We start from the raw sequence: 72,089 nt of genomic DNA, 5'->3' as shown, positions 1-72,089 counted from the left end.
AATCAACATGCAATTAAGTGTCAAAAAACATGACATTCAGTTCACACTAAAGTATATTCTTTTTAAGTTTATTATGTCCATAATAAGCACTATTTTTTAAAAGTATGCTAATGTGTACTTCGTATTGACAAGGGTATGAACTAAGTTTATTTTTGGTGTGTGTGTGTGTGTGTGTGTTTGTGTGTGTGTGTGTGTGTGTGTGTGTGTGTGTGTGAGTGTGCGTGTGCGTGTGCGTGTGTGTGTGTGTGTGTGTGTGTGTGTGTGTGTGTGTGTCATATCTCCTGGGGCCTCCTCATAAAGACCTGCTGACAGTCGACACGTGTGGCAACAGCTCCGACACGACATTTCCCAGCGCTCCTCCTGATCTATTCACTACAGCCCAGTATAGTCCAGTTAAACTGAAGTACCTGGCTCTTTCAAAGCTCACAGGTTGACTTATGAGCTGTAGGTAGCAATAATATTAAAGGTGAATGAAGTTGTGTTGAATTTGGACTCAGGCCTAGATGGACAGACTCAGACTCTGAGTGCATTTGTTGAGCTTGGCACTTCTGGCAGCAACAGTGAATGAGATCTCTGCATGTTATGTGTTTTGTACTCTGACAGGCAGATTCACTAAATGGTTGCGGCACTTTTGTGCGTTTTAGCGCGGTTCTTTAAATTTGTACCATTTCTTTCGTGTTTACATCCCACCAATGGTTAGGTTTAGAGGTGGACTTTTTACACACACACACACAAAAAGTGTATATTTCAGATCACATTGTATGAATGGCTGGGTTGAAAATATTGATTTCTTGGTTTTAATCTACACTCATTTTGATTCTCACTTTTCAACCGTGCTGTTTTCATTATATGCGTGAACAAAACTTGACTAAACATTATTTGTAGCATTATTTGTATCGTAATAAGTTCATATAGTGCAAATAAGTTCATTCTGTTAGTTTTATAATGAATTTCAAATAATAATTTTGTTCCTAAATATTGTTTAATGTGCCATGACACATGGACTGATCATCTTGTCCATACATAATCATGAAAATGAATGTTGGAAGATACAGTACAAAATCATGGTATCATGTCTCTTGTCATCATCCAATCAGTGTTTCAACTGTGGAAAGACGTCAATAAACCAGCTATGATAACATGACATCACATTTACCTCAGAAAAGCCATTCAGTGGCCATAAACTTTATTCAGTCAGCTAGAAAAAATGTACTTTGATAAACATATGCACTATATTACATTCTCATTATATTTTTGCTTAACCTGTTCTTCAATAATTATGCCATTATTAAGAGTTATTAGTATGTTTATTATTATAAAACTACCTTATGTGCAATTTAAATGCTTGTATACAAATACGTTGTTAATTTTAACCTGAATGATATTCAATCGAGATTGAATCGTGTCAAAATCGATTGTGTCAATACAAAATAGTTATGTTTTCTCATAAGATCAGATCTCAGTATTCATCTTTACACAACGACAGCTATCATCTATTTCTCTCTCAACTGAGGCTCAACTGTGCAATGCTGTTCTGTCCTTACGACTGTTTCTTGTCAGAATGTATGATACGACCCCTGGGAAACCCAGGGTAAAACCATCAGTTGTCATCTTCGGAGTTTGATCACGATTGACAGCTTTGACTGGCCATCAATCATATCACATTCTGACATCCTCATTGACACATAAAATTGAAATGCTGCTCAAACTCAAACAAGCCCTTGTGCAAATGTTTCGCCTTGAAAAGAAGAATCTGAAGTCTGACGTGTCTGGGTCACAGGGGGGATTTGCAAAGTTTTCAGAAAGAAATGTAATAGTATGATCATATCAGGAAAGATCGTATCACTAATTTATAATATTTAATACTGTAAATAAAATAGATTATCAATTGAACATCTCTCACTTTTACTCACATAAAGTGTAAAATTGCTAATAAACATGGAAATTTGTTTTAATAAAGTATTCTAATCGCACCACATAGCATCTGTTCTGTTCATTTAGAATGAGGCACACTAACACAAATCAATGTTTAATTGCATTTCAAGTCACATATGAAGTTTATTTCCTGTTCAGATTCAGAAAACGAATCTGAATAAAGCCTAAAAGTCGTCTATGTCATTCAGAGTCGTTTTTTCACCAGCAGAATCTATGCAATCTCTCTGAGCTGCAGATTTGTCGCCTGTGTTTTGATATCACACACTGAGCAAGGCAATGAGCTCTGCACCCAGGGAATAAAAAGAAAATACATATTAGAGGATATATTGAAACACAAACATGAGGTCACCTCCATCGGCAGAGCTGAGGTCTCCGAGCCGCTGCTGTTTGTTTTTACAGCGTGGGCTTGCAGACGTAGACGCAGGTGAACATACATTACTTGCTCATGTTAGTCTCGGGTGGCTCTTCAAGGTATGTAATATTTGCAGCCAATGTTGATATTAGCCGAAGACCTCGCCGTAGGAGAACTGCAGTTAAAACCAGAGAGAACAGTTGTCGTGTGTGTGCAGAACTGTGACTAAACGCTACGGCGGCAGGACTATTACACTTTCAAAAGCGCAGAAATGAACAGAGTTAAGTCTCGGGAGGAAAGTTCAAACACGGCATATTCAATTATATTTTACAACTGGAATAACACTTTTTTTTCTTCTTCTGTGTTTTCCCTTAAAACGAGAACTGAAATATACTCTGCATTTCACTTACCAACGCTCTTGTGTTCATATGATGATAATAAACCTCAGTTTGAGCTACTTCAAATCTTACTTTTTATTTTATTTTTTAACTGTACCTGCAGATTATATAATTTTAATGAAATAAAGGCCACTTGAAGAGAGACACTTTCATGACTACACTGTAAAAGAAAACATCTCACCCAATAATATATGACAACATGTGTTTTTGCATTGCTTTAACTCATAAAAATAAGTTAAGTTTTAAAAAAATGTATAAATTCAGATTCAACCCATTTTTAAGTCAGTTTAATGCGATTTAAGTTAAAATGACTTACAGTTTTTTTCAGTTGCTAACAAGCGTTTGTCCAGCCAGTGTTCACATTTTCAAAACTCTAAACACAATTAGCACAGCATCGGCCTTTTGTGGCCATACCATTCACACATTTCTTGTCGTTTTCACACAATATGCAGTCAGTGAACACATTTCCATAATGCTTAAATTTTCTTAACAGACAATCTATACCTCCCAACAAAATTATGGATTGTTTTTGTAGTATTTACAAATGTTAACACACAACATCCCACAATAGCAAAAACAATATTGCAAACCTTAGATACAGTATGGACTGCATATATTTACTGTATTTACCATTTACATGAAACTTTTACCATTTTTGTAAATTTCATGATTTTAGCAAAATGTGATTTTGATTGCTAGCAAAATGTGTTGCTTTTGAACAATGTCATGAAGAAACAAGCTTTTCTTCCTGGAGTAATGATGCTGAAAATTCAGCTTTTCATCACAGGAATAAATTACATTTTACACGATTTATTACATGACATACATATTTTTAAACAGAAATCAGTTATTTCAAATTGTACTAATATTTTACAATATGAAAGTTTATAAAAACCTCTGCTTCTGCAATGATATCAGTTCAAAAACAATATATCAGTGAGAAAGTCAAGGAGCTACAACGACAATATGTCCAGGTATAGTGTAGTATATTCAATTCAATGTCCAGTTCTATAAGCTTTGCACTTTGCAAGTAGGTAACCTACACAGTACAGTATAGTATACAGTAATGACATGATTTACATAATCTTTGTTTTGAAAGTTATGGAATTGGAGGCCAACCAGGCCCCTCATGAATTCATATACATAGATGAGGCAGGATTCAATCTGGCCAAAAGGCGTCGACCTGGACGAAATGTAATGTGGAGGTGGAAGGTTTACTGTATGACCATCAGCCACATGAGCAGATGTCCTTCCTTGAAGCCATGGATGCTGGCTCCAAGGGTGGATCTGACATACCAAGCAGTTTTATCCCAGGTGCATCGCCTTGGATGATATCAGATGAGATCTTGATGAAAACATGTGGCCTAACCCTGAAGATCGCAGAGATTAGATACAGTAATTTTATGTTTTTTTTGTCCCCTTTTTTTTTGCTGTTGTTTTTTTGTTCACAATGCTCTTGTGAGTTTAATGGATATTTTGTTCACTGTAAGCAATACTGTAAAACTTTTTCTGTTCTATCAAACCGTGTTTCTACTGTACCTCCTGTAGTAAACAGTAAAGGAATAAAAACTGATTTGCTTTTTACTGGAATGATTATGAATGTGACTGTACTGTACATGTGGACATACAGTTCCCAACCAAGAAATTTAGTGTAAAACGGTGAATTGCACGTTTTGCATGCAAATACCTGTAAAACTGAAACATAAAAGTCTATGCAGTTTTAGAAATGTCAACAATAGCCAGTATTTTGAAACCTGGTGTACTTTGATTGACTGCATGTACCTCGTGAAGTGAAAACAAGTGTTATTCTTTGACAGAATTATTTCATTTTGAGTCAGATTTCCAGTGTTTTGGTAAAGTTAGTGTGTGCGCAGAGAAACATGTGTTCTGTTTTGAAATGAAGAGTTAGTATATATTTAACAAAATGTGTTTTTGAGAAGACAATTAACCATTTGGCCAATTGTGTTTTGTAGGTGTGAGTCTGTGTTAAGAGTTTAGAAAAAGTATCTGAAGTATGGGTAAGCGCTTGTTAGCGATTGAAAAAAACTGTAATGTACTTAAATTAGGCGGCAACTTTTTTTACAACACACAATACGTTTTAATAATCTTTTGTCGTGTTACACTTATTTTGATGTGTTGACTCACACATAAGCACGTGTAAAATACTTGATTATAACATTTTTAGCGTACTACACTGCAGCTTCATCATTACATATGTGTAATTACAAATATATCTAAATACATGACATGCAAGATTCAATAGAAATGACATGGTTTGGTTTTCCATGATACTTTAAAAGTGTGCTAAAGTGTATGCTAAAGTAAAAAACGAGGGGAAGCTGACCATAGAAGAAGGCGTGCATTACTGTTAGCTTTACTTGTGGCAGGACTCAGGACGCAGCATGTTCTCTGCGCTGTGACTAGAGTCAGCATTCAAGTATTTAAACTAAGAACATATGTGCTAGTTTGTCTCCTTTCGATGCAGCGCTTTTGTTTTTCATAATTTTTTGTTGTTTAGTACAGACTTCTGCTAAACTAATGCAAATGCCGTAACGTGAGAGTATCAGTCTGAGATTCTCATGCAATACTGTAAGCGGTTGTGTTGTATTCCTTTGTTTTAAAGATGATGTTTGCTTGCTCGCATCTTGTAAGGGAATATGAACATGAGATGATAATGAGAGGTCTGTAAGAACAGGAGATGAATGGAAAGCCAGTGATTAGAGAACAATGGCAAGGAATGTATGCGGCCGGCTGGAAAGCTGCACTGATACACAATATCACAATACACAATACATTCAGCAGTTTTAACATGCTGGTGTTTATAACGGACGCCGTGCGCTGAGCGATTATCAGGGAGACCCGCTTGGTGTGGCTTATCAGCTCTCACAGGATTCAAACCGTGCCATTCAGAGCGTTTTGGAAGTCAAACTCTCTTTCACAACTCTTACTTGCTTGCTTCCACTTTTCTGTCATACATACAGTCCCATAGATCAACTTATCCTCCTTTCATTCGTCACAGTCACACAGGAACTGATTGAGCCTTATCTTTCTGAGATACACAGCTTTTGTGCTTCACATTCATTCTCTTTATCCGATCAGTCAACAAGCTGTCCTCAGTTCTTCAAGGTATAGGACGCAGAGGCTAAGGTGAGACTGTATGTACTCAGCTGACTGCATTTATCGTCAGTCATGTGCAGGACTTACTCATCTTTAGCAAAGATGTCAAAACATTACATTCCAACTCTGATATTCAACCATATAGTCTCAATTACAGTTTTTCTCGATTGTTTACACACATTTTCTGGTACTTGAGACACAATGACCACAACATGTAACTCATTCGCCAACCCCCTGAACCAATCCTGCTAAACTACAAGCACAATTCCTGCTTTACACTCAAATTGCAGATCTAAAACACACTTTTTTCAAAACACCACACACAATTCTCTGCTTTTGGCACAATTTTCATGCAGAAAATCTCTTGTTTTCTCAAGGAACACACTGCTATTTAAATATGCACACTGACTCTTCACATGGGCAAACACCCGTCACGCAGTTTTACAATAAGCAATCAGAGCTTTAGCATAAAAGGGCAACAGGAGATCTCTTCAATGGGGAAATGGATGACAACATTGATTTTTTTTTTTTTACTGTAACTGTATACAGTCAATTCTTCTTTTGTTTTGTATGTAGACCACTGTATGTCCAACTTTGTGTTGGTTGGGATGTACACTGTGTACATTGTTTTTGTGGGAAAAATAAAATATATATTTGTTACCGTGTATTTGTGTGTTCTGAGTATAAAAACAATATTCTCAGATATTTTACAACACACTTATGTATGTACTGTCTGTAGAAAGTGTTACAGTGAACCAAAAAAAGGCCTAAATCATTATGATGACTGGAGAAGAAGTGTTTTCCACTCATCATACTGTTTTACATTGAGCACATCAGTGTGCAACTGGTTCTTATAAATGTCTATTCATGTGATGGTTTGTTTGTGTCATTTGAAAACAAAATACCATTTTGAGAAGAAATAACATTGTTTTGAATGTAAAGTTTCATTTTGCAGGAGAATTGAGGGGTTTTGCCCATTGTGTGTGTGTTTTTGGATTTGTGTGTAGAGTTCTGGGAATATGAGGCATGCTTTCAGAAAATGTGTGTAAACAATCGAGAAAAACTGTAATAATCTCAATTAATCAGACACAAATATTATAGTAGCCACTTTATTGTATTTTTTTTTTTTACTTCATTATTAGAGAAAATTAGCAAGTTATTAAGTATAACTAAAAATAAATAAAACTATAAAAATGTTTTATTATACATATGAATGTACTAATTATCTTTGTGCCAGACATAATCTGACCTTCTGGACAATTAGTTTTTTTTTTAATTCCTGCTCCTAGAAACGGGATGTGACTGTTTGAAGTCCATTCAATCTTCCTGTTGTGTGTGAAGTGGAAAAGGAAGTACAGCTTGGCCAGTGTTGCCCAAGACACACACACACACACACACACACACACACACACACACACACACACACATGCCCATACACACACCGTCACACACCTCTCGATCCTTAAAATAACACTGTACCAGCTGTCAAGAGAGACTTTAACAGCACAACAAACACCTCCAACAGACTCTCTCTCTCTGTGTGTGTGTGTGTGTGTGTGACGGTGTGTGTATGGGCATGTGTGCGTGCGTGCGTGCGCGCGCGTGCGTGCGTGCGTGTGTGTGTGTGTGTGTGCGTGCGTGCGTGCGTGCGCGCGCGTGCGTGCGTGCGTGCGTGTGTGTGTGTGCGTGCGTGTGTGTGTGTGTGTGCGTGTGTGTTACTGACGACACCTTATTACACTGCTCCTCGAGTGCAACAGATGGCCAGAGACATAAAACAAGATCGGCTTCTGGGACTCCAGTTTTGGCATTGGGATCATTGTGTTTATCTCACCAAATGGCTAATTGCGTTTCTCTGTGTCTGTCAACATCTGAACAGGAGAGAGTAACTTCAACTAAATCTTTATGCTGGAAATCACACAGATCATTCTCATGTCATCATATCAGTCACAACCCTTCAATAAGAGCACAACTGCCTCAGTGTCCAAGAGTGAAGAGGGGCGGATCTGTTTGTGATAAACATGTTTTTGTAAGTTAACATTCACTTTACTTAAAGGGATAGTTCACACAAAAAGCTGTGAATGTGAATATATAGTAAACTATAATTTATTCCTGTGATCAAAGCTGAATTTTCAGCATCATTTCTCCAGTCTTCAGTGTCACATGATCCTTCAGAAATCACTCTAATATGATGCATTTTTATAATATATAAATATGATTTTTTTTTTATTAAAAGAAAGAAACATCTTGTAACATTATAAATGTATTTACTGTCACTTTTGATCAATTTAATGAATCCTTGCAGAATAAAAGTTTAATTTCGTTTATAAGAAATCATACTGACCCTAAACTTTTGAGCGGTAGTGTCTGTATGTACTTCTGTATTTATAGCACATAAGGGATGCATAATGTGAGTCATTAAACACTGATGCTTCCTAATATTTAATACACTATAAACATTTTTAAAATGCACTTTTGTGAAATATTTGCATTTGCACGGCGAGAAATGGCTGTATATCCAGAAGTTAACAAACTAATTCAGACGTAAAATCTCATGGGAATCTCCCACAGAGTTATTAAAACTTTTATGGATTTTAAATAAGAAACAGTTATTTGAGCTATATAATGTGACATTTCAAGTAATGTTTTATTAGATTATTTTTAGATTGCTGTTGATATTTTTGTCTTTTGTTGTTGTGACATTCCATTGCACTGTCAGTGAGTCAGTGAGGATTCACACTAACCCTGTAGGAAATCCCAAGAGAATCCTGGACACTTCCCAGCATCTCGCTCAACATCCATGCAGGGATTTCGGGCATCAGTGGGTTACAGCCAGCTGAAAACAAAGGAGAAGAAAGGATAATGCGCCGAGCGCAGGGGAAGGATAAAAGGGGGTTTGCTGGATCTTTTGTCTGGATTCTGTCCTGCGTACTAACTCCACCTTTCACTCCTCCACACGGACCATCCTGACCAGCTGCAACTTTCTCCCATAGCAACTCCTGCATCAGCGTCATGTGACCTTTCTTTAGTGTGTTCAAACTGCATTTCACTTTAAACTGATTACATACTGAAAAATAAAATATGTGTGGCTCCAACACAGTGCTTCTTCTAATAAAACCCTTATAAGACACCATTAATCATAATCCCCAACTCTTTCAGATTTGATTCCAACTTTGGGCCTCTCAGCAGAGCTACTGTTGGTTTCCTAGAGTAACATTAGTTCACATCCCTCGCCGATGCTGCTAAAAGTTACAGTTTAGAGGAGTTAGCAAAGACACGCTGGTTCTCCACTCAACAATGAGCCGCTCATCTGTAAACACTGAAGCGTTCCCGGTCGTTCAGTCACTTCACACATGGAAATGTGCTGTTGGAAATAAAGAGGGTGTGAATGGGCAGGTAAGAGGAAGCTCAGGAAATGTGTGTAAAGAAGAGCCATCAGTGCTTGTAGCTACACACACACACACACACACACACACACATTTGCATATGTGTGGAGCCAGTCAAACCCCAGATGGCTTGAGATGCCTTTTATTCGGCAGGATTACAGTCACTTTCTAATGGGACAACCAGGAAAGACTTTTTATTGTGTGAGTGATGAATACTGAGTGTGTAGAAGGACTTCTCAAATTGATTATGAAACACAATGAATATTCTGAAATATTTTACAAGAGTGTTTCCCCCCCAGAGTTATCGTTTTATATTTATCTATCGGCTTTTTAGCTTAGAGTCAATATCTGTTATTTGCTATTAAATATCAGTATAGGGATGCACAATGTATATGTACCATATTAGTTAACAGCCAATATATATATAATTATAATTATTACGTTGTTGTACAAAAAGATATCTAGAATTGTATTATTGTAACGTAATAAATACAAAATAAATAAATCAGATATATTATTTATGTATTACTGTATATTAATTAATGAATTATTGTTACAATATTAAAATGTAATACTATTTGCTATTTTAATTTTGTGGAATATATATATATATATATATATATATATATATATATATATATATATATATATATATATATATATATATAATTAGTTCATTAATATAAAATAATACATAAATAATATATCTATATTATTTATTTGTTATTTAATTATTATGTTATAATATAAAAATTCTACAACATTTTTACAAAAATAGTATAGAATGTTAATATTGTAACATAATAATTAAATAAATCATAATAAATGCATGTATATATATATTTTATGTTAAAATCTAAAAATTCTATGCTATTTTTTGTAAATGAAACTAAAAACAAATAAATCATTTTAAATTAATTTTCACAACATAATGTATTGTTTACATTCACTAAAAATTTCATTCAATAGTGTTATTAAATTATTGATGTTTTGAAGGTTAACTTTGTGATCGTTAGATGACGGCAAAGGTAATCTAAATGTATAATATGATCATATTACTTATTTTAATAACTACTATTGGCTTATCGATGTGGGTCTGAATTTTAGCATTGGTGTATATGGCAGAATATTAGGGTCTTCTCGTGGTCTCTGAGTGTGTGTGCAGCGAGACTCTCCGTCTCAGTGGTCAGAGTGAAAGTGTGTGTGTGGGAACTGTGTTCAGGACAGAGGACGTATACACTCACATAGGGCCGCTTCTATAGACCCTCGTATTGATTTAGCAACGATTGGACCTATAACTGACCCACACCCCATTCACACCAGCACAGAAAGAGCAACCTTCCCCCACTCCAGGCCAGACGTGTTTACGGCCAGAGCCGGGGAACCGGTCTTTGAGTCCCTTGTCTGGCATATGGAGGCCTGCAACAAAAGGGCCCTTGTGGAGAAAACACAAAGCAGGTCGGTCCGTTTCCAGAGGGGGTGAAGCCAGCGGCAGTAAAGCCCAGAGAGAGTCTGAGGGGGAAGGAACTCCTCTTCTGATGGGAACGCATGCTGACGAACAGGAAGACATGTTACAACAAGTTATCAGAAAATGAGCATTGGCTGCTTTTGACCTCCAACGTGCAATTCACGTATAATGTTCTTCGTTCAAATATGTATGAGAGAAACTATTGCTGAGATTTGTCAACAAGCTGTTTGGCATATTCAGTAACTGCTTATGAACTGATGCATGTGAACAACAACCTTCGGTTCGTTTTAAATAGCAGTTTGCTACTGTGGAGATCGGGGCAAGTTGTCACAAGATGTGTGTTTTTACTCAAACACCCCTTGTGAAAAAAAGCACACTTACTTAGGCTAATTATTATGGATATAATGGACTTTAAAAGAATGTACTTGAGTGTGAAATGAATGTAATGTTTTCGGACACTTCATTGCATGTTATTTACAATACAATTTAAATCTATTAGCTTAAATTTATATTAAATGCAATTAATTGCAATCATCTTTGTATGTAATTTCACAATCATTCACATCATTTGCAAAGTCTGCTCTCTTTAAGTGGCCTTATTTCATTACAGTTTTTTTCAGTTGCTTAAGCACAATTTTGAAAACAGGGCCCGTTTTGTCAAAACACTACACACAATTAACACAACCCTACACCAAAGTAGCACAACACTTTAGATCATTTGCAAAATGGAACATTTTTGTCAAAACTATACACAAATTTATAAAAACAATATTTTGTTACCAGACGAAACACACACATTTCATATGACTTCAATCTTTTTGAACCAGTTACACACTGCTGTTGCTAACCTAAAACACGTTTAGCAAGTCTAATTCTCAGTGATTAGAGTACTGTAAATGAAGTACACAGAAAGTGCAACTATACAATAGTTCACCAAACACTACACAAGACCAATGCTGCAGACTGAGGAAAATATCATTTATTTCTCTCCATATACCCAAATCAGTCAACATGTCAACATGGAGAATCACAACAAAACATGTCCCAGTTTTCATGTTACAACAGTAGTGTGCATAACACTGTTAGCTCAGCAAACAACAGACAAATGTAAAATACTGTATCCAGTACAGGTTAAAATTACAGTAAACAACAACAACCAAAAAATAATCTGGAAAAAAAGACAATATTGTACAGAAAATACTACAGTAAACATAATATACATGATCTCTTCGCCTAGCTGGATCTGGCCAGAGAATTTCATCAACATCACAAGCAATATCCTCATTAGCAAGACAACGCGGGAAGAACCGTCTTGAATGTCGATTCTATCCTTGCACAGCTGCGGAGTCGACTTTATGTATTTTATATACTTACAGTAAAGTGAAGAATAAGACGACACAGACACGAGAGACACGAAAGTGTCGAGAGACACGTGTCTGTGTCGTCTTATTCTTCACTTTAAGTATATAAAATACATAACAAAGTTATTGATAACAGTGTATTGCATCTGGTGCATTTCATTACGGAGGTGAACCCCATGCTGTGAAATGGCAGCGCAAAGGGTGATGTTACCCCCATGTTGCCCAGGGACATTGATTATATTTTATATATTTTATCACATTTTATAGTGCTTAAACCTGATTGGTGTGTCTACAATTTTGCAATCATGTGTTTGTGTACCTGATGGCTGTGTTTAACAGATTGGCTCAAAGGTGTGGTAATTTGACAGTCAGTGCTTTGGAATTGCAAGGAAGTGACATTATGATATACTTCTGTGTCTGATGTATACAAGTGTGTTTAGTGTTTTGCAAATCACTGTGTGTAATGTTTTGCAAATAGTGTGAAGCTGACAATGTGCTTCCAGTTGTGCAAATCTAGCCTTGTGTTTTGCTCCTTGAGTGTAAGGTTTTGCTAATTGTGGGAAAAGTTTAATTTTAGTGTGTAAGCAATTGAAAAAAACTGTAATATGATATTATCTGCAAGTACAGTAGGCCTATTTTAAAATATATAACTGCACTTCTATTCACAAATAATATTAGTTCAAAATATCTACTCTTTTTAACTTTTTAAAACATTTTGTGCTGTATTACTACTTACAGTTTTCATAAGCCATAAGCCTGATTCCGTTGTGACAACTTACCTCATATAGTGTTCACTGAACAATAACTTTTTTTGTAGACGTCAGGTACAGAACATGCCGAACTGACTTTCTGAAAAACCCCAACTTGATAAATATTCATAGTAATATTCAGAGTGAAGACTGTGACACGTCTCGTCTCTCTGCGCAGCGCAAAGTCACTGAACATCTGAATGATCATTTAATGGCGTCTGAGGAGCATAGTGGACATGTTTACAAGACGGGCCTCCTAAAACATGTTATTTCAGAAGCACATTTCTGTTCTCATCCACAGACAATTATCACGATGACTTGGTGCGTCTGTCTTCAGAATCATTTAGTGTTAATGGGGCTCAGAGAAGCAGTTGGTTAAAGCAGAGAGGGAGAGAGAGAGAGAGAGAGAGAGAGAGAGAGAGAGAGAGCTGGTCAAACCTCACGTCTACAGTTTAACCTCCTAAACGGCTGCTGATAACCCACTTGTTTTTCTGCGTTATGTAAGACGTCTACAAGTAGACCAGCGACTTTCACATTCCTTCCTGTCTAAGATCAAAAAACGAGCAGATTTTACCCTTCTGTCTGAGATCAGTTTCACAAACGCCTTTGTAAATTCACTCAGCCCACACTCACTGCCACAGTTTCATTCACAGGTTTGCCTATATGACAACAACTAATTAAAAGGAAATATATACACAACTGTTCAAAAGTTTGGGGTCGGTGAGTTTTTGAAAGGAGTCTCTTCTTCCCAACAAGGCTGCATTTATGGAATAAAATACAGTAAAATCAGTAATATTGCGAAATATTATTACAATTTAAATCAGCTGTTTTCTATGTGAATATATAGTAAAGTGTAATTTATTCCTGTGATCAAAGCTGAATTTTCAGCATCATTACTCCAGTCTTCAGTGTCACATGATCCTTCAGAAATCACTCTAATATGACTTGATGATCAAGAAACATTTATGATTATTATCAGTGTTGAAAACAGTTGTACTGCTTCAGATTTGTATATATATATATACATAGTCAACAGATGTGCATGATCTCTATAATGACCAGGCCAGCATTTCTCACCAAGGAGCACAACACCAGTCCCAGGTTTCCAGAAGGCCTTTATGTGGTATAATTGTCCTTTTCTAAGCTTCTTTTCTAGCGAAAAGGCCATCGTTGTGCAATCTCCTCCATCTTCCCTATTTTGCCTTTTGACACGAGTCTCAAAAGAAGTTATTCAGGCCTGCTGTGCACAATACCTGCAATTAAATCGGCACACACACTGAGAGTTTGAGTTCAGAATAAAAGACACAAGAGAATGTTGCATTAGTGTCTGATATCTAAAACAGTGCTTTCAAAGCCTAGTGTAGTATTTTGTACAAAGACAATAGGCTTTAATCTGGCTCACTCGCACTGTGTTGGAAACAAATAAAACCTTTGCTTTCAGTTGTGCATATCCATGCCCAAATAACTGTTGCTGTCTTTATCAGTCACAAAAGAACGAGTGCTCATAGCAGGATTGTATGAGGTGTTGACGCTCCACTCTGTGATAAGACTTCATTGTGTGTTAAAGGAACAGTGCTGTCTTTTGACCATACTAATATTTGAAGTGTCTTGTTTCACAAGAGTTGATGTGGTGAGAACTGCTCGTGGTTTCTTTTCATTGTCCAGTGAAACTGCAAGAATGATAAAGAAGGTAAAACTACCAGAAATGTCAAACTAGAAACACAAGATAACTCTTTTACATATTTAAATATTCATGCATAACAGATTTCAACCGTATGTTCATATCTGTCAAAAGAAGAGGTTATCAAAACCTTACAATGAAAGTTAATGGGGTCCAAAACAGCACTGGACCCCAATTGACTTTCATTGTACAGACAATCTTCAAAACAATCTTTCTTTTTTGCATGTTTAAGACACAACATTCACTTAGATTGCAATTCTGATCCTGCCATCAGAAAGTCAAACAACACAACAGTCCGGTTATCAACAAACCGCTGTATAATCTGCACACTAAATCTTGCAGCAGGAAATCATTGACGCAAAATTGGTGATAATGGACTATTATGTACAGATGACTAATCGGTTTAATGCAGCTGAACGGTCTTGGATCTCTGTAATGAATTATGACACTGCCTCGTTTTCGTTCCCCTCGAGGGTTTCCCAGAGACTCCCACCCCTGTGAGGGCGATTTGGGGCTACGATTGCCCACTCGATTTGCCCCATCAAGTATGATGAGGTGTCACGCAATGACATAATGACGGAAGTGAAAATGGCCTCAGGTTAGGAGTCAGCATCAGCTGAATACAACATATAGAGGAGAGATGCTAATATTCATTTCAATGTTAACTTGGGAAGCAAAGCCAATTCTGGGAGATTTTAGTTCAAATATTTACACAAACGTTCAAGGATTTTTCAGCGAATTGTAAGATAAAGGCTCAAATTAAAGGCCGGTGTGAGTTCATGAAAGACTGATAAAACTATTTTCTCAAAACAATAGCTCTGATACGAATGGTTACTTTGAAAAACAACTTTTAATATGCTCATAGAGCCAGTATTATTTTAATATCATTGATACAGTAGTTTTTTAATTCATAATTTGAATTAGTATAATTTTTATATTTCCACATTTTGTTTTTTATTTTGGTTTAAGTTTTTGTAATTTAGTTGTTTTTGACATTTATATTAGTTTTACTAATTTTTATTTCAGTTTTATTTTTGCTTAGTTATTTTAGTACATCAAGTTAAAGTGAAAATGAGAAATGTTGCCTCTAAATAAAAAAAAAAATGTTTAACCTGTTTAAAGGGTTTCCTAAAGGAATTTAGTTTCCTAATAACCCTGTTTAGTGCTATTTCAGAAGCAAACTAAACTTTTTTCATGTAGATGCAGCCATTTTTAAAATAATTTACACCTCATCTGAGATGCACTAAAGTTTGAGTTTGCTCTTTTGTGAAGCCCTGCACAGGACACAAGCAAACTTCCCTCACTCTTGAAGGGGTGTGACCCGAACTCTAAGACACGCCTCTTCAGAAGGTGGGCGGGGTTAGAAGTTTCTGCTTATAAAATGAGATTCCAACAGTGTGTTTGTAACAGAAGCAGAACTTGACATCCGTTGTTGAGCAGTTCAACAGATCCTTAACTGCACATAGAGAATAACAACCAGGCATCTCGAAAATGCCGTCAAATTTCCTCACACCCTTCCTTGAGTTGGATGATGAATTTTGCAAGGTAAGAATATGAACTTTGTTTCTTGAACTTAAAAGTTAAGCATTTAAACAGCACTTTTATAGAGACAATTACTCAATGCAATGTTGGGTTACACTTTATTTTAAGGTGTCATTGTTACAGTGTAATTATACATTTAAGTACTGAGTTATATTAAGCAACTACATGTACTTACTATAGGGTTAGGCTAGGATTAGGATGCAGTTGAGGGTTAGTTGCATGTATGTATGCATGATTTACTGTTATTACTATGGTAAGTACATGTAACATATGTAACAAGGACACTGTAAAATGAAATATTACCCAATGTTGTTTCAAAGCTGGATGACTTTCTGTCTTCTGTTGAAAATCATAAAAAAAACGTATATTTTTGTACATGCAATATATGTCAAAGGGATCTAATGTTTTTTTGGGTCCAACTGACAACCCAAATCATTCTTTTGTGTGAACATACCCTTCAATGGTTTGTGTTTCTTCATGCATTTAGTTCTGAAACTTGTGCACAACAAGTATACTCAAGTCTCTCTCTCTCTGTGTTCCCAGAGTTTCCGCGGTATTGACCTTACAGATGCCACACAGAAACAGCGTGTGGTGGGATTCCAGCGCAGACACTCCCTGTGCCCGGTGACTCTTCCCAACTCTAAATTCAACAGCAACGAGAGCAACCCGTGGCCTTTGCCAGCCATCACCCAGCCCTGGATCCGCGAGCAGAAGCATCAGCTGCCTCGCTCCTCTCTGAACCAGATCCCCTTCAGAGTGGATCGGTCCGTGAGCATGATCGAGGGTCACATGAACGCTTGCGAGAGCCCGACGGCTAGCTCTCTTCCTCCACCACCCGGCCTGAACATCAGCACCAGCTCCCTGTCCTCCCCGAAGTCTGCGCCCATGTCCACTCGCTACAAGACGGAGCTCTGCCGGACGTACGAGGAAAGCGGCACCTGCAAGTACGGGTCCAAATGCCAATTCGCACACGGCATGGACGAGCTACGAGGCCTCAACCGGCATCCCAAATACAAGACGGAACCGTGTCGCACCTTCCACACCATCGGCTTCTGCCCCTACGGCGCCCGCTGCCACTTCATACACAACGCGGACGAGCAGCAAGGCGTTTCAGAGAACACACACACACACGGAGAGAAGAGCATCCGAGAGCGACCGCAGTTGCTCCGCCAGAGCGTGAGCTTCAGCGGCTTCTCCTCGCAACGCCAAACTCTCGGTTCGCAACGTCAAACTCTCGGTGGTTTCCACGCCGTCCCGGACGCCTTGGCCTTCTCCCGATCCTCGTCTGTATCCCCGCCTCCATCTACAGGGAGCCCCGACCTGCTCTCTCCTCTGTTCCCCGAGCCCGGGACCCTGAAGCAAGGCCACCCGTTCACAGATCTGGGAGCAAACGGGAGCTTCTACGCCATCAGCGACTCGGAGAGCGTGCGAAACCTTGCGTACGCGCTCACGTCGGCTCTGCAGAGAAGCGCTTCTGCGGACTCGCTCTCGGACCAGGACGACTACACCAGCTCCAGCAGCCTGAGCGACTGCGACTCTCCCGGGATCGAGGGCAAGCGTCTGCCCATCTTCAGCCGTCTGTCTGTCTCAGACGACTAGAGCGCATTACCTGTGCATATTGTGCATGCTCACTCGTGCAGATGTTTCTCTGCACTTGACTCATAAGAGTGATAGTTCATGAACTTTGTTGGCAATGTATACTGTTGTATACCCAGTTCGAAAGTGCAGTGGGAACTTCACTTTAGGTTTATTTGTATCGGGAATTGTTCTGCAGTGTTTTGTCTGTAGGATGAACTTTCCCAAGACGCCTATTTGTAGTCTAACCAAAGCCGAGCAACTTAGAGTATATACATCTAGTGTAACGTCTAACCCGCTCCCTGAACATACATACTGTAGCCTTTAGTTAAGGCATTTTTAAACGGACAGTGTTACTGAGTAGTTTAACCTAGTTCTTAAAAAAAAAAAAAAAAAAAAAAAAAAAAACTATTTATTGCTTTTTTGTATTATGCATTGCTTGCAGTTGTGTTTTGTATGCATTTCGAAGAAGGAACAATATAGATAAGGCTTTTTTGTTTGTTTCTTTGAGCCCATTTGTCTGCTTTGCACGAGCTATCTCTTAGCTTTAATGAAGACCAGCTGCACAGAGTCTCACTGTTGGAATCTCAGGATCATTTTAAAGTGCTATTGAAACACTCCACTGTCCTGTACCAGTCCTTCTCCATAATAACAGTCAGAGATATCCACAAGGAAGAGTCAAAAATGTTCATATGCAAGCCAACATGAATGTGAAAATAGCAATGTACCGGAGAGAAGTCAAATTGTACCATGGCCTTCATCTTTTGCACTCTTATTTTTTATTTAAGAGGCGAAAATTGTCATTTGCAAATAACATGAACTGAGTTCTGATGTCCGTAGGTTGTGTTTTATTATTATTGTTGATGTTGCTTCTCATCCTTTTGCCTTGTGAAAAGACACGCTTTTGCCTTTTGTTAACTTAAAACTTATTTATTTCGTTTTTTCGAAGTGGGAAAACAGTATATTGTGTTGTGCTTTCGTTTCATGTTTGTTTATATATAATTTAAATGAACTGTTTACATTCCATGGGATGGTAATGCCCATTTTCATTATAATATATTGTTTTAAAATAAACTTTCAAGGGAACAAAAGATCATTTGCCTCCTTCCTTTGCGTTACTTGTCTTCTAATCAACCCCGGTGAAGCTTCTCAAGCTCTGCTTATAACAAATAGTTGCATGTGAATTCATTTTAAACACAACTCCACAATCCGGTTGAATGCTGCTCCTTCCATCTGCCTCCTCGAAAGAAAGAAAAATGCATACTTGACAGCTCTTTTAATTATTCAAGCTGAAAACACACACAAAGGACAAGTGAACAGATGAAGGCTTTTGTGTGTTGCTTTGCTCATTGTTCCTGCATTTGTGCATGGAAGACTAAGAAACATCCCACTGTCACACACGGTCATGGACAATAGCCAAAGGTCTCGCAGCCTTTCATTGAGACCAGGCCGGGCAGTAAATGAAATGCAGGGGCATTTCTCACATCAGGGCTCCTTTGTGAGGCGACTCTCCCTTTTCTTAACAACATCTGTATGCTAATGGCGTGGCAGAAGGGAGGAGTGATTTGCAAGTCTATTGCAGAGCGGTAGGTCTTCGGAGCAGCTTACCAGACACTGCTGGGTAAACACAAATGCAACCGAGAGAAGGGTGGGGGATCTATCTGGAGACCCTAATCACTTAAACTCCACAAACCATGATTTCACTCTTTACGCTCTTAGTTCGGATCACCACAGTCTGACAACCACTTCCACAATCCTTCCATTTCAACATCCCAATAGACTCTGGTGTGTTTTTAAGCGTTGATATCTACTTCCTCCAAATCTCTGTAATCCCTGTGTGATTTCAGCAATCCTACAAGATCATTTCAAATGAATGAATGAGGCATTTATATAGCGCTTTCATATGTATTACTGTACACCCAAAGCGCTTTACAATCATATCAGGGGATCTCGCCTTAACCACCACCAGTTCACACTGTACGACATGGATCTAATAAACTTAACACCAATAAACAACCACTTCCACAATCCTTCCATATTAACATAGACTCGGGTGTGTTTCTAAGCGTTGATATCTACTCTGAATCTTTCTTTCAAATGCCTGCGACAGACTGCGATTTCGGCAATCCTACAAGATCATTACAAATCCCACTGTACGACATGGATCTGATAAATTTGGGTACGACATGTGTAGATTGTACAATGGTGAAACCTTGAATCGTAGGTTATGACGCAAGTAAATATAGAAGAATCATCAACATGCGCTGAAACAGAGCAAGATGAATCGCACTTTGGCAATTGTGATTTTTATGTGGACGAGGAAGCGAAACAGGAGACCATGGCTAGGGAAAACAGGCCAACTTGGCATGCCAATGTTGTAAATGGAGCTTGAGGAAAGGAATTTTACGTTTTAGTGCAATGACAAGTTGAGAAATACGCCATGTCATGTTGCATTTTTACTGGCTAGTCGGCAGATGTAGGTAGTAGCAGCAAACACACTGTGAGATGATCATACTGAGGATCTCAGGCTATCTTTGGTCTCAAGACTGTGACGACGGCCGTCTTTGAAACACTCTCTCACTGTACAACGTTTAGGAGCCACGACCACAGAAATCTCCACGATTGCTCATCTTTCGTCAGGGACAGCCCAACATCTGACAGTGTGTACCGGGCATAAAAGGGCTTTCAAGGGCAACTCACACAACACACTAAGTTTGAAGCTACTGCCACCTTGTGGTTCACATGTGGAAAACACAGGCTTTGTCTGGGACATTCATAAGGTTGGGAAAGGCTGCAATAATCCTTTGGGCATCAATTACAGTTCTTTCAAATTGTTTAGACACTAAAAGTGGTACTTGAGGCTCACTCAGTGTAACTATTCACTCATGCACCGAATCTTCAGACCAAGTCTGCAAAACTACAAGCACATTATACGCTTTACACTCAGGTTTCTATTGTAAAACAAACTTTTTGTAAAACTTTAAACACAGTTCTCTACATTAGACATATCACTCAAAACTATAGCAGCTCTTTTGTTTCATTTGGGAAACACTGACGTTTAAATGCCACAATAATTTACTGATGACCTTCAGCCGATGATCACGTGTGAAAACACATATACATAAATAAATCACTTAGAAATCAAAACTCAGTGTTTAGAGAAAGAAATAAATTAGTGTTAACCCCTTGAATATCTGTTTATAGTGTAAATACTGTATATTTACATATACACATACACACACACACACACACACACACACACACACAAAGCGCTTTAGAAATACAGTAAAGTTGACTTTCTGACTGGGCTTGTATGCAAATTCAGTGTATGTATATATATATATATATATATATATATATACAAGCTACAATATAGATTGTTTCGCAGCAGATTCACAATAGTAATAAATTCAAATGCTCCTGAAAAGCAGCACCAACGAGACAAAAGTGTCATTATTCAGCTGAAGTCACTTCTGTGTTGAATCAGTTCAGTTTCATAATTGTGTAAAATCATCTGTTTTGTACAGTGTAGGCCTATTTGTATTTGTGTACATACATGTACATGTGACATACTGTCCGCTCCACTGCACACTGAACAAGCAAAAGACACAAGATTGTGGTGTTTTACATTTTTCACATCTGTGTGCAGTTTGGTGTGTGTGTGGCTAATCATTTGATGTGATTGTGTGTAGAGTTACTGCGCAAAAAACTATTGTTTCTCAGGCACTGCTCTGTTTTGAGATTTTGCCTCCATAACTTGTCTTCTTTCAGATTAGTGGAAAGAAAACATGCAAAATAGTGTTTATTATCTATTTTCATCTGTAGATTTCCATTTCAATACACATATTTAAAGGCGGTGAGTTTTTTCTGAGGGTAATATATCATTAACCTGATTTTATACATGGTGATTTATTTATTTATTTATTTCTGGCTGTTGACAGCATTTCTGAATTATAAAGTGATCAAAAGAGATCCAAAATCCACTCTGTAAAAACCTTCAACTCTAATATCAATTAGAGAATTTTCTTTTAAAAAAAAATTCAAAATCCTATTCTGGAAATTAGTGCATATTTAATTACATAATGCCTCGTTTGCATATTTAAACAACATTTCAGATTAATGGAAAGTAGAAAACTGCCTTATGTAAACTGTTATTAATCAAATGGGGAAATAAATGTTTTCTCAGTACTTTGGGCATCTTGCATTCATGCTGAAAACTGATGCAGTTCTCGCTTCGACCACACGAGGTCAGCAGCATTCAAACCAGAGTCAAATATCACACATCTCTCCCACTGGAGCAAGTACTAACACAAGCAGCTGGCTAGTGGCAGAGAATAGGGAGTGGGCAGGCTCTCCGTAGACGGGCTCTGCTAGTGGCTAGTCAGTGGCTAGTGGCTAATAAAATTTTCCTGCTAATAACATTTTCTTCCTCCTGATGACTCAATCGCACAGAGCCCCTAAAGGGACGTGGTGGTGGAAAAAATTGGGGATGGGAGAAAAAAATATTTTTCAAAGCTTTCTTCGCATTCCCTCGCAAAACTTGTTGTGAGCTCGGACACACACTTCCTGTCCCGCTGGCAGTGTTTCAGACAGCTCTGCACTTCAACAGCGGAGCGGTTCATAGTGTTTGAACTTGGACTCAAATATAAAGACATGCATTGTCAGTGCTTAGTTCAAGGAGTTCAGTAAAGTTGGCAATTCACAGTTTCAAAGTCGTGAGCTAAACGATGTTAAAACACAAATGACACCTATTTACAATCATAGTAACGCATGCGAGCTACAACCCAATTTTCCATAAAACAAGCTTTATAATATAAATTGGTCTCTAAGCAAGCGGCTGAGAGACAAATCTGAATAAGGGACCGTCTGCAAAGTGCAAAACCCAAAACACTTTTGCACATTTCATATTATGAAAAATATTAAATAACTTCACTGTGACACACCCCAGGTGAAAAAGACTTACTATTAAATGTATTAAAATGTACCTGAGTATGTTTTTAGTACACTACAATATACTATAGGCCTAATGCATGTTTAATACATTTAACAGTACGTTTTTTTCACCTGGGACATCACTTCAGTTCCCCTTCGAGGGAACTCGCACTGCGTTGTCGTCGTGACGACACTTTGGGGAACGCCCTTAGCCTAGCGCATCTGAAGAATGAATGAAATCCGTCCAATCCTGATTGGTGCTGCGTCATGACGTAGTCAATTACGGCATAACCGGAAGATCAGCTTCAGCTAAAGTGCCCTGTGTGAATTGTCCGTTCTATTTAGTGTTGTTTGTCCTTATCACAGTTACACAAGCAATATGTCGAGCAAGCAGTTCAGACAGTGTGTGCACCCGTGTCCGCGCTATATTTCGGGCACGGACACACACCAGCTGTGTGTGCATTGCCTGGGTGTGCAGCCACCTGTAGCGAATGTGATAAGCTGCCGCTCAGAGTGTTGCGCTCGTGGCTGGCCGTGTTTGATGAAAGCGGCCAAGCTCGCGAGCCCTGCGGTTCTGGGCCCGCCGTTGCCGAGGCAGCGCGGCGTCGCAGATCGTGGGGCTCACAGATGGATCTTTCAGCGGGACACGGGACTGCTTCGGCATCTTCCTGGTCCTTGTCTGAAGATTCGGATGCTCTCCCGCCCGATGCTTCAGCTATCTGGCTCTGAGGAGTCAGATGCTTTAAGCATCGAGGCGGGTGATGTGGAGCTTGATCAACCTCTTCACGCACCTGCTCAAGAGGAGCTGGTGGAGGTTTTGACACGTGCTGTGGCCAAATTAAGAATTGAATGGCCACAAGAAGAACCAGAAATCCAGCCGCCCAGTAAGCTGGATGGAAGGTTTTATAAGCGCCGGTCTCAACCTCCACGCCGGGGCCTTCCGTTTTTCCCTGCCTTGCACAATGAGTTGTGCAAGTCGTGGGAAAAACCATATTCAGCCAGGCTCTCCAACCCCCCAGTGCTTGATTTTTCTAATGTGCTGGGGGCGGCTGAGCGTGGATATGGGAAAATGCCTCGGGTGGAGGAAGCTCTCGCGAGCTATCTTTCTCCCGAGGCCGCATCGTCCCTTAAGGCCCCGGTACTGCCCACCAAGCCATGCCGCGATACATCTTCGCTGGTGGGCAGAGCCTATATGGCGACTGGGCGGGCTGGTAGCTGCCTGCACACTATGGCGGTGTTGCAGGCCTATCAGGCTGACCTCCTCAAGGAGCTTGATGAGGGCGAGGGTCCCTCTCCAAATTACATCATGGAGTTGAGGAAAGCCACCGACTTGTCTCTCCACATCACCAAGGAGACGGCCCGTGCCATCGGCCGCTCCATGGCTGGTATGGTGTGTGTGGAGAGACATATTTGGCTAAATTTGTCGGGGATGAAGGAGAAAGAAAAACATTTTCTTCTTGACTCCTTTAATTTGCCTTCTGGCCTCTTCGGCGGCGCGGTTAGTTCCGTAGTCGAGAGGTTTCAGGAGGTGAAAAAGCAGTCGGCGGCTTTCCATCAATACCTCCCTCGCCGCTCTGGCTCCTCGGGGAAGGCTACCTCAAAAGGGCAGCCTCGGCCGTCTGCCAGCTCCTCGTACCGACAGGTGCAAAAAGAGAGTGTCGCCGCCCACGCCCTTCCTGACGGGTGCTCTCGAGGCAAGCCTTCTGAGCCTAAGGTCGATCTGAGGACCGTCCTTCAGGCAAAGAAGGCTTCCTCCAAGCGGTCCTATAACCCACCCAAATAACCCACCTCTTCCATGCATTAACAATGCCAAGAGGAAGAAGCGGCGTCAAAACAGGAAATTATGTAGGCTCATGATGACATCACAGCAATTAAAGGGGAAAGATGCTCATTCAGGCAGGTACACCAGATATATGAAAAAACATTTTCTGAGAATTATAACAATCAATACACTTGTTTTAACAGAACACTTTCTGTACCTGTTACATTTATTATGAAACAAAATCAATAACTTCACCGTTATAAAAAAAAATCAATACCTTCACACAGTGTAATGCCATCAAATACAGTAAGCAATTATCATGCAAAAGCTATGGTTGTAACTATGTTAGCTGTGTACCAACATCATTTGTGTAAACTAGATGTACCGCAGGGCGGTACAAAATATGACCGCCGCTCAGGCCTGCACTGGCTTTCCACAAAAATAAATGACGTGGAGCAATTTGGCTGTATTGCGTGTTTATGTATATACCTAAAAAAAGTAGTAGTATGTGCATGTCTGTGTGTGTGTGTGTTTGTGTATGTGTGTGTCTGTGTGTGTGTCTGTGCGTGTATGTGTGCGTGCGTACATGTGTGTGCGCGTGTGTGTTTGTGTGTGTGTGTCTGTGTCTGTGCATGTGGATTTGTATGTGTGTGTATGGGTGTGTGTCTGTGCGTGTGGATGTCAGTGTGTGTGACAGTATCATCCTAAACCAGCAACCCTTCGCTCAACACCACCATCTACAGGCCGATGAGTGTACAGTCACTAAATGTGCACATAAATGAATTTATTTTATACCCCCCCATGGATGAAATGGGTTAGGATTTAGCATTTAGCATTTTTGGGGTTTGGGGGGGCCCAGCTCGGGGGGGGAGTGGCCCCCGGGGACCAAACGAAATTTTTCCGTAAAAGTCTAGTGGGGCTACATGCCCACCAAATTTCATGTTCCCCGGTGCTTCGGTGTCCCTGGTATCGTTGACGGAAAATTCAGTAGGTGACGAAAAAAAAACAAAAAAAAAAAAACTTTGACAATCCCTATATGACCGCTTTCATAATAATAGGTCATAATAATAGGCCTACTTATTTTTTATGTGCTATTACCTGCCAAACTATGTGTTGCAGTATGACCAGCAGGAGACCATTGATGAGTAAACCCAATTTAGTGTGTTACAGGGAAGTTATTGAATATTTATAAAATATAGTGCAAAAGCACATTTTATCAAACTAAGTGTTGTAGTATGACCAGAAGTAGCTTGTCTACGTTACTATGATTGTAAATATGTGTTATTTGTCTTTTAACAACATTTAGCTCACAAAAATATTGATCCGGGAAGTTCGAATCTGTGAATATATTGCCAACTCTACTGAACTCCTGGAGTAAAGCACTGACTGACCACATGTCTTTATATTTGAGTCCAAGTTTACACACTATGAACCGCACCATTGTTAACGTACGCAGCTCTGAGACACTGTTCAGTGCCAGGAAGCATCTGTCCGAGACATAGATCCGATCGAGCGCACAACAGGCTTCGCAAGGGAACGCAAAAGATTTGAAAAATATTTTTTTCTCCCATCCCAAATTTTTTCCACCACCATGTCCCTTTAAGGGCTCCGTACAATCGCCCATTAAAGTGCCTTAAAATCTCAGGGCTACACTAAACGATTAAAACAAATAGATCTGCTCATTCTGAGATGTTCCTGACGTACAAATATGCCACAGAGATCAAGGTAAATGTTTGATTTTATTATTTTTGCATTAAGACCTATCTTTCATGGGGGAATCCCGAAATCTCTAAATGCTTGCTGAGCTCACAATAAAAAAATAATAATTCAAATCAGCAACAAAATCTGACATGAATTTCCCCCATTCAAAAGTAATTTGAGTGCAAAATAAGTCTTTGGTAGTCTTTGTTTCTTACAGGCAACAGCAATTGAATTTAGACTTGTAATGTACTTCAAATCTGAATGATACCAAACATAAAAGGGAAACAACAATAGATTCAAAAGATACTAATATGTAGTATGTAGATTCTCTCAGTGAGCTTTTAGTGACTTGAATCAGGGGGAAAGGAGGGGAGAGGGGGGTGCACCGATAAGGAAGGAGAAAAGCTTGGACATGTCCTGTGCTCTTTCTCTAGGGTCTTCTCTCCAGGGTGCGTTTTACTGCTTTATTGCAGGGTGAGTTTGATCTCAGCTTTTGTCTTAGCAGGAAAATCAAGTCTTGCAAAACTATAAACTTTTATCCCAGTTCTTCTGTGATAATTGGAATTAGTGTAATATAGATATACAGACACTGTGTGTTTGAAAAGAATGTCTGTGAAGCTGTTTCATACAATTAGTTCACTTTTAAAGTATAATATCAATGTGAGTACTCTTTTTAAAAGTATGCGAGAGTGTTCTTCTTTTACACTAGGGACGGTTAATGTTGCATGTGTAATCTTTACAGATGTAGGCAAAATGGAGACAGCTCTATCTTCCTGTAGAATACTGTAACAAACATTAACCGGGACTGAAAGATCTTTGTAATTCTGTTTGCCATGTTTGCTGTGAAAAAAATGAGTCAAGCAGCAGAATCTCACCCAGAAGACTATAAATAAATACACACACATACACACACACCACCCATCATTTCCTGAGAACAGAACTTCCTGTGATAATGAACCGTGCACAGAGTTCATGGCAAACATTACTAATCATTATGTATTGCTGAGATGTGAATATTAACAAGTACACTCATATTATTTGAGGAACTGAAAGTTTTTATGTTGGGTGAACGAATACAGGCCATCACATACACTCTAAAGTTTTAACACTGTGATTGTAATGTCTTATTCAGTATATGGGGAAGACCAGCCCGGTCTCACCCCAAAACGTCACATACTGACGCGTCTTGACCAAACGGCAATATACGACGAAAAGGGTACCCCTAAAACGTCCATATGAGACGAAGACATAAGCGCACCAGCAGCGCCTCTTAGCGGTACCCTAACGCATACCTAAACCTACCCATAACCCGAATAGTCACATACGGACGTTTTAGGGGTACCCTTTTCGTCGTATATTGCCGTTTGGTCAAGACGCGTCAGTATGTGACGTTTGGGGGTGAGACTGTGTTAGGAAGACTGGGGCTAGTTGCCATAAGGGCTGTATCTCAGTAACTATAAGGTTTTCAGTCAATAAATGTTGTGTCTTTTTTATGTTGGTTTCAAACTAGTTTAAACCCATCTTAAATTATAATATTCTTTTTTAATTAAAATTACAATTACAATGACATCATATTCTTACCGTTGTGTTTTGCAAAAACTGAACAAAACCACACTTGTTCAGCACACTTGTTCCACACTTGCTCTTGCGCATGCGTCGCGTCTGAGCGCGTTGTTGTCTTTGGAGCTCCATCGATTGATTTATAATTCTTGATTTCTCTTTAAACTCACTTACAACGAACATTTTCTACTTTTCCTCACCTCATAGTTATAACGCGGATTGTTGAGCAGACGCGTCTCAAGCCTAGTGATCCAACGCTGGATACTCTTATAGGTTACGTCCGTGGATCACGGCTGAACGCGTCTTCTCCGCACTCATTTACAAACAAACATTTTTTCGCCTATCGTGCGTCTACTCTACACCCGTACCACTGAAAAGACGGATTATATCCAAGACTTAAGCCATAAATTAGTATTAATATTGATAGCACCACTGGTAGCGTCGTTGCTAACTTAACTTACTGTCCATCTGTTAAAATGGCGAATATATCAAATGTAAGTAGTCTACCTTTTGGTGCAGGTGAGGACACATTTGAGCTGCACGCGGTGCAGTCTGAGCTGGAAGCTGTTGTGAAACAGATCCACGACCTTTTAGTAAGAAAAGCCGAGCTGATAGACCGGCGGTTAGCTCTTGAAACATCACGTGCCGAGGCACACAAATGAGAGACTAACGTTACTAACCCGATGACTCCGACCTCGTCTACTCCGTGCGTTCCTCAACATCGGTCCCGAACGTCGAGGTCGCGATCAGCCATGGTCTCGTTCACTCCGGCTCCAACATGCCATCACGAAGCCTGGATTTTTCCGCAGCGGAAGACGCGAGCCAGGTCTAGACCAAGAAAACTCTCTCCGACCCTCCCGGTTTTCGAGATATCCACACAAAACCGCTTCTCCCCTCTTCGCGAAACAGAACGCGATGCTGTGATCATCGGCGATTCCATCGTTCGACACGTACACGTTACGTTAAATAAAAGTAAGGTGCATAGTCACTGCTTTCCTGGTGCTCGTGTTTCTGAAATCGCTGCTCACGTTCCCGAGATTTTGAACGAGCGCGTCGGAACTGTTGTCCTGCACGCGGGAGGGGCCGACATCAGGCTGTGCCAGACGGAAGTTCTGAAGAAAGACTTCAGGAATCTGATCGATACGGTACGCAGCACATCGCCTGATATAACGATTATTGTGTCAGGACCGCTTCCCACGTACCGACTAGGTCATGAAAAGTTTAGTAGATTATTTGCGCTTAATGAATGGTTAATGTCATGGTGCAATGAGCAGAAACTTCTCTTTGTAAATAATTGGAATCTGTTTTGGGAGCGTCCTAGGCTTTACCGTGCTGATGGCTTACACCCAAGCAGATTCGGATCGGATCTTCTGTCAGATAACATCTCCAAAATGTTAAATACCTTTTGACTAGTAACCAAAAGTCCAAATCATAGTCTCTGCTGCACCAATTTAACTGATATAAATAGTTTAGAACATTGCATAGAAACTGTGTCTATTCCTCGTTTAGTGAGATCAAATCATAAATCTACTGCAGGATCTAGAAAAAATCTAATTGTTATTAAACCAGAAAATGTTGCTATTGGTAATCAAAAACAATTTTTAAAGCTAGGTCTTCTAAACATTAGATCACTCACACCTAAGGCAGTTATTGTAAATGAAATAGTCACAGATAATAGCTTCGATGTACTTTGCCTTACTGAAACCTTGCTTAAACCAAATGATTATTTCGGTTTAAATGAGTCTACTCCATCAGGATACTCCTATAAGCACGAGCCCCGTCTGAATGGTCGTGGCGGCGGTGTTGCAACAATCTATAGAGATTTTCTCAATGTTACTCAGAAAACGGGTTATAAGTTTATTTCATTTGAAGTACTTGTACTAAATGTTACGCTCTTAGATGTTCGAAAAACATCCCTATTATCTCTAGCCTTGGCTACCGTATATAGACCGCCTGGGCCTTACGCTGATTTCCTAAAAGAGTTTGCAGATTTTCTCTCAGACCTATTAGTTAACTTCGATAAAGCATTAATTGTTGGAGACTTTAATATCCATGTAGATAATCAAAATGATGCGTTAGGGGCTGCGTTTACTGATTTATTAAACTCCTTTGGGGTCAAGCAAAACATTACCGGACCGACTCATCGATTTAATCATACACTCGATTTAATTATATCACATGGAACCGATCCAACCGATATAGATATCATTCCACAAAGTGACGATGTCACTGACCATTACATGGTAACTTGCATATTACGTACTCCTGTAATATATCATGCTGCGCCGCGTTATCGATTAGGCAGAACAATCCTTCCATCCACCATAGATAATTTTTCAAACAGCTTATCGGATCTGTCTCAGCTGCTCAGTGAACCCAAACAAACAGATGAACTTGAGGAATTAACTAGCACTATGAGCACCATTCTCTCTGGATCATTGGATATTGTTGCGCCCATTAGATTAAAAAAGGTCAGAGAGAAAAGTAAAGCACCATGGTACAACAATACTACGCGTGTTCTAAAGAGAGAAACCCGTAATTTAGAGCGTAAATGGAAACAAACCAACTTAGAGGTCTTTAGAATCGCATGGAAAGACAGTATGTCACGTTATAAAAAGGCCCTAAAAGCGGCCAGGGCTGAGCATCCACGCAAACTAATAGAAAACAACCATAACAATCCTAAGTTCTTATTTAACACAGTGGCGAGACTAACAAATAAACAGATGTCTCCTGAACAAAATATTCCATTACAGTTTAGTAGTAATGATTTCATGAAGTTCTTCACTGAGAAAATAGAAAACATCAGAACCACAATTGTAAACGTTCAATCCTCAATCGCGCCTTATAATTCAGCCTCAATTATCACGCCGCAAGAACAATTACAGTGCTTCACAACTATAGAACAAAAAGAGTTAAATAAACTTTTTACTTCATCTAAAACAACAACATGTTTACTAGATCCTATACCAACTAAACTATTGAAAGAAGTGTTACCTGTAGTGGAAGAGCCTCTCCTCAATATTATTAACTCGTCTTTATCTTTAGGTTATGTTCCAAAAACATTTAAACTGGCAGTTATAAAACCTCTCATTAAGAAACCACAATTAGATCCGAATAATCTAGTAAATTATAGACCCATTTCAAATCTACCTTTTATGTCTAAAATACTAGAAAAAGTTGTGTCCGCTCAACTGGGCTCTTTCTTACAAGAAAATGACACCTATGAAAAGTTTCAGTCTGGGTTCAGGCCGCATCATAGCACTGAAACTGCGCTCGTTAAAATCACAAATGATTTACTTTTAGCTTCTGACCAAGGCTGTATCTCAATATTAGTTTTACTTGATCTTAGTGCTGCGTTCGATACTATAGATCATACAATACTCTTAGATCGACTACAAAATTATACTGGTGTTCAAGGACAAGCATTAAGCTGGTTTAGATCGTATTTATCTGACCGCTACCATTTTGTTTATTTAAATGGAGAAAAATCTATCATAACTCCAGTAAACTATGGAGTGCCGCAGGGATCTGTGTTAGGCCCTCTATTATTCTCAATATATATGCTGCCACTTGGAAATATTATAAGGAAACATGGAATTAGTTTCCATTGTTATGCTGATGACACTCAAATCTATATTTCATCACGGCCAGATGAAAACGCTAAATTATCCAAATTGACAGAGTGTGTTAAAGATATAAAAGATTGGATGACGCATAATTTTCTTTTATTAAATCCAGACAAGACAGAGGTACTACTTATCGGTTCAAAAAACCACCCACAAAACCTCTCACAATACAACTTTAACATAGTAGGATGTCCTGTTACTTCATCCTCTACAGTAAAAGACCTGGGTGTTATATTAGACTGCAACCTGTCTTTTGAAAATCATATTTCATATGTTACAAGAACAGCCTTTTTCCACCTTAGAAACATTGCTAAGCTACGTAATATGCTATCTGTTTCTGATGCAGAAAAGTTAGTTCATGCATTCATGACCTCGAGACTAGATTACTGTAATGCGTTATTAGCCGGTTGTCCTGCATCCTCAATAAACAAGCTACAGTTAGTCCAAAATGCCGCCGCTAGAGTTCTAACTAGATCAAGAAAATATGATCATATAACACCGATTTTATCATCTCTACATTGGTTACCTATAAAGTCCCGTATTAATTACAAGGTATTGCTACTGACTTATAAAGCCCTAAACGGCTTAGCTCCAGTCTATTTAACGGATCTTCTATCGCCCTATAATCCATCGCGCTCTTTAAGGTCACTAAATTCGAGGCTTTTGGTCATACCTAGGATATCTAGGTCCACCAAAGGAGGGAGAGCATTTTCACATTTAGCACCAAAACTCTGGAATAGTCTTCCGGATACTGTTCGTTGCTCAGACTCGCTCTCCCAGTTTAAAACTAGATTAAAGACGCATCTCTTCAGCCAGGCATTCATATAATACTTTTAATCCTACAGTTAAATCCGACCTCTAGTTCATAAACGCCAGAGGAGAACTGGCCCCCGACTGAGCCCGGGTTCTCCCAAGGTTTTTTTTTCTCCATTAGGTCACCTGATGGAGTTTTTCGGTTCCTTGCCACTGTTGCCTTTGGCTTGCTCAGTTGGGGATATTTGGGGATATTTAATTGAATTAATCAATCAACGATACTATTGATCAGCATTACCAAACGTAGACGTTCCACTAGAAACAAACATTGATGTATTGTTCTAATTTATTACTGTGAAGCTGCTTTGATACAACCTGTGTTGTGAAAAGCGCTATATAAATAAACTTGACTTGACTTGACTTGACACTGACATGCATTCAGACCAGAATCAACTAATGAAGAGTGATTTTATCTGAAAGGTTGCACTGTGTTTTCAGGACAAGTGAACCCTTGTGGAAAAGAAGTGTATTGAATTGTATTGAATGCAAAAGAGATTTTTGCTGCTTTTCATTAAAATTAGTTAAAGCAACACAATTGTTGTACATTTTGTTTCTACTTAATTTAATCGTGTTCAATCTATCTGTAGCTCACTAGTTTAGTTGAAACTACCTAAATCGTTTTTTTGTAGCATTAACAGAAACTAGGCTATAGGGCTGGATCAGGAGAGAAACTATTAAAATGACGCGTTATTTAGGTGTTTTTGAGTCGTACAGCCACAGGACAGCTGTACTAATGTCAGTGAAGTGAGAAACGTCTCACTTGTTCATTGCAAACATGTGCTATGCATTTGCTCTGCTATTTAAACGTACAAGAACAGTCAAGAATTCATAATCTGTATAATCTTTAAGTAATTAGATGTGTAATGTATTGACCAATGTTAGGTGATTTCTTTAGTGTGTCATAGATCTTAAATTTTGTGTTTATTTAACACTGTTGTTTTTCCTTTTATTCATTATTTATTTTTTTGTAAATGGCGTTTGACTTAGTCTTTGCACGTTCGCTTTGTAAACACTATTGGTACTTCCGCCTAACTCGATCTAAGTGTTCCTTACAACTTACCAAAAGATCCAGTGATCCATGGATATTGACATACAGCCAGGATCGTGTTACCTGACATTTATATGTGCCTGATTTTGACGCTGGGGAAATATAAATTCATATAAATACAATATAGGTAAGGTCTAAATCTGGGGGATCACTTGTAGGCTATATGGTGAACGTGATTTCACCAAGTACCACATGTTCCCTGGAACAACTTTCCAATCAACCAATCAGATTTGAGGGACAAGTTTACAGTTTATGTCAAGTTTAGGCTTAGAACCAGGGTGAGATGGTTCAACATCAGTGTTATTCACCTCTCATTTCCCTCTGATTTTAGGGTTAGGTTTAGGGTTAGGGATAGGGTAAGGCCTTAGATAAAGGTTTGAGTGACTTATCAAAGTTTAACCTGATAAAAAAATATATATTTATTTAATGTTATCCATGTTATATTTCATTTGCAATAACAATGTGGACTTTTGTAAAGATCTGTTTAGCCATTAACTTTTAAATGCAGTATAAGTAGGCAATTTGAGTGGCAGCACTTGTTAGTCAATGAAGAGGCCTTCTCTAAACGTTTCCACCTGCATGTGCTCTCAGAGGTGCACCACTATACTGTTCCCCCTGGAAACACAACCTATCAGGCTCCAGCTCAGCCACCACACTGCACTGCCCTCTTCAGGAATTTCTTAACATAGAGGAACTTGAAGTGAATACTCATTATTTCTCGACAAAACAATAACATAGCCATTTCTTTGTTTGTTTGTTGTGTCAGAAATGAGCTATTTACATATAGGCCTGCAAATACATTATACGCTGTATCAGATCATGTTATCTTATCACCAACCCCCGGCCCCTGATGTTTCGGGCTCATTTTTTCATGAAACGCCCCTGATTGATAAAGTAAATTTTCGCACAATGTTGGAAATATTTACATTTTAAACCATGAAGGTGAGCCGGTGGACATCACACAAGCAATATGCAAACTTTGCTCTAGAGTTATGCCGGTGTAGAAGTCAATATCCTTAGTCCATTATTCACTTCAGAAAGTGAAAGTAAAAACATCTGACGCTGAACTAACGGTGCATGTTCTCTCAGAGACGATGAGAGCTGAATCGTGCTGATAACGGTAGGCTATAACTGTCTTCATTTATTTTCTTAATATTTCTCTTGTGGCCCATAAGTAGTGAAAAATGAGAAGAGAAGTATTTTGTGTTAAACAAGTTGTTTTTGGAAAGAGGAAGCAAATCTAACTAATCTGTGAATTTCGTCGAAGCTCGTCTGTTATGTGCTGCGCTATAAAATGATTATTCCAACAAGTATCGTGAACAAGTCACGGCTGACCTTAAAATAATAATAATGAGTAAATGCTCAAAGTTTCAATGACTTTCTCTGACTGTTGTACACAGTATAGCAGTGAAACACTGCCTCTTTTTTTTCTTTTCAGTTTGACCCCAAATATGAAAATACACTGGATAATGATCACAGGCCTATAGGCTAGTCAGGCTAATATTTATTTTACAATAAGTGATAGATCAAATAAGTAAATGAATAGCCTGTGTAGGTGAGTTGAAGTAAATGAATAGCCTGTGTAGGTTTGATGAGGACAGGGAGGAACCTTTTTTTTTTTTTTTTGCTTGTTTCGACAAGTACTTTTGCAAGTCGTTTTGCACATGTTGCAGAACAGATCAGAGCAAAGACACTTATCGTGGCACATGAACCCGTTCGTTGAAAACTCGTGCCAGGTGTTTGTGGTGAAATTAACTGGTTTCAGGAAGTCAAATCTGAAGAGCTTAAAGGATTATGAACTGTGCTTTTTGATGAATGCTTATCAGTTCTGTCACAATGTTTTCATGAGGTAGGCTAAACTTATTTTATATTGTCTGGCATTTCCCCTTTTTCATTGACTTTTTTTTGTAGTGCAGTGGTATTAAATTGAAATATCTGATGGTAAAAGTAGTAGGCTAAACAAAATGTTTAGTACATAATTTGACATTTTAAAAGTTAAATAATTATATCTACACTGTAAGAATCATCTGCTGTATCTGTGCCCTGTATTTTTTAAAACGTGTATATTTCATGCAGGAATTTGAACTTGCTACACTGAAATGTCTTGAAGGTTTTACAAGCAGCTTTCAGTTGTTAACATTATAGTTACAGTTTTTTCAAATTGCTTACATAGTTTCTGAAACTATGGCTCCATTTTTTTAAACTCTACACACAAAACCAGGAAACACACACAACATCCAAAACATCAGACATCTCCTGCAAAAGTAAACACTTCATTCAAAACTATTTTAACGTAATTGTGTTTTTGTCTAGTAACTCTACCCACAATTACATCAAACGATTAGCCACACACACACCAAACTGCACATGTGAAAATGTAAAACGCCACAATCTTGTGTCTTTTGCTTGTTCAGTGTGCAGTGGAGCGAACAGGAGTTTGTCACACGTATGTGCACAAAAAATACACCGTATATAGAGTATGTATGCACAATTGATATGCTTTACAGTTATTGGACTAAATTGAATCAAGTGACGAGCTGAATAATGACACTATTGACTTGTTAAAGCTGCTTTATAGCAGAATTAGAAATTTTTACTACTGTGAATATGCTGTGAAACAATCTATTGTAGTTTGTATGCATATCTATCTATCTATCTATCTATCTATCTATCTATCTATCTATCTATCTATCTATCTATCTATCTATCTATCTATCTATCTATCTATCTATCTATCTATCTATCTATCTATCCTGTATATGCATACAAGCCAAATCAGAAAGTCAACTTTATTTATAGTGTGTGTGTGTGTGTGTGTGTGTTTGTGTGTGTGTGTGTGTGTGTGTGTGTGTGTGTGTGTGTGTGTGTGTGTGTGTGTGTGTGTGTGTGTGTTTGAGTTTATACATATTATGGCATGCCGTTCAGGAAATGATTGTATTTATAATATGAAGTTTGAGCAGAGGTGGACCGTACCAGTACATTTACTAGAATATATTTTTTTCTGGAAACTTTTTACTTTAAAGGGGTGGTTGATTATGATTTCACTTTTCGATCTTTAGTTAGTGTGTAATGTTGCTGTTTGAGCAAAGTTACGACACTCAAAGTTCAAAGCAAAGGGAGATATTTGCTTTTAAAGAAATCGTTTTTTAAGGACTACAATAAACAGCTGGTAGAGACTACACCACATTCCTCCCGGGTTAGTGACATCACGAATCCTAACATTTACATAAACCCCGCCCCCTGGGAACACACAGTCTATGATGAGAAGAGGAAGAGTTGTAGTCGAGCACATTTGTGAGTCTGCTCAAGCTGTCGCATACGTCTTTTCACATGCAATACAGTACGCAACACAAATGCAATGGCATGTCGCTCTCTAAGCATCTTACAACAGTTCCCACACTAGCAATTTTATAGATTATCATGACAGAATATACTAATCAAAGACTTGAAGATAGTTAACCACATCAGCAACATAAATTATTCAACTAACCATTCAGAAATGTCCTGTTGCTTCTAGATGTTGTCACTTCTTCTTGAGTCACTCCATCATTGTCTGACTCCGGTTTGAACATAAAAGGCAGAACAGTTTCTGACATTTTAGTGCTTGTCTGCATGAGGTAATCGGAGCTGCTAACACACACATACACACACACACATACATACACACACACACACACACACACAGAGAGGAGGGAGCCAAGATGGCAGCGGTGTAAATTGTCACATTTTTTAAGCGTCCAAGCAGTTTGAGGAGTTTAAAGCTAACAAGATGAGATTTGAGTGTGTAAAGTTCAGATTGTGATCATTTGTTTCTTTTCTCTCGATAATTTTTGGCAATACTTAACTTTTGACTTGATATAATGGGCAAAAAAAGGAAGAATCAGTCCCTTCAAGAAAGCGCTATATTAGCTGGACACCTCGAGGGAGAGAGCTGCATGGAGTCAGCCGATCTGGAGAATATTAATATTGAGGCAGAAATCGCTGCCAATGAAGAGGTTTTTGCAAGGCCTGTTTGCTCTACTCCATCCAAGAATCTAGTGAGTTCAAAAGGCATGAACAAAGTTTCTTTATCTACACTCCTTGACGCAATCCAGAAGCAAACTGCTAAAGGGGATGAAACGCACGGTAAGGTTGCTGTTTCTTGCGAAAAACTCAGCAAACTGTCTGAGAAGGTCTCCCATATAAGTGAAGAGGTCAAGAGGCACGATGTCAAGATAGTTCAACTTGAAAAGGAGAATAAGGATCTGCAAGCTGAAAACATATGTCTGAAAGAAAACTTACAGATGTGGCCTTTAAAAATGCGCGTCTCAGAGAGAAGAATGCCGCGAGCACTTCCGAAATTCTGCGGGATTCTGCAGAAGGGGGATTAGGTGTTGGACGCAGGAAATACTAAAACCTGTAGATGGCAGTCGTGTTTCATGTGGCCATACTGACGACAATACTGCATGTGTGCTCGACTTCATGCTGAGCATAGGCTACTGTATGATATTGAAGTAACATGACAGGAATTCTCGGTGCTTTGGCAGTACTTTGATGTCATACACATGCACGCTTTTTGTCAAACGTTTGGTTGGCGAAGTTTTCTTTTGCCAGTTACATAAAGTCACATATTCTTCATAAAAATCTGACTCAAACGCGCATCATTTGTCTTATTTTTTTTTCTGTGTACTTACAGTAGAAGAGACGTGATGTATGATAACTGAGTCTTATAACACAATAATTCGCGAAGACCTTTAAAGAGACCGAGAGCATTTGCGCTATTTTATTTAATTTTACATTTAGTTCCTTTTTGCATCTGAACGTTTTAAATAGCTTTAACATGGTTGTAATGCACTTTTCTGCATTACTGTACAGTGCTTTTTATATTATCATGTTTCCCTTTACATGGTATGAAACACATAGGCGTCGATTTCGGTGGGGACAGTGCTTACCCATCAGATTTCGTCATGAGTCATTTTGTACCCACCACTTTTAACTTCCGTCCATATTAATTTGACTTTTGGTTCGATTTTTTTTTTTTTATCGTTTTCAGTGGTTATGAGGAGCAATATGAGAGAGAAATTTGGTAATCATTGTCTGACCCAACAAAAAAACATTATAATATTAATTGTATTTTATTTTTCGTGTTGGCATTTATGAGGGAAAAAAAACAACGTGTCAGTTCTTGGTTACGGACGTGAGCGCTCTGAAAGGGGCACTAAAAGACTGCTTTAAAACTTTCACAGAGACCTCAAACAGAACAGCTGCCTTTCTTTAAATTGAATTTTGTTTTGTATTTATTATATCTTAATTTTAATCAATGTTTCATGAACTAATTGCCTGTATTTAATAAATAAGAAGTAAATATAGCAGACAATCACGACATTGGAGGCGTCGGCGAGTGAACTGGAGTTCGTGAACCGAATCTCAGCGTATAATGCACATTCACATTCACAACGTATTTAGACACATTTAGACGCATTCATAATCATTACTTTTACCGGTTCTTTGTGGCAAGCTTTATGTGTGCGGCCATGTGCTTGAGTGAGGCTATATTACGCTAATTATCCTGTAGGCTATACAAGTAATTCAATTAATATAAAGGGGCGATTTGTCCACGAATGAATGACTTAAATGAACAACTAGCCTCCTAGTCGACTAGAAAAAAACCTTTTAGTCGGAAGCAGCCCTTATTTTCGAACCAGGCAACAGGACATCTGGGTTGAGCGAGCGAAGCGGAATATCCAGAAATGCGCTCTCCACTCACAAGCTCTGATCGGAACAAACCCGAACCTCACTGTCTGTTGAACTTGCACAGAAACATCAAAATATCATATTTTATTTTTATTGGTGGTAGTTGAGAAGAATTCCTCTTTCCATATCTAAATCATTTTGAGCGTAATATAAATGTATCATATTGTTATTTTTTATTATATAAGAATACGTTTTTTTTACAACATTTTTTACATATAGAGAATTTAAGTTTAGCGTGTTGTGTGTACTCCTAATTATAAGCTTTTGGTGAAATTGCAACAAAACTAAAAGTGCATAAAAACATAAAAAACTCATTTTCTCCCTCTTCTGGAGGGACACCATGTAATTGTCAGAACAGACAACATGGCAGTGGTGTCTCATGTGAATCTAGTATCTCAACCCCTGAGAGCTTCATCCACCACATGAAGAGTCTCATGTGGAGCAGGCCCAGTGGTAGCACGGAGGAGGCCTCGGCCATTAGGCCCAGCATCCTGCGGCAAGTGCCCACAGACACATGATGGTGTTATGACTGACTCAGAGCCATAACAACAGATAGGAGACCATGCCACAAACAAACAGGGCAAAACATAAATTTATTGTGTATAAAACACAAATTTAAACAACAGAACCAAATATGGAGTGTGAACGTCAGTATCAGTAGTGCAGGGAAGGTGCATGGATGTATTGTTTTGTGCGAATGCAAGTGTTGAGTGTAAAACTAAAAGACAAACTTAAATAAACTTAAATGTGCATCTGTGTAAAATCCTGGCGTCCCGAGCGAGGCGTGAACACGGACGAGCAGCGTTCGAGCCTTTAAACACCAGACCTGAGCAGGAAGAGCGAGATTAATGCAGCAGAGAAGCTCCTATTTAAACACCAACTTCCCAGGTGACAGCAATTAGGCCTGAAAGAGAGGAGGGGCAGGAGAACGACCAGAAAAAGGCCAAGGGCCGTAACAATGGCCTAGCGAAAAACAGGTCAAGCATGTCATTAGACTGGAAATCCGCGCAGGAGCCAAGCGGGCCTGCATGAGAACGGAATCCATGTTCACTCCCAAGAAAACGGTGCTTTGAGCCGGAGCAAGAACACTTTTCTCTGAGTTCAACCTCAAACCGAGAGACTTTTTTAATTCTTCTCTTTGTTTTAGCGATGTTTATAAATATACTATATTTTTTACTTTTTTTAATTCTTATTCATTCTTTGTTTTAGCGATGTTTATAAATATACTATATGTTTTGCATTTTGTTGACAAACTGTCCTGAAAAGAAACCAATGTAATCTTCCTGATTTAATCACGTCTAAACACAAGCACCACTCTTCTGAATGATGGTAACCACAAACCTCCAAGAGTTTGTAAACCAATTGTTTGTAAAACATATTTAATGCTAACTTTATTTACAAATTCAAACAAATATTTTTTACAGTGTATGAATAAAACGACATGAAGGAAGTTATTTCCAAAATGTAATTAATTGCACAGTCTTTGTTTTAGCTGCTTGTTTTAGCTGCTACCAATTGTCACACAGTCAAGAAATTACAAACCACCGATTCTTTGCAACCCCCAATGCTAATTGATTTCCTCTCAGGGAATCAAAAGAAAACCGGTTTTTCCTGTTTTCACCAGCGTTTGGGTTTTTAATTCCTACCCTTGCAGTTCCTTTGTTTAAATGCTATTTAAGCAAATCTACTATACATATGCTTTAAGTTATTTCAAATTAATGTTTATAACTTAATTTGTTGATATTGCGTAACTTAATTTGACATATGTTGATATAACCAACTGACATTGTAGCCTAGTAGATTAGATTGTATGCCAGGAAGAGGCTTATGCTTCGTATTAAGTAATGAGCGTTTACTATATAGCCGCACTCAAGTGCACGACCGCACGCATAAACCTTGCCACAAAGAACCGGTAAAAGTAATGATTATGAATGCGTCTAAATGTGTCTAAATACGCTGTGAATGTGAATGTGCATTATGCGCTGAGTTTCGTTTCATGAGACGAACTCCAGTTCACTCGCCGGCGCCTCCAATGTCATGATTGTCTGCTATATTTACTTCTTATTTATTAACTACAGGCAATTGGTTCATGAAACATTGATTAAAATTAAGATATAATTAATACAAAACGAAATTCAATTTAAAGAAAGGCTGCTGCTCTGTTTGAGGTCTCTGTAAAAGTTTTAAAGCAGTCTTTTAGTGCCCCTTTCAGAGCGCTCATGTCCGTAACCAAGAACTGACACGTTGTTTTTTCCCTCATAAATGCCAACACGAAAAATAAAATAAAATTAATATTATAATGTTTTTTTGTTGGGTCAGACAATGATTACCAAATTTCTCTCTCATATTGCTCCTCATAAACACTGAAAACGGTAAAAAAAATCGAACCAAAAGTCAAATTAATATGGACGGAAGTTAAAAGTGGTGGGTACAAAATGACTCATGACGAAATCTGGTGGGTAACCACTGTCCCCACCGAAATCGACACCTATGTGTTTCATACCATGTAAAGGGAAACATGATAATATACAAAGTACTGTACAGTAATGCAGAAAAGCGCATTACAACCATGTTAAAGCTATTTAAAATGTTCAGATGCAAAAAGGAACTAAATGTAAAATTAGATAAACTAGTTAATGATATTGCGCAAATGCTCTAAATCGATGCTTATGCTTAGTACAATATCTTCTTGCTTCTGACAAGTGTCTGTAATAAATCGTCTCTGGTTACTTGCGTAACCTATGCTCTCTGAATAGGGAACGAGACGTGCAGATAGCGCAGTGGGATATTCTCTGAATGTGCCGATTGTCTGAAGCCCTATAGAATCACGCCAATTCATTGGCTGATGGCGCCCGCTTAATCTGTCTCCGCTCCAACGCTCTTACGTTGCATCATTATATATTTGCGCACGCCATCTGCTCCTCAGATTTCTCTGCCAAAAAGAAAACTGTCAGCAGCGCGAGGAGCTTGGCAGCTAACGCAGCGTCTCGTTCCCTATTCAGAGAACATAGGTTACGCAAGTAACCAGAGATGTTCTCTTTCATAGGTTCACTCAACGCTGCGGATAGCGCAGTGGGAACGGACTACCAAACTCGCCAAGCTAGAGCGCTTTCCATGATTGGTACATAAATGAGACAACGACCAAGATGAGTTCAAACAGAAAGAACCTGGGAACCCGGGGTCATGTCAAGATCCAAATTATAGAACCTTACAAAAGTGTGCGGAGAGGACCAGCCTGTCGCAACACAAATGTCCTCCAAAAGTGCTCCTCTAAAAAGAGCTTGAGAAGATGCCACACTTCTGGTGGAATGTGCTCTAATGCTAAGAGGTGAAGGCAAGCCACGCACCTCGTAAGCCAACGAGATAGCTTCTGTGACCCAGTGAGAAATCCTCTGCTTTGATGCAGCAAACCCACGGCGGCCAGCACCGAAGCAAACCAGAAGCTGGTTAGATCTCCTCCAACCGCCTGAGCGGTCTAAATATATCTTAAGAGAACGAACTGGGCAGAGCAAGTTAAGCTTCTTATCTTCCTCAGAAGAAAATGGAGGAGGGTGGAAAGCGTTAAGGTTAACCACCTGCGAGCAGAAAGTTGTGGAAAGAATTTTGGGGACATACCCTAGTCTCGGCCTCAAGGAAACCTTGACCAAGCCAGGAGCAAAGTCCAAGCAAAACTCGCTAACAGAAAGAGCTTGTAAGTCTCCTACCCGCTTTAATGAGGACAAAGCCAACAAAAGAGAAACCTTGAGAGTTAGAATCCGCTCCGGAGCTGACTCCAAGGGCTCAAAGGGGGCCTTCGTCAAACCCTCTAGGACAACAGAAAGGTCTAATGAGGGAACTCTAGGGGAGCGAGCCGGTTTCAGGCGCTTAACCCCACGCATGAAGGCCGAAACTAACCTTAGTTTCCCCAGGGGAATCTCGTCTGATTCCCTATGTGCTGCAATAGCTGCGACATAAACTCTGAGAGTGGTAGCAGCTGCTCCAGAAGCAAACTTCTCCTGCAGGAATTCCAGTACTGAACCAACAGGGCAGTTAACTGGGCTCCTATCATGTGCTAAGCACCATGTCTCAAAAACCTTCCATTTGGAAAAATATAGCCTCCTTGTAGAAGGGGCTCAAGCACTTGCAATGGTCTCCTGAACGTCAGTTGGGAGATCAGAACTTAATGCTAACGGCCTCTGATCGGCCAAACATACAGCTTCCACATGTCTGGGTGAGGATGCCATATCCTGCCCTGCAGCTGGGACAGCAGGTCTTCCCTGACCGGGATCTTCCAGGGGGAAGATTCCAGCAGAGGAATTAGCTCCGAAAACCATGGCTGAGATGGCCAGAACGGAGCTACCAGGAGGAGGCGGACTTTGCTCTCTCTCACTCTGGCCAAGACCGCCTGGATCAGTTTGATGGGCGGGAAGGCATAGAGTTTCTGCGTTGGCCAAGGGTGAGCGGACGTATCTATCCCTAATGGAGCCGGGGGACTCAGGGAGAACCAAAGCGGGCATTGGGCCGACTCTTGAGATGCAAAGAGGTCCACTTCCGCTTCCGCATCAGCATCTGAGTTTCTGCCTCGACAGAAAATCTGCTGTGAGGTTCAGAACCCCTGGGAAATGAACTGCTCTCAGAGATAGGAATCTGCTCTGAGACCACAGGAGAAGGTGACGCGCATGCCTGTCTAGGGTGCGCGACCGAGAACCCCCCGCCGGTTCACATGAGACACCACTGCCATGTTGTCTGTTCTGACAATTACATGGTGTCCCTCCAGAAGAGGGAGAAAATTATGCAGAGCCAGAAAAACGGCTCTTAACTCCAGGCAGTTTATGTGCCAAGAGAGAGTCTCGCCAGTCCAGACCCCACACGCTGGTCTGCCCTCGAAAACTGCTCCCCAGCCGGTGAGAGAGGCATCCGTCGTAATCATCGACGAAATACCGCACCCATGCTGACCCCTTTCCGAAGAAAAAGAGGGTCCCGCCAAACTGACAGGGCTCGAAAGCAACTGCGCGATACCTTCAGTAGGCGAAGGGTTGGCCCGGAGAGCCGAACCCCTGAGAGCTTCATCCACCACATGAAGAGTCTCATGTGGAGCAGGCCCAGCGGTAGCACGGAGGAGGCCACGGCCATTAGGCCCAGCATCCTGCGGCAAGTGCCCACAGACACATGATGGCCAAGCGAAAAACAGGCCAAGCATGTCATTAGACTGGAAATCCGCGCAAGAGCCAAGCGGGCCTGCATGAGAATGGAATCCATGTTCACCCCCAAGAAAACGGTGCTTTGAGCCGGAGCAAGAACACTCTTCTCCGAGTTCAACCTCAAACCGAGAGACTGGATATGACTCAAGACGATGTCTCTGTGGTGGGTCACTAGCTCCCTGGACTGGACTAAAATGAGCCAATCGTCCAGGTAATTTAGAATACGGATACCCTGGAGCCTCAATGGGGCCAGAGCTGCATCCATACACTTCGTGAATGTCCTCGGGGCCAGAGTGAGGCCGAAGAGAAGGACCCTGTACTGGAACACTTTTTCTCCAAAGGTGAACCTGAGGAACTGCCCTGTGTCGCCGTACAACCTGGATGTGAAAGTAAGCATCCTTTAGGTCTACTGTCACAAACCAATCCCCTGACATACTTTTCCAAGTAAGTAAAGTGTTGAAATAAATCGCACAGATAGCATGGGAACATTAATACAATGTTGAGTTTTGATCCAAACCATAATTTTGGTTGAGATTGACATTTCAGTGTTTAAAGTGTGTTGGATCAGCATTGAAATTTTGATGAAAGCCAACAGCACACATGGTTGAAGACAGTGACATTGAACTAACAGTGTAGTTGATGAGCACAAGATCATACAGGCAGGTATCTCTGCAGAACACTAGTGGGTGTTTGTCTATCAGTGGGGCGTTTTCAAACCACAATGGGCATTTTCAACCACTTTACCTGATTTGCTCTAATCCAGTGGGGGCTTGGTTTAAGGGTGGGGTGGTTTAGCAAGTCTGTTGAAAAATGGTTGAAAAACATTTATTGTAGTTTGAAATTGGCCACTGATTGGTAAACGCCCATTTTGGTTTTGCATGTGCACTTCTCATGTGCACTTCTCAGTAGTGTAATGCTTCCTCATTAGAGAGAAAACATAGGTGCATCCTATACAGAAGTCTGGTTTGTTGAAGCACCTGACATACTTACATGACTTCTCTAGCACAGTTTCAAACAATGGTGCATCTACCTACTTAAAAAATGCACATTACTTTAGTAAAGTTTATTACGAATTTCCTGAATAAAGTTCTAACGTCATTTAACACATTTCTTGAAGTGCAGAAGACATGAACATGAGCAAGAAAGTTACACTGCAAACATGTCTTGCATCCATCAGTGCTTGCATGCAGAGCACATTGCTCCTTTAGTAGGAATGAAGGCCGATGAAGATGGACAATAAATAAATAGAAAGCACCCCCCTCCTGATAATGCTGACACTGATTATACACCGAGTTGTTGTCGACAGTATAATCACCTGACCTGGGACTTGATGATATCCTGTGCCTTATCACTGCTTAATCAGGTAACCATTCATATTCCTGAATCTGTATTAAATTTGAGAAATTTCCACTGAAACACAATAACAAAAAACTTCTTGTGTTTATTAAGAAAGTGACTGACATGGCTATTTTATTTTGTGATATTTGAAGAGATTAAGTTCTACATAAGGTGAATCTGCAGCTTCAAATGGATAGTTCATCCCGAAATGAAAATTCTGTCATTATTTACTCATCCTCAAGTTGTTCCAAACTGAGATATTGTTAATGGCTATTGCCCATAGGTGTTTGTTCCTCTTCATGAAGTCATGAGTTTAGCTCCAACACCTGCATATTCAGTACTTACTGAATATAGCTAGTTGATATTCCATGACTTCTGAATTCCATGACTTTAAAAATGTGATTCCCTGAAATTTTCCAAGAATTTGTACAAAAAAAATTGCAACAGCTGGCCATAGTCCAAACAACACAGACAGTTTGGAGTCTACATCCCGTCATCTTGAGGATCATATTTTCATTATTGCAACATTCTTAATGCTTATTTTTATGAGTAATCGTGTTCATCAAAATGTTGCTGAAAACATTATGCATCATTATTGAAGGAATTTATGATTCTCTAAGAGAGATGTTGGCTGAAATAGCACTCCAGGTAGAAGCTGATATTCAAGTGCATGGTATGTAAATTTGGAGAGTACATTCTGCATCACTTGTAGACAGGGACTTCTGTGGGGGCTCCCTGTGAGGTGGAAGGCATGTTTCTTTCTGTATTTAGGTTTGCTATTTCGTGTCGGGGGCCCTGTCGGGAATTTATTCCCAGATAACAACCAGCTGGATGTACATCCATTACACAATATATATATATATATATATATATATATATATATATATATATATATATATATATATATATATATATATATATATGTGTGTGTGTGTGTGTGTGTGTGTGTATATATATATATATATATATATATTAAATATATATACATATATATATACACACACACACACAAAGCACTTTAGAAACAAAGTTGACTTTCTGACTTGTATGCATATTATGTGTGTGTATGTGTGTATATATATATATACATAAACATGCATACAAGCTACAATATAGATAGTTTCGCAGCAGATTCACAATAGTAACAAATTCAAATTCTGCTACAAAGCAGCTCCAACCAGACAAAAGTGTCATTATTCAGCTCGTCACTTCAGTGTTGATTCAGATCAGTTCAATAACTGTAAAATTCATCAATTGTGCATACATACTCTATATACAGTGTATTTGTGCACATACATGTGACAAACTCCTTTACGCTCCACTGCACACTGAACAAGCAAAAGACACAAGATAGTAGTGTTTTACATGTTCACATCTGTGTGCAGTTTGGCGTGTATGTGGCTAATCATTTGATAACATAAAAAAATCTATTAATAATCCCACAACCTAACTGCAAACACTCAAAAACGCTTAAGTATAACCCAGTTTCAACACTTACCCTCCCAGTTCAATCCTATGCAAAGCATGAAAATGCACTGCTGAGTGTTAGTTCATGTTTCATGAGTCCCAACACTTATGGAAGTGTACTGAACTCAATGAAATTAAATTGTGACAAAATATTCAATAACTGTGTTGCTTCAGCTCATTTTAAAACAGTAAAACAACTCAAAAATGTGTGTCTTTGAGTCTGACTTCTTGTGTTGTGGTAGAGTTCACATCCCAGCCACAAGTGCATTAGTCCATTAAAGCCAAAAGCTTTATTAGAGACAACCATAAAATGTGTGTTTTCTTTCTTTTCCCTAGGGAATATGACTAACTGAAGAGTGAATCAGAAGCAATCGCTTTTAAAATGAGGATTATACTGGTGATCTCTTTTTTGGTCTTTTTGTTTTTCATGCTTATTCAGTTACCATTCCTCCATAAACCCGTCTACCATAAATCCTTCATTCCTCCGGCTCCGAAAGCATTAGGCGTTCAAGTGAAGGATGGTCCTAAAGCATGTGGCGTTCAAGTGAAGGACGGTCCTGGGATTAAAGTCGGGAACCTTCACACATATGTGACCGGCTCTTATATGGATCATCGTTTCAGAGAGAAAGAGATAAAGATGATTGCCATCGTTCTCCGTGATGAGAAGGTGACGTACAGGTGTGTGATGTGCTGTGAAGGGAGGAACGTGACTTCACCTGCCGAATACACAATTCACTCCGACCACTTTGGTTTTGAGTACGGCACTGCTACTATCACATGCCCAATCGATAGCTCGTGTTCGACACCGACACATGTTGCGTTAACAGCCAGTGAGATCTCGAACAGCATAACATCCTTCCAAACCATTAGAAACAGAGACGTTCCAGCAGTCTTCCCGTATTCTTTTACAGTCTGCATCTCTGTCATGTATGACTACAAGAATGTGCTGGGTTTAGTCCAGGCGATGGAGATGTTCAGACTGCTTGGTGCTCAAAGGGTGGTGATATATAAAACCAACTGTGATTCAGACACACAGAAGGTTCTGGACTACTATGTGAAAAGAGGTTTTGTGGAGATCATCCCATGGACGATTAAAAAGCACATCAACGTGTCTAGTGGCTGGAGGAAGGCTTTATCACCCGGTCAGCTGCAATACTACGGGCAAATTCCTGCACTTAATGACTGTGTTTATCGTTACATGTACCAAAGTCACTATGTGGCTCTACAAGACATGGATGAGTTCATTCTGCCTCTCAATGTGAAGACCTGGACGGATCTGTTGCCTGAGCTAGAGAAAATGTACGGCACTAATGTGGGCTTTGAGTTTGAGAATAATGTATTCCCTTGCACTGCAAAAGCTACAAATTCTGAACAAAATAAATGGGAAAATGTACGGGGATTGAATATTTTAAAGTGTAAAGAGCGAGTACCCAATATCCCTAATAGTTTCAACAATTACAAGATTATAGTGAGTCCTCGGCTAGTTCTGCAGGCTACTGTACATGGCCTGCTGGAAACTGTGGAACCTCGACCCTACACAGTAAGAGTGAAGAACTCCATCGCTCGCATGTACCACATGAAATTATACCCAACAAACACAGACCTTATAAGAGATGATCATCTGAATGACTATGCCGAAGATCTTATACCTGCTGTTTCTAAAGTTCTGCAGGACTGTGGATTCATTAAGGACTAAATTATTGTTGTGAAGAACTTTCACTGGTTTCATGTCAGAAAAAAAAATATAATAATAGGGTAACTTTGAAAAACAAAACAAGTGAACAGATGCCGTTCTTTTCAAGGTTGAAATTGAAAATTGGGCTTTACACATTCCTACAAGCTACACGCTACTGTGATACGGAATTCAAAAGCGGGATAAATGGCTATTTCTCTCAGACAAACACCTTCATCAATGCATACAAATGATTAATTTATATGCCATTCAGGCTATATCACTTAACAGCACAGGGCTTTAAAGGGCTTTACTCAATGCGTTGACAATTTCCACTGGAACAGGAAAACAGGGCAGGATATATCAAGCAGCACCTTTTTTTTAAATAGCCAATAGGCACATTTGACAGCTTATGACAGCCACAGTCTAATAGATTCCCCTTTTAGATGTAAAAGTCAACATGAAATCGAGATTGAACCTATTTACTTTGTTAGTGCATATTTCTAATCTAAAGTAAAACCTTCTGTTCAATATTCCGTTTCACTTGGAAATATGTCACAACACTGGAGAAAAGTTCTTTGCAACTTCCGGTTTACGGGGTCTTTAATATTAAACTGTTACTAAAGCAAAACAGTGAACATAAATATGCATAGTATGTGTATTATGAAAAGTGTGTAATTTATGTTGGTACATGACACCAGTGTTACCCTGTCCACACGTCCGTGCTGTTTCTTATGTCGAGTCTCTCTAACCGTTTCTCCACCTTATCTCCTCCATATCGCTTTATATTACAGCATTCTGCAGAATCAAAAGGATCCGATACGTTTTCTGGTCTGTGCCGACTCGGTCATGTTTTTACAAGGGATATTTCTCACAGTTGCTGCTTTATTTTTCATAATTACAACTTTATATCTCACAATGAGAATTTAATTTAAGTTTATTTTAGTTACCTTTTTATATTTTACTCTGGCAGAAACAGATGGTTAATGTGCAGAAAGTTGGTAAACTGAGAAATAATAAAAAATGCTGAAATTAAAGATTTCCTGCTCTTTTATGAAATGCTGCAAATTTAAGTGTGATGTGTAGTAAAGTATGATTGTAAATTATTTTTGTGATCAGTGAAATATAGTGCAATGAGCCTTTACTTGAACATTACACATGCATTTGTTAGTAGAACTAGTTTATAATGTTTTTAATGTTATAATGACTACTTCAGTACAGTATCTGTTAGTGACACTGAATATACCCAGTAGGAAATCAATGCAACTGTGTATGATTAGTTGGTAAAATCTTAGCAGTCACACATACTGTATGGTTGACATAAAGCAGTAAAGATCAGCAAAGTTTACAAGACATTAGGCTGCTTTAGGCTTTTCTTTTCTCTCTTGGCAGTGAGTAGATTTGAAACTGAGATTACAGCTGTAAAACTAAATTAGTGAAACAAGTTTCAACATGCAGCGGGTACAGGATCTCCGTATCAGCTGACAGTAAGTTTCCCTAGCAATCTGTGGAATGGTGGAATAAACACAAGATAACAATGTCCATGTGATCATCTCCGGCCTTGCTGGGTTATATTTTTTTCCAAAATGTTCACATTAGTACAAACACAACTGTCAAAAAAAAATACATTGTCACAATAAAAAAAATTGTATTTTTCTATGCAAATCATCACCGTTTCAGTCTCTTTCTTGCAATTACACAGCGTTTTCATGAAAAACCTTTCAGCCAATCATTGTGTTACTCATTTGCATATTCAAAACGCTGTTCAGTGTTACATGACTTATAGAGCTTTCACTCAATTCAAATCAACTAAGCAATATTGAACACATTCAAACAAGACATTTCTGTGTGTTTTACCCATTTTAGACCACTCACATGCATTTTTAAAGTAAAATGTACATATTATGAACTAATAAGGACACATTTGAACATGTTCACATTCAATCAACACTGTAATGCAGCATACATATCATCCAATTGCGGGTGGAATATCGCAATTTCATTTTGTGATTAACCATGTAAAACTTTATCAAAACAAATCAATTTGCAACACTTAATATGCATTATCATGTATTCTTTCAACATCCATGGAGACTGACATAAAACAATCGACTAACCTGTGAAATGGTGAAATAAACATGGGACAACAACGTGCGTGTGATCAGCTCCAGTCTTGCTGGGTTATGCAGCAGACCCGTCGCAACAAACTGCACTCACATAGCACCCTCCTCTGGTCTGGTAGAACCATCATCCACTCAAAATATTTTCACATACAGCGATAAAATTATATTCATCAATTGTGACGAATTGGGGAATCACATTCTCCACAGAAGGTGAACCTCTAAAATTTTACTTTGTGTCTTTATGCATAACTTTAAAAAGTTGGAACCATAAAGATAATTGGCACTATTTGGTATGGATCATTGATTGGCATGGCCTAACCATGTGTGTGCAGTTGTGGGTACTAATGGTAGTGACTGATTTGAGTTTGCTGCCACTGTGTTTAGTGTAGGCAATGTTTGGAACGTGGATTGTCCAAGGAATGGGTAAGTCATTCTTTGGGCAGGTTTTCTCTCTCCGAGTGACCGTCTGATTGCTCCACAGGGTTCCTGTTGCTGTGACCCTCCCTCTTGGTCCTCAGTAATCTGCTCCTCCCATGTGTCTCCACATTCTGGCTACATGCCTTGTTCTGGCCAGAGATCCAGAGATTCTCAGCAGGTAGGTAAGTGTCAGCTTGTAGGTAAGTATCAGTGGACATGTACATGGTAATTGTCTCAAAGTCCCTCTTGTGCAAGTCTGTGGTGAATCATCTCTTTCATTGGTGTAGGGTCCATTCAATCCTCCCTGAGTCAGTATACTTTCTGATTCTTCTCTTCTAGATCTCGGATATTCTTTGTATACAAAGATGTCACCTAATTGCTCCTTTACAACGTAAATGGTGGGGTCCCAAAAGGAACAGATTTCCTGGGCCACCACTCTGACTCAAATTTCTTACCAGGACATGATCTCCAGGTCTTAGGATGGCACAGCTGGTTTTCTGATCGTAGTACTCTTTATTGCGAAGACTCATCTGTTTGCTTCTCTGTGCTGCAATCTTATAGGCTTCAGCCATCCGATCTGCCCAGCATTCAGCATAACCGTGTGGGGTGGTATATCCATCTTCCTGTAGCAGCCCAAACAATAAGTCATCGGGGAGTCTGGGATGATGACCACACATTAGGTAAAAAAGAAAGTACCCCGTAGATTAATTTTTGGTGCAGTTGTAGGCATGGATTGCCTTCTGCAGATGTTCCCATCAGCTCTGTCCTTATCAGTCAATGTCCACAGCATCTGGAGCAAGGTTCTGTTAAGTCTGTCTACAGGATTACGTTAGGATGGTATGGTGTAGTCCTGAGATGTTCTGAAGGTTGTGGAAAAGAGAATTTTCAAACTCGCGCCCCTGAACATGATGTAGCTTTGTAGGAAATCCAAAATGAGGTATGAAGTCATTGAATATTTTCTCGGCTGCTGTCTTCCCAGATTTGTTCCTGGTAGGATAGGCCTGGGCAAATCTGGCGAAGTGGTCAATCACCATAAGGATGCATTCGAAAATGTGTTTCTGCGTGAGCATTTTGAACAGTAGCTTGTAGAGACTCAGATTCAAAACTCACAGGCCTAAGATCGGTCGTAACCCACCGTCTATCTTGGGTACAAGGAAGTGGGGGCTGTAAAACCCTGACCTAAGGGATCCTGAGGGACTGGCTCTATCGCGTCCTTCACCAGTAGGACTGTGATCTCCACTTGCAAGACATGGGCATCAGCTGCTCTCACTGAAGCCGGCCGAACTGAATTACACAGCTGAGACTGATGGTCCAAATGAGTTAGCGAGATGGACTGGGGAGTGCTAGCCAGGTTCACAGAGACCGTTTAAGCAGGACCAAAGCCCTACCCGCAGTTGGGCAGCGAGGTGGAACGCAAGGACGCGGCTCGGGGGGCTCTTTTTGCGAGGCGGCCCGTAGCGGGGTGTGAGTGTGCTGTGCAACACTTAGATGGTTTCACAGGGCAAGGGGCGCGGGAGGAGACCTGGTTGTGCTCTTCAACTGCGTGTGGCTGCCCACTGGCAATAGAAGAGGTGGATGAGAGTGGTGGGAATTCTCTCCTCCCATTGCTGTCCGGGCCCTCTTCTGACCCCGAGTTGGATGAAACTGCACTTTTATTGAAAATTTGGGTACCGCTGGTTTTGACGCCAGTGGCGGAACACAAACAAAAGAAAACACAAGAGTTCCCACCCGGCCCTCTTCCGGGAAAATAGTGGTGCGGCCCCCATCTCCTGAAGAGCAGTTCCCTCCATCTCTGGGTCGCCAGTCCTAGGGCCTCTTGCCTTTGGCTTTGCCACCCCTCTTGGCAAGGACCTGGACAGGATAGGTGGCCTGTCTGCTGCTAGCTCCTCAGCGCCGCTTAGGTGGAGGCTGCTGCGCGGGAGCGAGGGCAGACCAAGGAGAACGGCCTTAGCGACGAGCAAAATTTGGTGCAGGGGATGGGTGGAGGCAGCAGCCGACCGTGAGGCAGGATGTGCTTGATGGCCTCAGTCTGCTTTTGTACAGCAAAGAACTGCTGGGCGAAGTTCTCGACTGTGTCGCCGAAGAGGCAGGTCTGGTACACGGGAGCTAAGGAACCTGAATTTGTCGGTCTCCCTCATGTCCACCAGACACAGCCAGAGATGGCATTAATGGACCACCATCATGGACATCGCATGACCCACTGATTGTGCGGTCACCTTCGTCACTCCAAGCACAAGGCCCGTTGCGGCACGAAGTTCTTGGAGAACTTGGGGATCATGACTACCCAGTCTCCCTCATGTCCACCAGACACAGCCAGAGTTGGCGTTCATGGACCACATCGTGGACATCACACAACCCACCGACCGTGCGGTCACCTTCGTCGCTCGAAGTACAAGGTCCGTCGCAGCACGAAGTTCTTGAAGAACTTGGGGATCATGACTACCCTTGTGCAGGTCCTTAGGTGCCTTGGTCTGATGGACCTGCAACAACACCATGGCGTATAAGGCAGAGGTGGCTTCCCCACAGGCCTGGTAAGCCTTGCCGGTTAAGTCCAACGAGTGCTTCCAGGACCAGGAAGGGAGACACGGCTTCCCCCCGCCAGGAGTTAGAGCACAGTTGCATAGCAATGGCCTGTTCCACTGGAGGGATGCGCGTATAACCCTTAGCCGGTGAGGGAGGAGGAGCCACTGGAACGGTTTCTGGCAGTGAAAGGTGCCGCCCATGAACCAGTGAGCTCCTCATGCACCTCCGGGAAGAAAGGAACCGGGGTGGGTGGCTGAGAACCAGCACGAGCCACCTTGAGAAACCAATTATCCAGCCTTGAGGGTTTGGGACACGGTGGAGGGTTCCACACAAGCCTGATCCTGTTGGTTGCCCGGGAAAGCATAGAAATCATCTCCGGGTCTGACTCGGGCCACGCTAGGCAACGCAGCCAAATCATCATCCCTGGAGAAGTCTGACACACCCTCCAATGCAGCAATCGACATCAGGTCATCGGGGGGAGCGCCGAAAGATACGGCTGATACACATCTCGTGGATGGTCCAGCACGTTCTCTCCGCAGATCTACTGGCTGCAGAGCACTGGAGGGATGAGGGTTCCTATAGGGTTGGTTCCTGGAAGGGTGGAAGCGTGCTCACTGTGCTCACCGTGATCCTCAGGTCACCCGCAATACTGCATGAAGTAACCCTCTGAGGAGGTTTAGATCACGGCAGAGGCGCAGGGACCGCCCTTTTGCAGGAACAAAAGTTCCTCGACCGCAGCTCCGAGATGGTCATCTTCCCACAATGGGTACATGACTCAACCACAAACGCTGCCTCACCGTGATCAATGCCCAGACACGTAAGGCAGATATCGTGACCATCCTGCGATGCCAGGTAGAACCGCATCCAGAAACTTTGATTGCTTTGATTGTTTTATAATAGATTATGTCTGGAAATGTTCATGTACACACCCTGGTCCTTCATCTCCCTTAACGTATACAACTACACTGGACTGAGACATGCATTTTGAACAATTCATTTTTGTAAAAGTCTTGTTTTTTGCTTATAAACACAAGGAGTATTATACCAAAACTAGATCAACTTAAATTATGGGTAGAAAGCTCAAAACCTGATGTATTAATTATACTGAGACATGGTTAAAGAAGAGCATTGGTGACTCATTAATTAGTATGGCTGGATATAATATAGATCATCCAAAGGTGGGGGAGTTGCTATTTTTGTAAAGGATTATCTTCAGTGCACAAAAATTTTATCTAAATCGATCCCAAAACAATTTGAACTTTTGATTTTAGATCTAAAACTTGCCAGTAGTTCAATAACAGTTGCAGGCTGCTATCATGCTCCATCAGCTCCCTCCTGAGTTTTAACAACTCTTGGATCAATCCTTAGTTCTTATACTACTTCTGAATTTGTATTATTGGGTGATTTAAACTGGAACTGCTAAATCATCCTGATCATGTTTTGCTTCAATTTGACTCTTTAAATCATACACAGATTATTAGTAAGTCTACTAGGTATGATAGTAAATGTTAAGGAAATGCTAGTCTTTTTAGATGTAATTTTAACAAATACCCCAGATCGATATCAATCTGATGTTTTCTGTAATGATATCAGTGATCATTAATTTGTAGCATGTGTCTGGAAAAAGTTACGCCTAGACAACCTAATGTAACTCGACTGAAATAATCTTTATTTATTTAAACTGTTATTGTGATCATGCACTGTATTTATGATTAGGACTCATGATGAAGGTTTACGGTTTTCCTTCCTCTGCCGTTAGATAAATATGCATCAGTTTCACTAAACGGCCCAACGCGCTCGCTGGCGTGGACATTTAAGAATGGATGGATGTATGCTTCATGTGATAGGCTTGGTAAGTGAAATGATATTTGTATTATCTTTCTGTAAATGTATAATTTTCTTATAAAGTTCTGTCTAAAAGTGATCAAAAAGACATTTAACTCCAGCTCACCATCGGTGTCGCCAAACTGCTCAGTCTCCAAAATGTTTGTACCCATAGGTCAAAGTTTGCGTGAAGGTGCGCAAATTTTCCCATCAAGTTTGTTTTTATAAATCACAACTTATGCGTCGGAAGTGGCGTACGCCTCTTTCAGAGCCTGTTTTGTGCATACGAAACGGATTTAAATGAGGCCCCAGGGCCCTACGAAAGACATTTCTTACCTAACCTTACGATATTAGACATGACCCCATAATTCTATACAGGGAATGAGGTCTGTAGAGAGATACATTTTAGTGTTAGTTGCACACAAAAATTACTCCTAAAGAAAACCAACTCAGCTCACCTGCAGCGTGCAAAGTGAAGACTCACCAAACAGTTATTTGTGAACATGGGGTCTACCGCCTTTAACATGAAGGCGGGCCATCAGAACATTGTTCTCATCATGGGCCCAACCTCAGGCCTGATGTAAGAAGCACCTGGGAGTCGGAGAAGAGAGGAGAGGGCTGTGTTCTTTTTAATCACGCCCTCAGGGAAGGTGATCCATCACCGTCGCTGTGTGCTTGGTGCTGGATCCCTCTTCTTGCAGGAGTCTTGCCTTCTCTGGGACCTATTCCTCCATGCAGGGGGCTCATGAGAGGCTACACTGGTTCTCTGGCCCTTTCTATGGTCCTCAGACCGTGAGGGGCCAGGTCCTCCTGCTTGCCTGGGCTTGGATGCGGATCTCAGCGGCATGCAGGTCCTAAAAGCCACTGAGCACGCCTTCGCCTCTCTGAACTTTTCAACCACCACCTCCACGGAGTTCAGAGCGTGAAACTGGTGAATTGAGGGGAAAGCTCTTCTCTTTCTCCCCGATGTCAGCCAGGTTTAAACACAGATGTCTCTCTGTGGCCACCATCGCTGCCATCGACCGACCGATCACGGCAGCAGTTTGCTTAGTGGCCCGGAGAGCAAGATCAGTGGTGCGGCGCAGCTCAGCAACCGCCTCAGGGGACATCCCTGCCCCCTGGACGAGATCCCCCAGCAGATCAACTTGGTACGCCTACAGCAACGCCATGGTGTGCAGGGCGGCACCGGCCTGACCCGCTGCCGTGTATGCTCTGCCATTCAAGCGAGATGTTGCTTTATGTGGTTTGGATGGCAGGGTTAGAGCTCTGAGTGTCGATGCCCGCCCAGATGTGAGATAGTTCGCGAACGTCTCATCGATGAGCGGCATCGAGACATACCCATGTTCCCCTATCCCCTCAACATCAGCGAAACTAGCCCGCTGATGTTGATGGATACGTGCCAAATATTGGTTCTTCAATGCCCTCTCAATCTTTGTATGGAGATCAGGAAGGAAGTCCTCATCTGAGCTGGTGGCTTATGGCCGGGGAGAAACCGATCATCAAGCCTTCCGCGAGCGACCTCTACCATATTGCGCTGCCAAGGCAACCGCAGCCTGCATGCAGTGCGATCCATAACATCCACCAGCTAGGCGGAGGAGAGAAATCCTCCACCAGCAGCTCACCCTCGTCAGCCGCCTCCTCTTCTCAAGGCGATCGGCGAGCTCCATCTGGGAACCCCATGATGCGCATCATCGCTCTGCCTCAGCATGAGCGGGACTCAAACCACGAGGTCCAGACACTTAGCCCTCTTCACTCGAGAAGAGGGCCAGACAAGAGCGGAGTGTGACACAGGAAAGAGACATCAAAATGTATTTTAAAATAAAATACCAAATACCTTAATTTTTAAGTGTATCAAAATAAACTACTAAATACTGCAGCCACACCATGAATCAAAATAAACTACTGTATTTTTGTATTTTAAAAACCCTTTACAAGGGAGCATAACATTTATTCACAACCCTTTCATCAATTGGCCTATTTGATCCCTTCACCATTGCAATAACTAAGCTGATTAAGTAAACAACACTGTAAAAACTAAAGGAGCCTCAAATATCCTGTCGGATACTCAAGGAACTTAAAAATGTAATTTAAGTGCCTCAAAGCTCTTTCTCCTATAGTAGGGTTACTGGAGGAGCATTGACAAAATTTGAGGTTCTTGCTGGAACTTATGGGATCCTTTAAGCACTTTGTATTTAGTTCAGAGGTTCTGGAGTCACCTTTTCATTACCACGAGACCTCGAAGTGCTTTGGGGGAAAATAGAGGAACTTGAATGTGATAAAAAGGGTTATTGGAAGATCTTTTAACATTTAAGTGGTTCCTGGAGGATCTCTTATGTTAAAGCCAGCATCTGGAGGAACCCAGTGGTTCAGTGAGGCCAGAATGATATTATTATTATCCTATTATTAAGTTTGATTCAGTATATATACCCAGGTGAAAAATACGTATAGGCTACTATTAAAAATGTACTTGAGTGTGTTTTTAGTAGGCCTTCAATACAAATATAACCTACTTTAATGCATTTTAATACATTTAACAGTAGCCTACGTCTTTTTCACCTGGGTAGCTTACATTTATTTATATAGGCCTATTTTATTGATTAATTTAAACCTTAAACAACAACACTAAATAATAATAATATTAATTAAAAAAATGCATTAATTATTATTGAATAAATAATAGTAATAAAATAATATTTTTTACTTCTTCATAAATTATTATTTGAAGAAGAAGAACCAGGAGGATAAAGGTTTTATTCAGTCACGAAACTGCTGCTATTCCTCTGCTGTCGTCGCTTCAGTGATGCTCGTGCTGCTCGCGCGCAACAAAGCTCAGCTGATCTACGTCATCGAATTTGAAAGTAACGGCTCTCCTCATCAACGCCTGCCGCATCTTCCGCCGTTTGTTCGGCTCTCCGTTACAAGGTTTGTAAACTCGCCAAAGAAATATAAATACTCACTATATATTCAAACACACACATATATAAACTAAATGTATTATACATTACTACGTTTTTGCAGTGTTTACCACTCGTTTATTGCTATGGTTTATTGAACAGTATCTGGTATGAAGGTTTTAGCCGCGATGCAAACTACGTTGATCTAATGAACAAATTGAAATTATTGACTTATTGTCTTAGATTGATTTAAAGTTAGTCATTCAATTCAACATATTCTGTACAACTGTGTCTTCAAATTGCTGATATAACTTACAGCCTAACTAATTTAGCTGATTCCTGCTGTCGTCATTGGCGTTTGTTATGAATAACAAAAGCAGGTTAATATAGTTTGGTCTGTTTTTGTTTAGCCTAACTTTACTTACTACAGGTGCCCTCATTCTCTCAAATATCATTTTGAATCCATTTAGTGGTCAATAAATACTATGTTGTGAATAATCAGCTTTGTTATTTTGTTTCCCCAGAACAACCAGTACAATGTTTCAGTGGCAACATTGAATTACAGTAAGTTACCTGCACCACATGCAAGTACTTTATTACTATGAACTTTCTCTGTGTGCAATTGTATTGTTTGACTGTGTACTTGTGTTTTTTAATCAGTTATTCTCTGAAAATCTTCTTCCCTCATGCTCTCAAATCTCATTCATGTTACATTCATGTAATATCACTGGTTTGGAGCCAATAATGCTATGCATTTTTTATAGGCTATACCTTAATCATATGCATTTGAATATAAGACATTTGAACCCTGAATTATAACTTTGGTCTTTTTCGACAAAAAAAGGAAAAAGCTATTAAATGGCTTCATAAGACTTACAACACAACCCATAACACATGAGTTGTGAATTCATTGATTATTTTTAGGATCTTTTCTGGGACATTTTTGGAGCTTAACCATTTTTATATAAATTGTTGCATTGAATTGAACTAGACAAGTGTACATAAGAATGGTTTCATGAATGATTTACACAATTTTTTTCTGCTTGTGTTTCATGCAGTGAAAGTGAATGGTGACTGGGGTTGCATTATGCCTGAGATCTGCTTTTGGGTTCCACAGACAGAGAGTCAAACAGGTCTGGAACGTCACAAGGCTGAGGAAATTATTTAAATTTCACAACAATCACTTTAATAACATTACTAACAGTAAATTTTGTATTTTGCAGGGATCTCGGCAAGCTGAAATACAAGTTTGAAGAAGAATAAAAATCCTCCTGTAGACCTGAAAATCACTGAAGTGCCTGGACCATCCTCCAGAGAAGAGGAAAAACACACGGAAAATGAAGCTGATGCACCTTTTCACTTTTCTAACTCGTTAAGTACCTCACATGTCCCTTGTGAAGATTTTATAATTGATTGCATTTTATGTTGCAGTGAGTAAAGGTGCGGTCACATTTGTGAATTTCGTGAAATTACACAGGCAAAAAGGTCCATTGACCATTGTCAGCAGTGTAGCGATGTTATGTATGAAGCACCAAACAAAATTGCTGATCGTGTGGATTCTTATTGAAATGACTGAATTCACCAGTGAACATTCACAGAACAAAAGCTAATTTTACTGCACCTTAACTCTGTTCAAATGGAAAATATTTTCTGCTTGTTGTGACATAAGGAATACTGTTTCCGGGTCGAAGCCTCTACTTCTACTTGCTTTATCTTGTTTCTAGATATTGAGAATATTGAGATATTGAGAATACTCAACCATTTATGGGAACTGTTGATTCAAGTCACATTTAAGCTTTTCAAAAGCCATAGTGTACATTACAGTCTCCAGTCTCACGGCATCCCAGACTTCAACATTTTATGATTCAAAATAGCTGAATAACTAACCATCTGAGATTTCGGAATAGAGATAAAGGTTAGGATCATAATTTTCAGGAATATTACAGCACAGTGAGTGCATATTAGCACTGTTTGTTGTTTGTTTTTGGCATCTGAGAGAGCTTTTGGACTTGGAAACAGTTGCGTCAGACTTAAGCGAACTGAAACACGTTTTAAAATTAAGTGAAGATGGACATTTTTAATTAGTCAATTTTAATTTTTTACATTGATTTATTACATGGAACATCTGTTTTCTATGCATTTTGTTGAGATGTCTTTTCTTGTGTAGCCTATTGTATACACATGGTTGATTATTCATGTTACTTATGTATTATACAATTTTTTTTGTGTATTCATTGATATTAATCTATTACTAGCTTTTTTCCCCAAGTGCATTGAAGTGTATGTATTAAAATGGATCTAAAATATGTAATAAACAATTCTTATTTTGTATTTGGTTCAGTTTGTTTATTATAATAGAAGTTTATGGTAACCGTAGTAACACCATGAAATTAATTTAATACAAAAAAAAAAAAATTAAATTTGGTTCCTGGAGGCACCCACAGTGGTTCCACACAGTGCTTCATATAAGAGTTCCTCAGGAAACCTGTGTGGTTCCTCAGAGAACCACCCCTTTTTAAAGGGTGCCTAGAGGATCTACAGACGGTTCCGCCGGTGTGGCAAAGTGAAGAACCCCAAAAGGTTCCTCCAGGCACCTGTAACGTACGACTCGGGGTAAATATGAATTAGCTCAAGAATATGGGGAATCTTGTGAATATTAATATTTATGACTCATGGTCATAATTCATAAGTCGCATGTACATTTATTTTATCAATTATCGAGCTTACCTTGTTCTATAACTATCTGACCAACATTTAATTCGTCCAGCGAAACAAATGTAAAATCATTACAGTCAAGAAGAGGTAACTTATTCACAAACTTCAAGAGAGTTTCATGTCCTGGCCACGGACACCCAACTTTCTGAGTTTATAAATTAAAACTACTGAATGTAGTCCAATATCGAGCTGGTAGCTTAAATAAGATCTTTGATTTCATTGACTTCATAAAAAGTGGATTCTTCAAACACAGAGGCAGTGAAAAGTATTTATGAATTTTAATAAATGCAAAACTAGAGATTATGAGCTACGAATATAAAACGTACGTAAAAATGCAAACAATAAACAAACAAACAAACATTTAAACAAACAAGAACATAAGTGATCAGAATGCAATGAAATAAAGAAAGCAAGAAAGAAATATAGAGAAGGGAAAAGCTAGTAATTATTACATACAGAAACCTAGGTTCACGAGACACCGGGAAAACAGCTTTTATCAGACAATGTAGCCTACTTGCAAGTTTCTGTGCTCTTTCTGGTCTGGCTGAAGAAGAGGGGGCGCGCGTGTCCTGTTCTGCTGCGTCTTCCGGTGTCGCGCGAAGCTTGAAAAGGCTCACTGAAATGTAACGTTACCGAGAAAGTTCGTCTTCGTCTTCCGTGAAGGAAGAGGCAAGATATAACTTAGTTGCAAAGAACGGCTGCTATGGCTCGAACATGTGTTCGAGCGAGGAGAAGGCCGGAGCCTTTCAGATGTTTCTTGGAGCCGTGGAGAAGAGGATGAAGAGAGATCCGGAAAGAGGCAGGAAGAGGCAGGAAGAGAGTGTGATGAGGGGGTTTCTTCCTTTTAAGCAAACATCTGTTTACGCCTTCTCTTGGAACGACAGCGAATCAGATTGTCTTTTCTGAGGCGGGAGAATTCTCTTTGTGTGAAGGAGAAAACGCCTACTTTCACCATATGTCTCCTGAACGAAATAATTCATATTTCATCTTAGGATTATACATACTGAACTAAAGATGTTACTTATATAACTTAGGTGGGACTGATTGAATTAAAACAGGACGGTCAGACAGATACCAAGAATTACAGGTAGACTTTGGACACACATAACGTTACGTTCATATGCATCATTACACACAAATAAAGCTCGATTAAACATACAATAAAATTGTCAGTGTTTCCGTTACGGCATGTGAAGACACTTGAGAAACATAGGAATACATATCAACATTTTGGTAATGTACTATGTGGAAGTGTATGGAATGTGGGCTTGCAGGAACTGGATGAGATGCAGCTCTGGGTCATAAAGTTTTATGGTCTGGGGGAGGATTACAACAGGACATGACTGAGGAATTCCTTTCAAGGAACATAAGTCTATAGGATTCCAACCTATATTCTAGCAAACCACACTTCTATTAATACTCAAAGTTAATCACAAATACATATCAGCAGGTATACACTCAAGAGCCATATCTCTACCTGAAATTGTACTCAAGGAGGTTTTGTGTGTGTGGGGGTGAGTGTGTGTGTGTGCGTGGGTCATGAGGTTGTAAAGTCGGGGGATACGAGTCACATGGGTGTACCAGCCAAACTGGCGCTGGCAAATTGGTCCTCGTGGGGCAATTATTAACCAGCAAACACAAAGACCATGTGTTTTGCCATCACATGATCTACTTAATGCGAAAAGCAGATGTCGTTGTGGCTACAGTCCCCCTTTTTGTTAAAAGAAATTCAGGATGGAATTCGTTGAACAACAAATAGGCACAATGGATGGCAGGTGGATCATGATGGAAAACTAGCAGGTGGTTGTTAGGCTGATGACTCAGCTCAAGTGAGGTTGAGGTGGTCGATGACCGTGGAGATGCCCATCACAGTGTTAGACTTCCTGACTGTGAGTCCTGCCTTGGGGATCAGGAGCCGGGGGTGTTCTCTCTTAATGCGATGCCGGATGCCGGGCCTGGTGATGTCCGATTGTGGCTGCTTCCTCACGAACCACCACAGCATCCTGTTGGAGGAAAAAGAGAGAGAGAGAGAAAGGGAGGAAAAATTTCAGCGATGGATGTCCTTGGTTGACTAGGACAGTCTTGTTGCTTCGCTGAGGTTGGTATGCCACATGCTTCGATGTCTCACGAGTGGCGTTGGGGCATCATTGTTGGCATAGGAAAGGTCTGTTCATCAGAGGCCCGCATGACCTTCTTTGTACACAGCTGAGGTGTCGTAAGCGGCTCTGAGGCGTGCAGTGTAGTTGGTAAAGTTTGTTCGTGCTGTGTAATCACTGCAATCGTGATGGTGGTATGTATGTGGCGCAGACATCAGTCTGGTTACTCACTGCAGGTCAGAGATGACCTCGAAGCAGTAGGGGTCAGTGTTCGTTTTCTGTGTCGGTGTCAGACGTGGCTGCACTGTCTTCATCTGTTGTGTAAGACGACTCAGGCTCATCAGGGTTCTGGAGAGAGTGGCTACAGGTTTGACGGTCAGGGCTTGGAGTTCTGGACGGCGGGTGATGCTGGTTCCAGAATCTTTCGGAGCGCTGGGTCCGACGCTTTGGACGAGTACCGTCACAGTCGTGCTGCCACCTGCTGTCTGGCTCGGAGCAGTGTTCAGAGACGGAGTAGATTGTGTGTGTTTTTACAGTCTTTTCATCCATAGCCCTTTGCTTGGTGTAAGCCTTGTGGACTAAGTCTCTGAGTTTTCGAGTGGACATTGTTCGTGGGCAGACAAGCACGTCAAGATGTCCACTCACGCTGCTATGTAGATTTCGCAGAAACAATGTTCTGAAATTCACATCCTCTTCCATACCTGGGGAGTTGGTTGCTCCGAAGAACGTTTGTCGGAGTCGGTCATAATAGGAGTGTGGGGGCTCAAGTCGGCCCTGCTTTACGTCAAAGGCCGCGATAAACCCTTGGTCTGCCTCTGGATCAGAGAATTCGCGGATCAAAGCTTGTCGCAGTTGCTTGTAATCTGCTTTGACCGCCTGTGGTTGGCGGTCCAGAAAACTACGCACATCTCTACTTGCGGTGATTCGTAACAGGTAGAATTTGTCCCAAGCTGTCAGGTTGGCGACAGTTTGCAGGTGAAAGTCAATGTCTTGAAGGTACGAATTGACACTGTGGTCTCCGGCAAACGTAGGGATGTTGCGGGCTAGTTTATCAAGGCTTTTGGGAGGAGAGCTGTTGCTGGGGGCCCAATCCGTCTGGAGAGGATTCTGACCCTTTACAGCTCCGCCCCCCTCAGCTTTTGGTGTTTGGCTGACCGGGAGAAACTCTGTGATGTGTGTTTCTCCGTTCCAGACACTCTGCAGTCTGTAAGCATGTTTTAGTTCTGCATGAACAGTGTCAAGTTCATCTTGGAGCTCGTGTCTCTGCTGAGTGAGCTGATGGATTTTAGTCTCTGCTCTCTCAAGGAGAGCTTCAGCCTGTTGGAGCCTTTCGTTGAGTTCCTTCCGGGTGAGTTCCTCCGACTGCTGCCTTTGTTCTGTGTGCCGATGAAGATCATCTAGGGCATTTTGAAGTCTTTCAACTTCCTGTTGCAGCGTCGTGTCCGTCTCGTCCTCTTCCTCGGTCAGGAAGAGTAGCTGGTCTAGACGGTTCTGTGTGTGTGCTCGGTCCTCCAGGTCTTCTGTGGAACTGGGTGAGCTCGACATCTCTGCTTACTGTGGTGAGAGAAGCACAGCACACAAAAAAAAAAAGACAAAATGCAAGTTTGTTTTAGGGTCAAATGAGCTATACTCATACGGCTATGCCGTCTATGAGAATTTCGGGGCTAACTGATGCCGACAGTTAGCGGAGCCAATTTTGTGGGTATGGATAAACCCACAATAGAGATTTTGACAGGCGGTAGCCTGGGGGTCGTCTAATGACGCCGGCTCTGATCGTTACTCTATTCGCTTTCCTGGGGTCTCTCTTAGGTTCTGTCTGTGAGTGAAATGAGAGAAACAAATCACAACAGAATGGAGAAAGGCAAAGTTAGAGGTAGGGAAGAAAAGGGAAACACAACACAAGGAAGTGAATTGGTCTGCAATGAAATGTCACAAACAATAACACGGGGAGTGTTATAAAATAAAAATAAAGAGGCCTAAGCCTATAAACACTGACTGAGTCCTGCCAATAGATACACAATAAGGGATTACGAGGTTAGACTCAATGTAAATTAAGGCTTTCTGGTTTCATCAAATTGAGTAACTATGTATGCAGGAGTCAGAGGTAAAGGCTTTACAAAGAAAAAAAAAAATAAAATAAAAATAAAATAGTGATACAACAAAAAGGGAAATTATGATAACTGATAGTGATTTATCAGAATAACCTACCCCCCCTTGGAGAGACTGGAGAAGAGAAAAAAAAAATAATTATCAATGAAATAAATTTTGAATAAACAACACAGGCTTGAGACGCAGGCAGAGGGATAGGCCCCGGCAGTGGGTTTGTGCCACAAAGGTGAGGGGCGTATGTCCTCTCAGTGGTCTACCTGGTTGAGTAAACAAAATTTTAAATTCAAATTCAAACTAGTTTAGATTGAAATTCAACTAAGCATGCAAGGAGATGTCCAAAGTAATAATAATAAGGAAGGAAAGAAAATTAGAATGATACAGTGATGTATCAATACTAAAATAATTAAAACTGAAATTCAGAATGACTTCCTATAATCCTTACAATAACACTGAAGTTATTAGTATTGCTTATAAAAATAATCAAACGAAGAGGGTAGCAATGAGACACCAATGCAGACTGAGACTGTCTAAGCTTTAACTCAAAAAGTTTTTTAGAACTTCACTTAAAGTGTGACAGTCAAAAACAGAAAAAGGAATTGTCTAACTCCAAATAATATCAGCATAAGCTAAGCTTTGAATGCAGTTAAGTATTTGAGAGAGAAAATGAATGCAGAGAGAAAAAGAAATTGAAAGCAGGTATTATCTTAGAACGCCACGAGATGGCGTAGTTGCGCTCGTGCAGGCTGACGTCAGGGGGAAGCGACGCTTACGCAGGATGACGTCGGTGTGGGGCGCGTGATTTGAGAACTGCCACACACCTAGAGGCTGCCCTCTAGTGTCGGTCAGTGGCGTGATTCAGCAGATTTTTTTCTGTGGGATCACGAGTATTTCGCGCTCTGTTGCATGCGGAAAATTACACGAGTTTCATAACATGTGACTAATAGGAATTACACATCTATTAAATTACACATTTTACATTACACATTGAGACGGTTTAGAATAATAACAGGGATTATCATCTGTTTTAATTCATAAAACTGGTCTCCAATTACACATTATATATGAAATGGTTTACAATAAAAACAGGTATTAAAACTTCTTGTTTTAATTAATTAGAAACTGTGAGCAAACAGGCATTATCTTCTGTTTTATTACTACAGCTCTGAACAGGTATTATCTTCTGTTCATTACAGGAACAGGAATTATTGCATCTGCTCCTCTCCCATAAGCATTAAATCAAAAATAGCACTTTTATGATTTTTGCGTAGGTTTACGAAATTGGATCGCGACGCCAATTTCTGACCAGGAGTTTATCGTTAACGTATTATATATAATAAGGCCTATTACGACTGAAAAACTATCAGATTTACGTCTTCGTCCTAAAAGAGATCCTTCGTCTTCATTTAGTCGGTTTAAATCATATTACATGTACTAACTGTAAAGAGTTTTGCTTCGTCTTTACAGAGACACAATGTAATGTCATGAACTGCAGTTTTAGCTCTTAACAGTGATTAAAAATGCTTAGACTTTACCTCACAATTCAAAACGCGCGTGTAACGTTACAATTATTAATACCAATAATACACATTCACTGAAACTGAATTTGTTCCCACCAAATAAAGTTTGAAACTGCCTAAAATAACTCCACCAAAACATGTAACGTACGACTCGGGGTAAATATGAATTAGCTCAAGAATATGGGGAATCTTGTGAATATTAATATTTATGACTCATGGTCATAATTCATAAGTCGCATGTACATTTATTTTATCAATTATCGAGCTTACCTTGTTCTATAACTATCTGACCAACATTTAATTCGTCCAGCGAAACAAATGTAAAATCATTACAGTCAAGAAGAGGTAACTTATTCACAAACTTCAAGAGAGTTTCATGTCCTGGCCACGGACACCCAACTTTCTGAGTTTATAAATTAAAACTACTGAATGTAGTCCAATATCGAGCTGGTAGCTTAAATAAGATCTTTGATTTCATTGACTTCATAAAAAGTGGATTCTTCAAACACAGAGGCAGTGAAAAGTATTTATGAATTTTAATAAATGCAAAACTAGAGATTATGAGCTACGAATATAAAACGTACGTAAAAATGCAAACAATAAACAAACAAACAAACATTTAAACAAACAAGAACATAAGTGATCAGAATGCAATGAAATAAAGAAAGCAAGAAAGAAATATAGAGAAGGGAAAAGCTAGTAATTATTACATACAGAAACCTAGGTTCACGAGACACCGGGAAAACAGCTTTTATCAGACAATGTAGCCTACTTGCAAGTTTCTGTGCTCTTTCTGGTCTGGCTGAAGAAGAGGGGGCGCGCGTGTCCTGTTCTGCTGCGTCTTCCGGTGTCGCGCGAAGCTTGAAAAGGCTCACTGAAATGTAACGTTACCGAGAAAGTTCGTCTTCGTCTTCCGTGAAGGAAGAGGCAAGATATAACTTAGTTGCAAAGAACGGCTGCTATGGCTCGAACATGTGTTCGAGCGAGGAGAAGGCCGGAGCCTTTCAGATGTTTCTTGGAGCCGTGGAGAAGAGGATGAAGAGAGATCCGGAAAGAGGCAGGAAGAGGCAGGAAGAGAGTGTGATGAGGGGGTTTCTTCCTTTTAAGCAAACATCTGTTTACGCCTTCTCTTGGAACGACAGCGAATCAGATTGTCTTTTCTGAGGCGGGAGAATTCTCTTTGTGTGAAGGAGAAAACGCCTACTTTCACCATATGTCTCCTGAACGAAATAATTCATATTTCATCTTAGGATTATACATACTGAACTAAAGATGTTACTTATATAACTTAGGTGGGACTGATTGAATTAAAACAGGACGGTCAGACAGATACCAAGAATTACAGGTAGACTTTGGACACACATAACGTTACGTTCATATGCATCATTACACACAAATAAAGCTCGATTAAACATACAATAAAATTGTCAGTGTTTCCGTTACGGCATGTGAAGACACTTGAGAAACATAGGAATACATATCAACATTTTGGTAATGTACTATGTGGAAGTGTATGGAATGTGGGCTTGCAGGAACTGGATGAGATGCAGCTCTGGGTCATAAAGTTTTATGGTCTGGGGGAGGATTACAACAGGACATGACTGAGGAATTCCTTTCAAGGAACATAAGTCTATAGGATTCCAACCTATATTCTAGCAAACCACACTTCTATTAATACTCAAAGTTAATCACAAATACATATCAGCAGGTATACACTCAAGAGCCATATCTCTACCTGAAATTGTACTCAAGGAGGTTTTGTGTGTGTGGGGGTGAGTGTGTGTGTGTGCGTGGGTCATGAGGTTGTAAAGTCGGGGGATACGAGTCACATGGGTGTACCAGCCAAACTGGCGCTGGCAAATTGGTCCTCGTGGGGCAATTATTAACCAGCAAACACAAAGACCATGTGTTTTGCCATCACATGATCTACTTAATGCGAAAAGCAGATGTCGTTGTGGCTACACACCTTTAATTTTTACAGTGAATGATTGATGGCAACAGCTTTTCTCTGCCCGAGTCATGCAATAAATCTGATAAATGCAACCAGTTAACAGATCAGATATTCACATATCCCTGTGATCTCCCAGATGAAGGTTAGTTTTAAAGTAACCAACAGTTTAATGTTTATCAGTTTGCGGATGACTCATAATTGTATCCTAAATTGGTTACTTGGTGTAGAGATGGAACTCTGGATTGTTCGGATAGTCCTTGAAGACTGGTGACTCCGGTAAGAGAGTAAGAGCTCGGAGAGCTACATTCAAAACTTTAATATGCTGGGCACATAAATGACATGTATGTGTGTGTGTGTGGTCTTAAACAAAGGATAATAGTACAAATAAGACATAAAATAATATTACAACCATTGTTAAATTGCTACAGATATTATGCATTTTCATACTGAACATAAGATAAACAATCAACAGTTTACTAGCAATTCCACAATTATAAAAGTGTAGCATGTCAAATAACTGTAAAATGGCAACAGATCAACATTTTAAATGTCTGAGGAACTAGCACGTTAGCTTTCTGACATAGATTATCAAATAATGTTATCTGGTGCACAAACAAACTCGCAAGATTAATACACCATCATATTAATATCAACAACATTATTAACGTGCACGTTTCTTCATGAAATGAGAAATAAACTCACTTTTCTGCACGAACGCACACAGCTTTGAAGTTTACATGCTCATCGTGATCCCGTTCAGAGTTGTCTCTCAGCTGCCTGCTCATAGAGATCAATATTATAAAGCTTGTTTTGAGGAAAATTGGGTTGTATCTCGTTTTCTACGTTATTATGATTGTAAATAGGTGTCATTTGTGTTTTAACAACGTTTATCTCACGATTTATTGATCCGGGAAGTGCTAATCTGTGAATATACCCACTGCGCATAGACAGGTCGAAACGACGTATTTTCTACATCGTTTTTGCACGTCCAATTTTGCTCCCCTTGAAGGTGCAGACTGTGACGCCAGATGACGTCTTTTTCCGACGTCTTCCGCATGTCTAATGTTGACGTCCGTCCAAAGTTCGTTTGTGGGAAGAAGGAAGGAGACGGGGTTGGCTTGCTGTGGATCGTGTGTTTTATTAGATAGCCTACTGTAAGTCTTTTCCTAACAATAATCGCGCTCAGTGCGCTCAATCAAAACACACACACACACACACACACACACACACACACACACACACACACACACACACACACACACACACACACACACACACACACACACACACACACACACACACACACACACACACACACACACACACACACACACACACACACACACCTTATTCTTGCTTTCCCTGGGAATCGAAGTCGTGATCTTAGCATTACAAGCACCAATGCTCTACTGTTTGAGCTAGAGTATCATACCTTTGTACGCCTCTCCAGTTATCAGCTGATGCTGAGACGATCAAAGGAGTTTTTGGAAAATGATCTTAAATAATTATAAATAATCTGTAGGCCTATTCGAATATGTATTAATCATGTTGATAATGCGCGAATGAGGCGTTTAGCGCAGCGCGGCGCGGACGAGCGAATGAGGCGAATTGAGCGTCTGGCGCGATACGCGCGAGTGATTTGAGGGTGAGAGAGCGAGAGAGAGTGAGATAATTCTGATTAGTCCAGAGGATATATCACGTTTAGGCTAAAAATAGGTTCGGCGCATTTTAAACAAGGAAATAGGGATTTGGCATGAAACGTGGATGGAGCGAATAGGTTCAGTACACAGCAAAATGACATGACAAACTCTTTTTTTTTTTTTTTTTTTTAAATGGCGTTTATTGCGTTTAAAAAAATAATAATCATGTAAATTTCCTGCACCTGTCATAGACGTCCAAATTACGTCCAAAAAAAAAAAAAAAAAAAAACCCAGTTCAAAGGTCCAATGCTGTGAACGTCAATATGACGTGCAAGTTAGGTCATGGTTGAACATCCAAATAGTGGACCTAGTTTGGACGTCGAATAGATGTCCAGAATTGGTCATGGACCGATGGACCCAATATAGACATGATCTGCACGTCTATCCGACGTCCAATGTTTAGTGGGTATTGCCAACTTTACTGAACTCCTTTATTTAAGAACCCACTGACTGCATTTCATATTTGAGTCCAAACTCTATGAACCGCTCCATTGTTAATGTGCGGATCGAGCTGTCTGAAACACTGCCAGCGGGACATTAAACAGGAAGTGTTTGTCAGAGCCCACAACAGTTTTTGCGAGGGAACGCAAAAGTTCCCTTTCGAGAACGGTTCACTATGGGAAAACCCCCATTTTGGCGCCATATAGGTTCGTGCAGTTCCCGCAGCCCAGCCAATCAGCACGCTACAGCTCTGCACTGTGCTGGCTGTGCAGCTGCACTGTTTTAAAATAAAGGCTTCAATATTCTCGAGAAAATTAGTTTTCCCATTACATCTAGCGACGCAATACTCGTTCCCGTTACTCTCAGGCTACGTTTACACGGAAACGATCTGAAGAGAAAACGCAAAAGTGATAATTTTTTATTCTGCGTTTAGACGAGCGTTATCGGGGGGAAATCTGCGAGCATATGGTGACGCAAAAGTGTGTGAAATTCAATGTAGTATGCACTCCAGGCGGCTACGTGGCAATGTGAAGCACTGATCGGTGCCTTCACTGTCTAGCAAACTTTTGCGTTTTTACCAGACGGAAACGCGACGGTGGAGCGTTTTTAAGATTTCCACTCTGGAGGGTGGTTTCACTTTTTTGCGTTTTTAAGCCCTGAAAACGCCGTCGCCGTCTAAACGACAGGCACATCTGATAAAATATTTTTACGTTTTCACCCGCGAGCGTTCTCGTGTAAACAGGGCCTCAGGGAACCGAGTTTACATTAGTAACCGAGTAGGCTACGTTTTGCAAGGGAACGCAAAGTTCCTCGTGGGAACGCAGACGATTTGAAATATTTTTTTTCCCCACCATCATGTCCTTGTTTGTTATTGAGTGTGTGTGCACATGCTTTTATATCCCGTGTGCGTGTGTGTGTGTGTGTGTGTGTGTGTTTGTGTGTGAGAGAGAGTGTGTGAGAGCGAGAGAGGGGGAGTGTATTGAATGAGTAGCCTATATTTAGCCTCCTCTGCACTTGTAAGTGAGCTGTAAAGGAGTATTGTTTTCTGATGTCGTCCATCGTGTTGACTTTCAAAATCCCAAAAGTTGCAGTTTACCAACCTAGGTTAGTTTGTGACATGTTTCTGTTCTCTGAGTATCTCTGAAAACAGTTTTGACAGTATTTTTCTGTTTTAGCAAGCTATCAATTGTATTGCTGTACCTCCACGACAAAAATAACAATATTCTCATTCATAATTAGTATATATTAAATGTAATCATAGGCTACTACTCTACAAGTATGTGCTTATTCTGTGCAATATATACTTTTTTGTGTCAACTCAAATTTTTGTCACATCGTCCTTCAACCTTGTAGGCTACTGGCGCTTTAAGCTCGAGCTGCTGAGCA

General features: G+C 40.2%; 2 protein-coding genes and 1 long non-coding RNA gene across 6 annotated transcripts; all 3 read left to right on the top strand.

The window, feature by feature from the left end:
- The first annotated feature begins 15,849 nt into the window (after positions 1 to 15,849).
- LOC308694844 (mRNA decay activator protein ZFP36L1) lies at positions 15,850 to 18,655 on the top strand. Its single transcript, XM_081372609.1, has 2 exons — positions 15,850 to 15,989; positions 16,530 to 18,655. The coding sequence occupies exons 1-2, from the start codon at positions 15,936 to 15,938 to the stop codon at positions 17,583 to 17,585; spliced, it is 1,110 nt and encodes a 369-aa protein (XP_081228735.1). The 5' UTR covers positions 15,850 to 15,935; the 3' UTR covers positions 17,586 to 18,655.
- A 7,249-nt stretch (positions 18,656 to 25,904) lies between these two features.
- On the top strand, positions 25,905 to 50,055 carry LOC308694414 (uncharacterized protein). 4 transcript variants are annotated; one of them, XM_081371926.1, is made up of 2 exons: positions 25,905 to 25,980; positions 47,058 to 50,055. In XM_081371926.1, exon 2 carries the CDS (start codon positions 47,104 to 47,106, stop codon positions 48,415 to 48,417), a length of 1,314 nt encoding a protein of 437 aa, XP_081228052.1. In that variant the 5' UTR covers positions 25,905 to 25,980; positions 47,058 to 47,103; the 3' UTR covers positions 48,418 to 50,055. The 4 variants fall into 4 exon arrangements, with proteins under 4 accessions (XP_081228052.1, XP_081228051.1, XP_081228049.1 ...); XM_081371925.1 differs by lacking the exon at positions 25,905 to 25,980 and adding an exon at positions 26,336 to 26,430; XM_081371923.1 differs by lacking the exon at positions 25,905 to 25,980 and adding an exon at positions 33,860 to 34,123.
- A 7,962-nt stretch (positions 50,056 to 58,017) lies between these two features.
- On the top strand, positions 58,018 to 60,576 carry LOC308694315. Its single transcript, XR_014030579.1, has 3 exons — positions 58,018 to 58,738; positions 59,233 to 59,307; positions 59,398 to 60,576. It is a non-coding gene; the product is annotated as an uncharacterized lncRNA (long non-coding RNA).
- The last annotated feature ends 11,513 nt before the right edge of the window (positions 60,577 to 72,089 follow it).

Source organism: Scardinius erythrophthalmus (assembly GCF_964197995.2).
Source record: "Scardinius erythrophthalmus genome assembly, chromosome: 8".
Classification (NCBI taxonomy): Eukaryota; Metazoa; Chordata; class Actinopteri; order Cypriniformes; family Leuciscidae; genus Scardinius; species Scardinius erythrophthalmus.
This window is presented reverse-complemented; position numbering and strand designations above follow the sequence as displayed.

Coding starts and splice junctions, on each gene's coding strand:
- LOC308694414 (XM_081371926.1), top strand. CDS start 47,104: ATGAGGATTATACTGGTGATCTCTTTTTTGGTCTTTTTGTTTTTCATG.
- LOC308694844 (XM_081372609.1), top strand. CDS start 15,936: ATGCCGTCAAATTTCCTCACACCCTTCCTTGAGTTGGATGATGAATTT. Junction 15,990..16,529: donor TGGATGATGAATTTTGCAAG/GTAAGAATATGA, acceptor CTGTGTTCCCAG/AGTTTCCGCGGTATTGACCT.